This window comes from Sceloporus occidentalis, unplaced genomic scaffold (genome assembly GCF_023333645.1).
Source record: "Sceloporus occidentalis isolate IW3139 unplaced genomic scaffold, rSceOcc1.0.p SCAF_4, whole genome shotgun sequence".
Lineage (NCBI taxonomy): Eukaryota > Metazoa > Chordata > Lepidosauria > Squamata > Phrynosomatidae > Sceloporus > Sceloporus occidentalis.
In genome coordinates this window covers 28,842,907-28,903,854 of record NW_028316984.1, presented here as the reverse complement: position 1 = coordinate 28,903,854, position 60,948 = coordinate 28,842,907, and the positions used below count along the sequence as shown (strand labels likewise).

The 60,948-nt window shown below is 40.9% G+C and overlaps 1 protein-coding gene across 6 annotated transcripts; it reads left to right on the top strand.

Annotated features, from left to right (window-relative positions):
* The first annotated feature begins 1,878 nt into the window (after positions 1-1,878).
* MFSD6 (major facilitator superfamily domain containing 6) lies at positions 1,879-59,359 on the top strand. Of its 6 annotated transcripts, none has more exons than XR_016280846.1 (9): positions 1,879-2,121; positions 20,090-20,174; positions 25,409-27,023; positions 36,882-36,979; positions 48,334-48,495; positions 50,753-50,851; positions 54,680-54,960; positions 56,576-56,631; positions 56,861-56,889. XR_016280846.1 is itself a non-coding variant. In XM_089519588.1 (9 exons), exons 3-9 carry the CDS (start codon positions 25,465-25,467, stop codon positions 56,872-56,874), a joined length of 2,232 nt encoding a protein of 743 aa, XP_089375714.1. In that variant the 5' UTR covers positions 1,879-2,121; positions 20,090-20,174; positions 25,409-25,464; the 3' UTR covers positions 56,875-56,962. The 6 variants fall into 6 exon arrangements, 5 of the variants coding, with proteins under 5 accessions (XP_089375714.1, XP_089375713.1, XP_089375715.1 ...); XM_089519588.1 differs by having other exon boundaries at positions 56,613-56,631; positions 56,861-56,962; XM_089519587.1 differs by having other exon boundaries at positions 54,680-54,975; positions 56,613-56,631; positions 56,861-56,962.
* The last annotated feature ends 1,589 nt before the right edge of the window (positions 59,360-60,948 follow it).

The window sequence follows — 60,948 nt, the reverse complement described above, 5'->3', positions numbered from 1 at the left end:
GTTTGTAATAATGAGAAATTTGGTACTGGGGCAGGGACTGGAACCAACACATTGACTTTACTTATTCAAAGGCATAGTTGTGTTAGTCTATATCAGCATAAAAAGCTATAAAGAACCCTGTAGCACCTTTGAGACTGAGAGAAATAAATGTCTAGTTAGTATAAGCTTTCAGTCCACTTCAGCACAGTACTCCGTGAAGATGCAGATGCAGCTAATGGGGTGAACTGGAGCCCACAAAAGCTTATGCTAGACATTTATTTCTCTTATTTAATCTCAAAGATGCTATAGGACTCCTTCACATCTTTTTATGACTCTTAATTATGTTATTGTTAATATTGTTAAAAGAATGAGAACATAACATACTCCCCCCTCAATGACATTTAGTATACAGTAATTTTAGGGCACATGTAAAAAAAACCAAACCAATATGGGGATGGTGTTTTTGTTTGCTACATTGTCTCCCTTTCTCTTTGCCTTCTCTCCTGATGCCCTTACCAGTTTTTCACTCCCTGATCAGCAATGGTGAGCAGAGCAAAGCATGATAGACAACAAAGAGCAGGAAGGAAACAAGAGGGAGAAGCAGAAAGAGGAAGGAAGCCCATGGCACAGCCACATGTAGTGCAGAGGTGCACAAGAAAGGAAGGCCTTGTCAAAAAAGGAGAGTGGGAAACAGTGGGCATGTGAGGGATGAGAGGAGAGGAGTGGGAATGGAAATGGCGGGGGGGGGGCTGCACAGTGAAACAGAAGAGGAGAACTACAGAGGAGATGAGAGAGACTGAGAGACTGATATGCTTATCGCTTGGGCAAATAAGCCAGTTTACCTCTTCTGGCTTCAATTCTGGATCTGGGATGCCCCTGCATGTCATCATAACTAAATCACCACCTATCTAGCTTGGATGCCACCGCCTAGATGCATCTCGTCTTGAAGCCTCACTCCGCTGTCCAATTTTTGAAGTCAGAAACTCCCTGACTTTGAAAAAGTGGTGGCTGAGTGAGGCTTTGACCTGGGATGCATCTGGGCAGTGGCATCCCAGCTAGATTGGTGGAACCCCACTCCCACCTCTGGATTTTATATATATATATATATATATATGCGCAAGTGGGCTTCAGGAAAGGTAGTGTTTGTGTGTGTGTGTGTGTGTGTATATATATATATATATATAAATACACACACACACACACACACACACATATGTATATATTATTTTGGAATTCCTTGATGCACTCCATTAGCCTTCATATATTTGCTATGTGGTCCTAAGTGTCTCTGCCTTTCCTGAACTGCACCTCTGGGATATATATATACATATATATATATATATATATAGGTGCAGGTGGGCTTCAGGAAAGGCAGTGTTTGTGTGTGTGTATATATATATATATATATATATATATATATATATATACATACATTCTTTTGAAATTCCTTGGTGCACTCCATTACTCCATTAGCTTCCATATATTTGCTATGCGGTCCCCAGTGCATTCCTGAATCCTGCTTGCACCTCTGGGATGTGTGTGTGTGTGTGTGTGTGTGTGTGTGCAAAGTTACACATGCTCACATGAGGCCTTGCTTCCCTGCTGGCTCCCTCCTCTCCCCTTGAGCCCCTTCTCCCAGACCCACCAACCATGGTCCAGAAGGACAGCTCTGGGATATACATTTCTATAGTCCCTGTATCTGTCCCATAAACATAGACCCAGAGAAGGGGGAAGGCCTCCATCTGCCAGGAGGGCTGTCCTTCTTCCTGGCGGGAGGCGGTGGTGGGTGTGAGAGACAGCAGGCAGGAGAGGCGTGGAAGGGAGAGGCGGAGAGGGGCAGGGCTGCACCTGACAGCAGCAGACGCCGGCTGGGTCCTCCCTTCCCTTCCCTTCCCTTCCCTTCCTTTCCCTGCCTGGCCCGGAGGAGTCCCAGGGGGAAGCCAGGCCGGGAGCAGGAAGGAGACGAAGGAGAAGAGGAGGCAGGCGGCGGGAGATGCTGCAAGAAGACGGCCAGCAGCCTGGGCCGGAGGAACAGCAGCAGCAGCAGCAGCATCTGGGCCAAGAGCAGCCCCTGCAGCCCCAGGCGCCTCTCCGCCTTCTTCCTCCTTGGGCCCAGAGCCCCGCTTCCAGGCAGAGCTGAAGGTGAGTCCCCCTCTCAGACTCACAGGAAGGAGGAAGAGGAAGAGGGAGAGGGGGAGGGAGAGGAAGAAAAGGAGGAAGACAAGGAGAAAGAGGAGGAGGAGAGGGGCAGAGGGAAGAAGGGGAGGGAGAGGAGAAAGAGGAAGGAAAAGGGGGGAGGAGGAGGAGGGGGAGGAGAGGAAAGAAGGGAAAGAGGAGGAGGAGGAAGAAAAGAAGGAGAGATAAGAAGGTGAGGAAGAGGAAAGAAGAGAGGGAAAGGAGGAGAAAGAGGAAGAAAAGAGGGAGAGATAAGAAGGGGAGGAAGAGGAGAAGGAGGACGAAGAAGAGGAGGAGAGGGAAGAGGAGAAAGAAGAGGAGAGGAGGAGAAGGAGAAAGGGGAAGAAGAAGAGAAGGAGACAACCCGGCTCCTCCTCTTCTCCCACCCTGAGGACACCCAGAAGTGGCCCTCCTTTTCCCGGACCTGTCCTCCATCGCCCTCCTATCCAGGAGGAATCCCCAAAGGCCCTCCATTAGGAGCATGACCAAAAGGCAGGGGTTTAATATTTCTGTTAGGAACGTTTGGAGCTTGTCTGTGGCGATGTCCTCCGTGTTTCCTGGAGGTCCTCCATTTTGGGGTGCCTGGCCCTCCTTCTCCCTCAGGACAGGAGAACAAAAGGATCCAAAAGTCCAGGAGGGAGGCTGGCACCGGCTGCTAGAAGCACTACTTCTCCTCTTCCTCCTCCTCTTTTGTGCTTGGGGCCCTTCTTTCTTTCTTTTCCTTCCTTCCTTCCTTCCTTCCTCCTGCCCTCCTGGGTCCAAAGAGTCAAGCAAGAGCCAGGGGCCCCAAAGGAGAGGGCCTCACTGCTCAGTCCTAAATAACAGACCAATAAGGATTTGCAACAGCAGTTGCTTGTATTGTAACACTACTATATGATTCCAAAACAATTATTTAAATGTCTCAGTTTGTAATACAATTTTGTAAGTACATAGTTTTGTCAGTAATATCTTATTGCTCTTGCTGTTTGGGATGCTGCCATTGGGGTGGGTGCTGACTTTCTTCTGGTTGACCAGATGCCCCCTGAGTCCTGACCCCAAAGGAGAAGGAGAAATCACCTCAAAATGGAGGACCTTCCAGGAAAAGGAAGGCCTTGACCCAATAAAAGCTAACCACGCTTGACATATATGCAAACCCATGCTTCTGAGTCAGGCTCCAAGTGGAGGGTGTTTTGGAATCCCACCTGGACAGAAATTTGAAATGGAGGACAGGTCCTGAAAAAGGAGGACTACCTCTGGCCACTTTCTGGGTGGGTGGCAAGCAATTCTGTGGAAATAGCAGCAGATTTGCCCGGTCAGGTCTGAGGGGAATGTGGATGTCTGTTGTCAAGCTCTATACAGGAGGGAGAGGCCCAGGGTTGTGTAAGGTGACAAAAAGTTCCTCAAGAGTTCACCACACGAAGGAGATCGGGAGTTTATCCCATGAATATATCAAGAAAATTGTGTAATTACATGAAACAATTTCTCACAATGACGCACAAAACCCACCCTTAAAGTAGTCACACAGAAGCACTAACATGCGTCTTTTTCCTTTTGGGATTTTGGTGACAATGCATTTCTGATATCACTTTATTGGCCCAATTGCGTGTGATAATCATTCACACAGTTACTCGCCATTTTCGCTTTATTTGGGGGAGGCTTTAAATGCGGTTTAATCTCTCTAATACCGAAATTAGCCTTGGTGTGATAAACTCAAGTCACAACCATGGATGTGGGTTAGAGTGTGTTCAGTAGGTCTCCAGCGAGGAGGGAAAGCCACTGTTTTTAAACGCTTGTTGTTGTTGTGTGCTTCCAAGTCATTTTGACCCTATCATAGGGTTTTCTTGGCAAGTTTCTTCACCATTGCTGGCAGAAGTTGGACACATCACAAAAACACATAAGAAACAGGATTTATTAGCAACCCTGCTGTCCCCTTAGGCACCAACAGGAGAGAAACTAATGCTACTACCTAGCTAGTTTCATTGTTGTTGTTCATTGTTGTTGTATTCTTTCAGGTCATTCCCAATTTATGGTGACCCTAAGGCAAACCTATGGGGTTTTCTTGGCCAGATTTGTTTATATCAGGTTGCCATTGCCATCCTCTGAGGCTGAGAGAATAAGACTTGCCCAAGGTCACCCAGTGGGTTTTTATGCTCTAGCAGGGAATCGAACCTTGGTCGCCAGAGTCCTAGTCTATCATTCAACCACTGGCTCTCATATTTTTTTAAACACACACACACATTTTAAAGCTTTCTGGTTATGAGCAGAGCAGCCTGGCTTTTTTGAAAAACTTGGGGTAAATAAACTCCCCAGTTTTAGCCCTGCTTACTTGGAAGTAACCGTAATTGAGTTTAATGGTACTTACTCCTGGGTAAGTTGGGTAGGCAGCCCTTGAGTGTTGTTTTCTAGAAGCACGATGGTTGAGTTTCTAATAACGCAATTGTCTCCAAATTGGATACACACGCACATAGGTACACACTTTATTTATTTAATTCATTTATATCCTGCCTTTCTCCCCATAATGGGACTTAAAGTGACTAACAACATTTTAAAACAAGACAGATTAAAAACACTACAAAAGTTAAATGAAAGTGTAAAATATACAGTTAAACAATCATATATTTAAAAAATTAAAATATTAAAATGCATTACAGACAATTAAAATACAGTGGACCCTTGTTATATGCTGGGGTTTGATTCCAAGATCCCCCGTGGATAACAAAATCCATGTATGCTCAAGTCCCATTAAATATAATGACATAGCAATATGGTGTCCCTTATAAAAAATGGAAAATCAAGGTTTGATTTTTGAAATATGTACTTTTTTTGGAACATTTTCAAACTGTGGATGCTTGAATTCATGTATAAAAAACCAGTGTATAAGAAGGGCCAAGTAGTAAGTCCCCTACATTCAGTGGGATGCACTCCAATGCAGTTGGCTAATGGGTATCAAAACCTAGCTTTCATTCACTTTATAATTTCCCCCTTCAGTTTCAGCTTTGTTAAAAATGCTCTCTCTCTCTCTCTCTCTCTCTCTCTCTCTCTCTCTCTCTCTCTATATATATATATATATATATTCTCTTTAGAAAAGGAACATGTAATGAAGCTAGCTAGGAAGTATAGCGTGAGTTGGTGCCTAAGGGGACAGCATGGTTGCTGTTTCTTGTGTGTTTTTGTAAAGTGGCAAGCTGCTGCCGGCATCAGGCATCACCTGAGTGGTGACTTCCGCAAATGTCACTGTCAGTGGGAAAGAGAAGCATTGCATTGGCAGAGGCCACAGTTATTGGCACCACCGCAAGAGGCGATGCAGCCAATCACAGGCACGCTCACTCCTTTACATGCTCTCACCCTCAGTCAAAGGAAACACCGTTTCTTACTGTGGTCACTGCAAACACCACCACAATTTATTCCCAGGACAAGCAATTGAAATGGTCTTTAGGGAACATGAAAATGTACAGATCTCTGCCTCTGTGCTCATTCCCATGCATGTACACTTTAGTTTTATTGTAGTGTAATGATGAGCATAAAATTCAGGAGTACAGAGTCAGTGTGGTGTAATGGTTTGAGTGTCGGATTATGATTCTGGAGCTGTTGTTGCTGTTAACTGCTCTCGAGTTGATTTCAACCCATGGCGACCCTGTGGATGAGACATCTCAAAGATTCCCTGTCCTCCACTCTCTGCTTTGTTCCTGTAAATTCATACCCATGACTTCCCTGGTATCCATCCGTCTAGCACAGTGGTTTGCAACTTTTGGTCCTCCAGATGTTTTGGACTTCCTAGAAGCCTCAGCCAGCTCAGCCATCTGTCAGGAATTGTGGGAGCTGATGTCCAAAACATCTGGGTGACCAAAGTTTGGGAAGCACTGATATTCTATCATGTGGCCTTCCTCTCTTTCTGCTTCTCTCCACCTTTCCTAGCATTATTGTTTTTTTCCAGTGAGTCATGCCTTCTCATGATGTGGCCAAAGTACAACAGCCTCAGTTTTGTCATCTTGGCTTCCAGGGAGATGTGTGGTTTGATCTGTTCTAGGGCTCATTTGTTTGTCTTTTTGGCTATCCAAGGAATCCTCAACACTCTTCTTCATTACCACATCTTGAATGAATTGATTTTCCTCCTATCTATTTTCTTAACTATCCATCTCTCACATCCATACATGATAGAGAAAACAATGGCTTGTACGATTCTGACTTCTGTTTTTAGATGTCTATCTCCACATTTTAGAATCTTTTCTAGTTCTTTCAGACCAGGGGGTTATTCAGACAGTGAATATAATCCTGCTAGAATGTTGGTTGAATCTTTGTTGTTCATATGCATTTCGAATGCACCCAAGTAGGTTTTTTGGGAGGGCGCTGCAAAAAAGTCACTTAACCCAAGACACGGTAATCGATCTCAGGTTTTCTTTTGAGTTTTCCTAAATGTTTTGCATTGTCAGCTGTGTGACTAACCGATGCAAATAGACCTGGGATAAAACTCTTCATGCCTTGAACATGTTTCAAATACATCTGCATCATGGCCTCCATCTTTATTCGAGTGCTGACACCTGTGAGCAACAGAACACACAGAGATGTGCATAGATGTGGTTCTGGTAAAAAAAAATAACGTGAACAACAAAACTGGAGTGCGTGAGTGAGATCATTCGCATAGCTGTGCTTAAAAAAAGACTTCTGAATAATCCTTAGGATTCAAATCCCTGCTTGGCCATGGAAACTCACTGGGTGACATTGGGCAAGTCACACTCTCTCAGCCTCAGAAAGAGGGAAAGTCAGATTCCCTTTGAAAAAGTCTTGTCAAGAAAACCCCATGATAGGTTCACCTTAGGGTTGCCATAAGTAAAAATGACTTGAAGGCACACAACAACAACAAACTGTGGCAGGTAAGGCAGTGAGAATGAGGCTGCTGCTCCCCACAGAGAAGATTTCTGCCATCCAAAATGAAATTTTCCTTCTGTTCCCAATTTTCTAATATTGCAATAACTTAAAATGCCTGTTGGGCATTTAGAAATACAGTTTAGGCATCCAAAGAGATGGCAGGCAAAGTTATCAGCGGAATAGAAACACACCAAAAATAAGTTATAAGTATGAACAATTTTCTAGGAAACTTTCATGGAAGGCAGAATTCTTACTGGGAGGCAAGAGCCCTCACTTTGTTTGCCTTCTAGTGAGAACCCTGGTAGCACTTAATAGTCATAGCATTGAAATAGGTCAGCCCTATAATGAGTTTTTATTTTTAGCAGCCTAAATGGCTGTTCCTACGCACGCCCATCAGAAACCAATAAATTATCATCTGTGTTGGGGCTGTATTAGAAGCCAGGATATGAGGCTGAAATGATGGATCTATTATAATGACTAAAAAGCTTTCACAATCATTTTCAGTGTTAGTAGAGAAAAGCTCTTGCTGGAAAGAGTGACAGAGCTGACCATGTTAGTTCACATTATGTCATGCATTCTATTCATTGAATGAGTGCTACTGGATTAGCCCTTTTATGAGCAGAAAGAGAGGCCAATTCCTTTTGTGATATCTCTTCACATCACATATGTACACTTTATGGTGGGGTAGGGAGCAAGCACATCCAGATGATTAGCACTAGCCTTAAGACATTCATAGTCCTCCAGCCTGCTGCAAGCAACTGCAAATCCTTAGGAATCCAAGGCTGCATCTGCACTGCAGAAATAATCCAATTTGACACCATTTTAATTGCCTTGGCTCAGTGCTATGGAATTCTGGGACTTGTAGTTTTTTGAGGCATTTAGCCTTCTCTGTCAGAGAGCTCTGGTGCCACAACAAAATTCCCAGGATTCCACAGCATTGGGCCATGACAGTTAAAGTGGTGTCAAACTGGATTATTTCTACAGTGCAGATGCAGTTTTAGAAGCAGCTTTAAACCAAGGCAGTCCATGAGTCTACTTGGCTCATTACTTACTGAAGTGGTGGGGATTGTCCAGTCCTCCTGATGCTACTGGCAACCCTAGCCAGCATAGCCAATGGTGAGGAAAGCTGGGAGATGCAGTCCAACATCATCTGGAGGTCTTTGGACATGTTCTGAAATCACTTGTACCTAGACCCACTTTTAAACCAGAAGCCAATTTCTTTTTTAGAGGAAAGGTACTTTGGAGAGGTATTATTTATTTTGGTCATTGCTGTTATTATATAATATCAGTAATAATAACAACAGCATTTTAAAGGTGTTATTGAACATATGAAGCATTTTTCTTAAATTACTTCAGTTTTGTCGCTGACCAGCTATTAAGGGTATATTTGGATTCCTTTCTCTGTGTATATTTTTAAAAATTAGACCTTAGTGTGAATTATTAACGGATTGTTTAATCTTACTATGTGATTATTATTGTAAATTGTTCAAAGGCCACAGGAGCTCTGTGAGGAGAAAAGGCGGTAAAGAAAAGGGATCATGAGGCTGCACAAAATACTTTTGGCTGCAAATTGTGTCCCATGCTTGTGTTCTATGCAAAAGATCAAAGAAAACCAAACCATTCTATCCGTAAAGCAAACTTTGAAAGGAGTGCTTCTGAATGAGTAATCAGTGGTGCATCTATATGTGCCAGTCAACTCTTATATTTTGTATTATATGCAAATGTGGCTGGATGGATTTGGGGAAGTAGAATATGGCAATGTAGCAGGAGAGGGGAAGAGGGAAAATAAAAATGCTTGGTGAGGAAAGGAAGAGAGTTAAGAGACAGAAAGGCTGAATGATCATCAGGGTAGAGGGAAAGACCAGCAAGAAGGGGGGGGGGGAATAAACATAGGGAGAGAGCAGAGAAACAACAATGAGGTGAAGAGAACACAAATGCTGATAATGCTGGTAATGGTCAAATGATTACTAAGGTGGAAAAAGAGAAGGACCAGCATGGAAGGGCTGTAATGAGACAGGGAAGAGAACAAGCAAGCACTTGGGTGAGAAGGGAATAATGAGGTTTTCAACACAGATTAAGGTAGGTATTTTCACTAGTTAATCCAAATGCTTTCTAAAGGGATGGGTCGTCAAGACCACTTTGCTTCCACCCACAGTTATACCCAAGGTAGGGTGCAGAACCAGTGGTCTTCCAGGTTGCATGGGCTACATCTTCCATCGTCTGATTACTGACTGGTGCTGGTGGGAAATGGAGTCCACCAACATGGAGTCTCCTTCTTTGGAGATCTTTATACAGAGGCTGGCTGGCCACGTGTTGGGGGATGCTTTGATTGTGAGTTCCTGCATGGCAGGGGGTTGGACTGGATGGTCCTTGTGGTCTCTTCCAACTCTACGATTCTATGATCTGAAGGGCCAGACATTCTGTACCCTTACTCCATTTAACTCCAAGGCCAAGATGCTTTCTGTGCTTCTGTAGTCCATGTCTCCCCATAGTAATGTGGAGCTGCATTTTATTCTGGCTTGGCCAGACTTCTCATCTCCTTCTTTCTCCTCCAGTTCTTTGAGCTGAATGCTGTACTTTAGAAACTCACTTTGGAAAAATTAAATGGAGAATTCAATTTTGTAGTAGTGGCACCCTACATTTCAACAACAGATCTTTTCTTCCCAGATTCTCAACTTGCCTCAGAATATTTGGTTGCATTATCTTCCATCTACAGTGTTTTGAGAAGTTCTAGTGCCTGTTTACCAGGTTTTTCTTTTCCTGTTCTTTTTGTAACAGGATAGTTTTATGGGGAAAGGAACAAAAAAGAACAGCTAAAATAAGAATAAATATATTGTTTTTAAGTTAAGTAATTAATTTAAATAATTCATTGCCGCAAGGGGTGATGAAGGCTGCTAGGTTAAATGACAAGGATTAGATGATGATAATAATAATAATAATAATAATAATAATAATAATAATAATAACAACAACAACTTTATTACGGTCATTTGGCCAGCACAAGGATTAGATAAAAATATGGTGGTCCTTTCTTGAGGTGTATTAGTCATGGTTGCAAGGCTTGTGCTGAAGGAACGCGGATGTTGCAGATTCAGCAAATATGCTTCAGTCTAGGCAGTTTTCAGAAGAGGTGGGAAATGAGTCAGGAACCTTACTTAAATCACTATGAGTTCCATATTGGAAGAGAGGAAGGAAGTAAAAAGGGAGGGGAGCTCAATGGCAGCTAAATAGCACCTTCTAGTATACCTTTGACTACCAGAGGGCTGCTGGGCAACAACAGAGAAAAGCCAATAACTTCATCACATGTTTCTGAGCTGGCAGAGGCTGTTTAGCCAAGTTTGAACCAGAATGCTAATTCAATGGGGCCCATATAGCTATTATACTGTACCTGTGTACTTCTCCTACCTCTTAGAAGCTGTATATTTTCTTAATCTTATCTGCTCAGTGCCTGAGCTGTGCTCTTCAAATGTTTTTATTTTGCATTTATCTCTTTCACAGCCTCCTTATAACATGAGACTTTTTCAGTGGGATTTGAATCTTATGATATTGTTTGGGGACTGATAGCACATTTGTTTTTCTTCCCTCACAGCTGTTGTCCTTGACATTTTGGGCGTATCTAATCATTCAGACAATTCCTGCTAGAGGCAACATATGAGTTATAATGTCTAGATAGGTATGTTTTGGCTTTGAAGAGGGAGTTCTTCTTATCTTGATTTTGCTTAAGGCACTTCTTAAAATGAAAGTTGATAGTTAAGAAAATTGCCCAGTTCCACTCAAGAGTTGCCAGAAGCATCTCAGTTTAATTTCACACCAATGTGCAATACACAGCCTGTGATGAAAGTTGTTGCCATTTGCCATCCTAACCACCACCTTAGGCAAAGTAAGACATCTATGTAAATAAAATTATGTATTTGTAGGAGTATCATGTGAAAACGGCTAGGCAGATCGTCACCAAACTTGGAGGGCATGTTTGGGATGGCATAACATAAAATAAGGCTATGGCATACATGAAATTCACTTGGGTGTGGCCCAAGGGAGAGCCCTAGTGTCTTTCCCATGAATACAGAGCATTGTCAGATATTATTTGGAAGACTCTGGCAATCACAAAAGAAACCATCCTCACATGACATAAGACTTGAGGAGGTCTTGTGTAGACCTGCTTCACACACCTTGTTTTGCTGTGTGGAAAAGACTGGTATAAGCACATGGGCAGCTCTATGCTGTCTGCTGAAATTCCTTGCGGTACAGGCTGTAGCTCTGTGGTAGAGCACATGCTTAGCATGCAAATAGTCTTAATCCCTGGCATCCTCAGGTTAGAACTAGGAAAGAATAATCTTAAACCCAAATGCATTCCTTGGTGAACTAAAGGCAGCTCTCTTGTTTGTACAGTGGCTAAAGTGGTTGGCATCATAATGTCCCTTTATATTGGGGAGGCCTAACCCTCCCGTTTTCTGAAATTTGTACCAAAATTATTTATTTAATCAACTTCTTTTTCCTCCATTACAATATTCATTTATTAATTGCTGCCATTTACTTAATTCTACCTCTGATATTTTTAGTGGTATCATTCTGAATAAAAAAAATAATTTTGGTAAAATTTTCATTTTGACTAACACTATTCTTCCAAACCATGATAATTGAATTTTCTTATATACTACTATTTTTTTCAACTTCTTTTTGTAATACTATTAAATTTTTCCCTTCCGTTTCTTTTAAGTCTTTTGTTATATTAAATCCTAAATATTTTATATTACTTTTTATTCTTATCCCTAATTCTTTTTGTTTCATAAACTCCAATTCTTCTTTTTTTGTATAATTAAATAACATCATTTCTGTTTTATTCCAATTAATTTGAAGTCCTGTTATCTCTCCAATAGATTCAAATGTTCCTTAATTCTTCCTATTTTATCCTTTAAATCTTTAATAGTTAATAATGTGTCATCGGCAAATAAACTGATTTTATGGTTTTTCCCCAATCCTATTCCTTCCAAACAACTATCTTTCCTTATAACATTTGCTAACATTTCTATAACCATTGCAAATAATATTGCTGAAAGTGGGCATCCTTGTCTTGTACCTCTCGTTACTTTTATTTCCTTTGTAATTCCATCATTAACTATTACTTTTATTGAATTATTACAATGATCTTTTAATCCCCTTATTTTTTCTCCCATTCCAAACTTTTTCATAATTATTTTTAATGTTGGCCATTCCACACAGTCAAAAGCTTTAAATATATCTAATGCCAAAATTCCTGCTTTTAATCCCCCCCATTACATGTATTTTACTCAAAACTCTTCCTACTAAATTAGACATTTGTCTTCCTTTCACAAATCCACATTGATCTTTTCCTATATATTTGTAAATACATTTATTCATACTATTTGCTATTATTGCCATTAGTATCTTTGCATCCTGATTTATTAATGATATAGGTCTATATGACCCTGGATCAGTTAAATCTTTATCTGTTTTGGGTATTAATATTACTAATGATTGATACCATGATGCCAGAATTTTCTCTCCATTTATTATTCCATTATATAATTCTAACAAGTTTGGAATTAATATCTTTTCAAACACTTTATAATATTCAGGTCCCAAACCGTTCATTCCTGGAGTTTTCTCATTTTTTAATTTTCTAATTACCTCCATTAGCTCTGCCTTTTCAATGGGTTGTTCCAGTAGTTCTTTATCTTCCTCCTTTATTGTTTGTCCCCAATTTTCTTCTACCTAATTTTTTTCCCCATCAATCTACACATCATTCCAGATCTATCCTTCACTATGTTTATCATACTTCCCATTTTCTTTTTCTGTGTGGACCTTTACTAGGTCTTTCAAAAAGGAAAACAAGGAATAGTAGCACAGTGGTATGTATTAACCAGATTGGCTGTACTAAGAAACCTCAAGAGTATCTCCAGATGTAAAATTACTCTTGAGGTTTGCTGTCTATTTATTTATATGAAGTACCCTCCACTTTTCAGATGAGTGTTTCAAAGTGGTTTATATTAAAGAAGAAACAGAACAAGAAAGCAAGATTGAAACGTCTCATAATAAATTCAAAGTATATTTGTGTAAGTAGCCCCCACCCATCTAATCAAAACAGTAGCAAAAGGTGTCATAAAACATTATAGATGTCTACAGTAACTACTATATTCAGTACAAAATTAAAATCAAACATTGGTATCTTTTAGAAAAACAAACAGTTACAATCAGTTCAGAATTGAAAGATATAGCTGTGTTTGTCTGTAGAATCAGTACATAGAGAGATCTTGTAGCACCTTTGAGATTAACTGAAAGAAAGAAATTGGCAGCAGGAGCTTTTGTAGACATCAGTCTACTTCCTCAGATGCATTTGGTGGAGTAGAAGGTGCTACAAGAGCTCTCTACGTACTGAGTAAGTTCAGAAGTCAGCACAAGTCAGGCAGATTTAATAGCACAGGTAGAGAATTTAGTCTTCATTAGTCTATGAATGGCCATGAAGTAGGGAGTTCTTAGTGCTTTATAACATGTGGCTTTTAAATCACCATAAAAGTTTGATAATAGTGCCTTTGGTATTACCTGTTGCATGGCACTATCTCCTCTCATTGCTGCTTTGTCCTGGAAGTGTAGTTAGCCTGCACCTTCCCACTGATGGAGGAAAAAAACATTAATAAGCTCCCAATAGCACTGGTATAGCGCTAGTCCTTACCTGCAGTAAATTACTCTTGTGGCATTTCTGAGATTGTGGTATCAGTGTCTCCCCATCCCCTTTGCTATTCCAGAACAACCGTTCCCACTCCTACTTTATGTTGTTGTTGTTAAACCACATTTGCATAATTCTCAAATTGCACTTAAAACCCAAAACACACATACAAATGAAAGTCATGCTGGGTAGTGCATAGAGCAAGGAGATGGAGTTAAGGATAAGGGCAGAAGAGAGCACGAGGTGCCAACAACAGCGAGTAACGTAATGAAGGGATGTGTGCAATAGGGGGTGCTCCCAAAACAGTATGTATGCACTTTCGTTAACGTAATCGTGGAGAGAACGGAAGTCATGTGATAAACTCTGAAGTCATCTTTAGTGTGAAAACAGGTTGTTGCAATGAGCTACAAGTATGCATTTAGCCTTTTTAATGATCCTACACTTTGGACAGCAACAGATGAATGAGATTAGGCCATGAAAGGTATGCATGACTGCTTATAGAAGTGAGCAGCCATGGCCCTGCAGATGTGTTTGGCCCACAACTTCCATCAACCCTTGCCAGTGACTTTGATGTCTAAGGCTGATGGGGGTTGTAGCCCAATAACTTGGTGAGCAGAAGCACCATTGTCCAGTTGTGACTTATAGAATGATAGCTATATCCAGTTCAGATTATTGGTTTTTCCTTAGGCTCCAGATAGGGAGACAGGCACGACAGATTTTGGGGGAAGGGATGGGGGTGATGGGGATTGACATGCACACACTGGCTCTGATCAGAAATGGGGTTCAACCTGGTTCCTCACCGTAAAAAAGAGAGAGGCATGCTGCATATTTAATACAACATGTTGTTCCACTCTGAGGAATCAGCCTGCCTGATCCTTCTTGCACTTTCCAATGTCCATCCTCTTTCAGAATGGAAAACTCATATTATTTATCCTTGTTGGCATGCTCTTATGGGAAGCCTCCAATTGAACTGCTCACCTGTCATCAAAACTGGCAGCATAGAATCTTCTCTGCCTTGTGTAATTCAGTCCTTTTCCTTTCTTTTTATCTACTTCCCTATTTTAACACAATGAATTGGCCACATGACTGATTTCAAATATTTATATTGTACAAGCATGCCATGAATCCCCCTCATAGACATTGTGTTGCCTGAGGCACAACTAGAAATGGCATCCCCACCCACAAGTCATAGTACAGTGGACCCTTGTTATGATGCTCAAGTCCCATTAAATATAATGACATAGCAAAATGGTGTCCCTTATAAAAAATGGAAAAATCAAGATTTGATATTTGAAATTTATACTGTTTTGGAACATTTTCAAACCGTGGATGCTTGAATCTGTGTATAAAAAATCTGTGTATAAGGGTCGACTGTATGGTCTGTACCCAAGGCAAAGCAAGTTATTTTGGCACTAGAAGCATTGGAGGCAGGAAATTGCTCTCTGCTTTCCCTCTTAGAATATATATGTGTGAGATCTTAAATCTGAGGCAGGTGCTTCATTCAGCCCATCACTAGCATCATTCTTTGTAGCACTGTTGCAAAGTTTAAAAAAGGCCTTGTGCACCCATACTTTAGGCTGTCAGTTTTATACCCCTGTCAGCTTTCTGGCAGTCCACCCACAGGCCTACTTTCCCCCTGATCAGAGGCAGATGGGGTGAGATGGTGTCCAGTGAGGTAATAATAGAGGAAAAACTGCATAGATGTCACAGTAGTGGTTTGGCAAATCACTAATTTCAGACAGCATTGGCTTGAGGAAGTCAAAATTGAGGTAGGTTTTCATCAAACATTTAAAATGTGGATTAATGTATGCTGCAAGAGAGGTGTGCATTACTGTACTAATTAATAGTAGGGCTTTTATTGTGCAAGCCATTTGTATAGCATTTTAAAATAGAAACTTCATTTTTCTCACAACAAAGGCAAATGCAAAGGCCTATAAACCTGTCTTTTAGGCTATAATTCTATACTTCCTTAGCTGGTGAATAAGCCTAATTACACTTAGTGGTATTCGAGAAGACATGAATAGACATACATGTAGGATTGTGCTGTTATATGTGTAACACATCCAACCCTAAGAGAAGATAGGTGCAGATAATGAGTTTAAGAGAGATCATTTGCACAGATATAGCCTAACAGATTTCATTGTGGGGTTGCATGTTATATATACTGTACAGTGGGTCCTTGATATCCACTGGAGTTTGGTTCCAGGACCCTCCGTGGATTACAAAATCTGTGGATGATCAAGTCCCATTAAATACAGTGGCACAGTAAAATGCCCCCCCCCCCGCTATAAAATGGCAAAATCAAGGTTTATTTTTGGAATTTACATATTTTGTAATATTTTCAAACTGTGGATGGTTGAATCCATGGATAAAGAATCCATGGATATGGAGGGCTGACTGTCATTATTTCCACCAAGCAAAGCTGGACTCTGAAGCATGTGTCTTAAGAAATGAGCTCCATTTAACTCAGAGGGAGTTTCATCTGAGCAAACAAAGCCTAGGATTGTATTTCCAGTCCCTTGAGGCATCCGCTGAAATCACAGGCCTACTCATGTCAACAACAAGGCACAGTTCTGCTGCTTTTGAGCATCAGTAGTGCTAGGCCCATTTGCTCTCTTAGAAAGATATTTCCAGTTAGGGGCAGCTGCTCCTTTTATCAGTTGCATCTTGTTGAACACATAGCAGTGCTGAGTTGATAGTGGTTGTGCTTCCCAATTTCAGTTGCCAGGAGAGGAGGGTAATCCATGTTGATGTGTTCCAGTAGCCACAATGAAAGCACGGAAAGATTAGCAAATAGTATTTGACATACACTTTTGTGGACTACAGCAGTTGGCAGACTGCGTGGGTGTGAATATTAATCAGTAATATGCTAAGAGAGAAGTGAAATGCAAAAAGTACAAAGAGTAACCATTACCTTTACAGTGGCCATTAATAAACACTATTTGGGAATAACACAGAATTCTTGCGTTAATTCCCATTGGCTTACGTCAGTGGTGGGTGTCTGTGGTCTTCCCAATGTTTTTTGACCCTGTGCTTTGCTAACATCTACACTGGCTATGGCTGATGGGAACTGTAGGTCAGAAAAACCAGTAAGATTATAGTTATCTACCATCTGGTTTCTATAGTATATGCTTCATTGCTTCTCATAGTAGAAAGAAGCAGATGGTGGGTTTGGAACCAGGCATCTTGGCAATGGATGTCTTTGTATGGCTGTTGTGCATGGGTCTCCAGTTTCCATGATGGCCGCAGCTCCCTCCCTACAAAAATAAAAGCCCCACACAATGTAGAACAAAACAGCATGCCTATGGTTGATTTGCCATTGGACAAAAGTAGAAAGGAAACCCCTTTCAGCCTGAGGGCAAAATTCTAACATATTTTAGATTAAAGCTCATACGTTTAGTAACAAATGGTCCATCCAAAAGCTAGGAAACCCCTAAGAGTGTCATGGGAAAGAAGCCTTTCTGAGAAGCGTGGAGGACCAGATTGGCAGCCCTAGAATCTGAGAATATATCACCATGCCATAGCTTAATTGCTAAGAGGGTTGTGAAAAAAGATTCATGGGTGAACAAGAAATTAGAGTTAGAAAGGGACAGGAATGCTGTTAAACAGATTGAAATGAGTTCTTTTCCCCACCTTGTTGTTCAGTATGTTTATTATTATACAAGTATTTTAATTTTCTTTGGAGGTTTCAGCAAAGATGTGGCTGCTTGAATACCAGATTTCTCTACACACTTACGCACAAACACAGAGACCAGACTTCCTTAACAAAATATAAACCTAGCTTATTTAGTTTGTCAGGAAAAAATAGATGTGTGTTCTTTCCTGGGAGAAGTAAGGGGACTGATTCATGCAACCTCTAAGGGTTTTTAATTAACGCCTATAACTACTTGCAGTGATACACAATCATTATTTTTCACAGATCTTTCTTTAAGATCTCCTCAAGAGTGTTTACACAGTATACTAAACAACCACCCTTGCTGAACTTGATGGACATAACCTTCACTAATCCTCCTGCTTGGTTCTTACCAACTTCTCTCAGTGGCCCCTAAAAGACATTAGGTGGAATTCCTAAGGATGGTATCAACCTTTTAAGCCTTCCAGTTATTTTCAACCTGCTTATCTGAAAGATGTACTTTTTGTTTTTCAAGATGAACTTTTACCCTTGTGATCTGTGAAGTACTTTGCTCTGCTGATTATCTCCTGAAAGATGGGAGCCTTTATCATAGCACTTGCCTTCAGAAATCCTCTCTGCTGGAATACTTGTCTGCACACATTTTTTTTTTTTTGGGGGGGGGTCTGAATTACATCATACTTTTATTTAACATTTTGGGAGAGAGGGGTATAAAATGAAAATTAGATAATTCTGGAGACCACAGTTTTGACGTTGCTGACATTTCCATGACTTAGATTTCAGTGTGACTGGGATAGACAAAGAGGCAAGTGCTGCTTCTTTAGTATCGAAGGGCGAAGCACAGAAAAACAATGCCTGTGGTGAAGATGAATACAAGGCTTGGAGTTATCCTGAACATAAGGAAACGCTGCTTCTGATTAAAAATAAAATAAAATCAGTAATTGAAGTACCTCCCTATAGCTGTAGTTCATAAGATGAACCATGGTGTCTGATGCCATGGTTCTAGTAACTCATATGTCTCTACAGAATCTCAAGATTTCATTCCCACTACATAATAAACCAGTGTGCAAACTGGTTTGAAGTGGTTTAAATGGCTCTTGTTCACACTTGCACTGAATCCCTGGCACAGTTTATTGAGGGGGCCCTGGCAGTAGACCCATTAAAGCGCTTCTTCTGGATCAGCTAAATTCCCTGCATCTTTTGCAATACATTTATTCAGTGCTAGTGTGAACAGGTTGTGGATTAGAATCGGTTCCAGTGGCGTAGTCACCCCTATGAGGCAACTCCATGTTAAATTGATCCACCGCTGAATGTGAACACGAAGTGGATTAGACTGAAACAGGTAGGTAAATCTAAGTCTCGATTAGTGTGAATGTCTATTCAGCACTAAATCGTGTCATCGATTCAACTCCAAAAACAATTTATTTTGTAGTGGGAATGAGGCTTTTAACTCAATCTTCTCCCCAAAGGAGAACAGTGCTCTACCTAGGGAAAATGGAGCAGATAATGCAGTAGGGGAAATGCATCACAAAATAGGTAAAGAGGTAGTACAGGAATACCTGGCTACTCTAAATCAATTCAAGTATGCAGGGCCAGATGAACTTCTTCCAAGAGTATTAAAAGAACTGCAGAAGTAATCTCAGAACCACTAGCAATAATCTTTGAGAATTGCTGGAGAACAAGAGAGGTTTCAGCAGACTGGAGGAGTGCAATTGTTGTCCCCATCTTCAAAAAAAGGGGAGAGGGAAGATGACCAAAATAATTACCACCTAGTCAGCCTGACCCTGACATCAATATCAGATTCTAGAGCAGATCATAAAACAGATAGATGGTAAGTGCTTAGAAAGGAATGCTGTGATCACTAAAAGTTAACCTGGGTTTCTCAAAAACAGGTCATGCCAAACTAATCTTTGATGGAGTTTCAAGCATTGTAGAGGAAGGGAATGCTGTGGATGTAGCTTATTTTGATTTCAGTTAGGCCTTTGACAAAGTCCCCCGTGATATTCTTGCAAAGAAGCTAGTAAAACGTGGCTAGACAATGCAACTGTTAGGTGGATTTGTAATTGATTGCCTGGCTGAACCCAAAGGGTGCTCAACAATGGCTCCTTTTCATCCTGGAGAGAAGTGACCAATGGGGTGCCACAGGGTTCTTTCCTGGGCCCAGTGCTATTCAACATCTTTATCTATGATTTGGATGAAGGAATAGAGGGCATGCTTATCAAATTTGCAGATAACATCAAATTAGGAGGAATAGCTAATACCTCGGAGGACAGGAGCAAAATTCAAAAAGACCTGAATAGATTAGAAAGCTGGGCCAAAACTAACAAAATGAATTTCAACAGGGAGAAAAAAAGCAGAAAAAAGGAAATGCACAGATACAGGATGGGGGACGTGTGGCTCAACAAGAATCTATTGATTCATGTTCTACACACTTTGCTTTGGCCCAGCTATTTGATTGCATGGCACTACAAAGCAGTGATAAAGGACCCCTGCAAGGCCCTATGAAACCCTCCCCTCTTCCCATGCAGATAGCCTTCAGGGTAAACCAGTCCTTCAACATGAGGAGTTGGTAGTGGAGAGACCTTGGCCACATCACATGTTTGTTTATTTTGGATGAGGAATCATTAATTAGACTGTGTACCATCTTGCATGATAAACAAATGATAGAGAAATGTATAGCTTGCTCAGAGCTTGGGAAATTTACTTCTATAAATTAAAAAAACCTTCAACTCCCAACCAACAGGTTGGTGTAATTTTACCTTGCTCTTTTCCAGATGTTGATGAACTGCAACTCTCCTCATTCCTTGCACTTGGCTGCAGGACCTAGGATTGATCAGAACTGAAGTCCAAGAACATCTGGTGAACCAAATATCCCTTATTTCTGTTGCATGGAATTATGTAGCACCTACCATATATACTTATCTATAAGTCAAAAATTTTATGCCCAAAAATTGACCCCAAAATCCCAAGTCAACTTATTTATGGCCAGTATATGGTAATGTGATAGCAGCTCTTTCAGATTTCCCCATGTGGTTGGGAGAGCACTTTCGTTCTATCTTGAGCCAAGCAGAAAGCGTTCTGGGTGACTGATTGCTGTTTCTTTAAGAGTCCCTCTCCCGCCCACGCACCACCGCTGTCTCAGCAGTGAAGGCTGAAATGCTGATGCAGAAAGCTTCATGGGTAATTGATTGCTGCTTCTTTAAGAGTCCTCGTTTAAGAGCCTCCAAATTTTACCCTCAACAAATCCATAGGTCCTGGCAAAATCCATAATTTTGGCCCCAAAACCTGCCCTCAACTTATACATGTGGTTGACTTAATGGTCAAATATATATGGTATCTCTCCAGATACATACCTCAGATTTCTGGCAATGAATGTATTTTAGCTGACCTCACTTCTGGCTTCAGCTAAGTCTTGATTTGAAGTCCTCACCTCATGTAATAATTGTTGACATGGTTTAACAGCAATAGCTGCTTAAAAATTATATAATGGTTCTGAAGATAGCTGAGGGTTCCTAATCATTTTATTTAAATGATATTTATTTCTTTAACCACTAAACTGCATCAATCGTTATTTTGAATCAATTGTCTTGTGAAATTCTCATGCCCCTATCACCCCACGCATACTTGTGATGAGGTATTTTGATACAATCTCTGAGGATGTTTGATACAGTCTCTGTGGAGTTTAGATCCTGAGCTGAAAATTTCATTTAAAAATAGCTTTGGTGGGTTGATTATTATTATTATTATTATTATTATTATTATTATTATTACTTTTATCACTGTCTTCATTTATGTTGGCTTTTAAATCTGTACAACTCTATAGCTTGGGTGAAAACTCTGTGATTTTGCTTATCCAGATTTCACAGAAGGGAAGCTGAAGCTAAAGAAAGAGACTTTCCCAACATACAACAGTGGGGTGGGATTTGAATTTAAGTGTCCTTTTTCAGCTGTTGACTGAAGATGGTTCTTCCACTATTTGTATAGCCATGAAAGCATACAGATTGTCTGTCATTCTGCTATGGTAACTTTTTATATTGCCTGCCATGCTTGTTGTCAACTCTTAGCACAATCTTTATCCAGCTGAAGTACCCACAGGCATTGCTGAAGGGCAGCCATAACTAAGGGAGGACCGCATGCTTATTGTGTGTAGGTCCAGAGGAGTCTGTGTTTTGCATATATGCCCCAGTCTCAGTCCTTGACAATCTCACTTTAAAAGACTGAGGAGCACTCGGAGTCCATTCACACTACACAATTTTAGCACTATGATTCCCATTTACTGCCACGGCAGCATCCTGTGGAATCCTGGAACTGGCAATTTAAGGAAGGGGCTTTGCAATTCTCAGCTAGAGAATTCCTTTGGTGGCTCACCAAAGCCAAGGATTCCATAAGATGCAGCCATGACAGTTATATTAGAATCAGAATGTTCTCACTGTGCAATGTTAAAGGGCCCCTTGTCACTTTCACATGCTTTTATCCATTTTGTTTCCCCATTGTGGTTGTAAAAGGGGTAATTTTAAAATATCGATTTAAGTAGAATTTTAATATGCCTCCCCTTAGAATATGTATTTACATTGGTGTTTGATTAAATTTGTATTTGATCTGAGAACATTGAGAAAAATCAAAACTCTAATAGATAGATATGTTCCAATTTTCACAGTAGACCTTTGCTTTCAGTTTCTACTGGTCAGACTCTGGTTCACACCCTGGTTATCTCACCCCTTGACTACTGCAACCTTCTTTTGCCAGTGTTTTCTTTGTCCACCTTGGTCCTTTGCTTTCCACCCAACCCTCCATTGCTAGGATTATCTTTTTGGCCTGGCATTTTGACCATATCACCCCGCTCTTGACATCTCTCCACTGGCTCCCCATTCCTTTCAGGATTCAGTACAAGCTTCTTCCTTTAACCTTCAAAGCTCTGCACAGTTTGCCCTCCCCCCCTCACACACACACATTATTTGTCAGCTCTACCTATAATGAGTTCTGCAATCCATGGGCTCCTGACTTGGCCAAGTGTTTCTTCTTCCATGGACCGGATTTGCCCTTTCTCTTGATGTACCTTATTCCTGGAACCACCTCCCCCAAAACTTATGGACTATTCCTTCCCTAGCTAAGTTTAAATCCAAACTAAAGACCTTTCTGTTTATGGAACCATTTTGGACTGCAGTTTGATAATTCTGATAATCCATTCTGAAGGTATAATGCTAGTTTACAGTTTTATAGTTTATAACTATTTAATCTTAAAAATTATCTTGTGATTTTAGATTGTACTCCATTGCCAGGTTCTGTGTTGCTTTATGATTTTGTAAAGTGCCATGCACTATATAAATAATAATAATAATAATAATAATAGTGGATTACAAATAGTTTTTCTATTGTTGATGTTGCTGTGTATCCTCAAGTCATTTCCGACTTAGGACAACCCTAATCATAGGGTTTTCTTGGCAAGTTTTGTTTGGAGGGGGGTTTGCCATTTCTTTCTCCTGAGGTTAAGGGTCTTTCCCAGGGTCACCAGAGGGTTTCATGGGCAAGCTGGGAATTGAACACTGTTCTCCAGAATCGTAGTCCAGCACTCAAACCACTATACCACGCAAAGGCTGAATTCCTTAATCATCTTTTTTAATATAATGCTGAAATGGTTTGTGTAATGTGCACACCTTTCTCCCTTTCTTCACAGTCATCCTTCTGCTATAACATGTTACAGTTTCAAATTTCCCCCCTTGACATTATAAAGTTTGTGGACTCTGCATATTTGTTTCCAAGGTCTAAATATGTGCAGCTAATATAGAAGCAGAGCAATGTTAAACATTGCTTTAAAAATCAGCCCCTAACTTGAGACTCGTCAACATCCATATTACTTCCTCCAATTCATGTTTTTTTAGTATGAAATTCATTTGATTCCTTGGTGTTGTCTTATGATTTTGTAAAGTGTCATGAAAAACTAATAATAATAATAGTGGAGGACAAGTAATTTTTGTATTGTTGATGTTGTTTACAAAATCATAAAACAACTAGGACTCTTGGGAGAGGAGGTTCAAATACCATGTAACTTGATATTGGTCATGGAAACCCATGGGTGGTCTTGGACAAGTCACACTTATCCTCACAGAAAGGTCATAACAAGCCTCTCTCTGAACAACTTGGAGGCACACAACAAAGCCTTTGCACAGCAGAAAGCATCCCACTATAAATTGGTGGATCTTCCAGAATGATTGGGGGGGGGGGGGGGAGACAAGGGACAATAACCAAAAATGGATGTCTCCATGCACCCAAAAGAATAGAACACCTTTGTGTAGTTGTATCAGCTACATGGAGGTGGGACACAATGTTCTTCATAACTAATAAAGAGTTGTTGTTGTTCTTGTTACTGTGTGCCTTCAAGTCATTTCTGACCTATGGTGATCCTAAGGTGAAGCTATCACAGAGTTTTCTTGGCAAGATTAGTTCAGAAGAGGTTTGCCATTGCCTTCCCCTGAGGCTGAGCCAAGGTCAGTTAGTGGCTGAGCTGGAAACTGAACCCTGGTCTCCAAGGTGGCTGTCCAGCACTCAAACCTATTTTTGTATTGTTGTTGATACAATAGCAATAGCATTTACATTTCTATACCATTTCATACTAAACTAGGCAGTCTCTAAGCAGTTTACATCATTTAAGCCAATTGCCCCCAAAAATCTGGGTGTTCATTTTACAGACCTACAAAAGGATGGAAGACTGAGAGGCTCTGCATACAGTCCCGAAGGGGTGGCCTTTAGCCGATCCAGCCTTTCCAGGGTGCGAAAAAGAGGCATAAAAAGCAGCTCCTTTTTGTGCCCTGGAAAGGGCATAATAGCCGTGGCAGTGCAGCTATGCAGCGCTCTTTCAGCACTGCATCATATGGATGCAGCGCTGGAGGAGCACAGTGATGCCACACGCTGTGTGGAGCATCACACAGCGTCATGGGTCTCTGGGGGCAGAGTCGGGATGTGCGTCGTGAGGACACTACTCCCCAACTCTCCCTCCATGTCAGCCCAAAGTGCCAGTCTGTATAAGGCCTGAGTCGACTTTTCGAGCACCTCAGGATCAAACTCACAACCTTGTGGCTGCAGTACAGGCATTTAACCACTGTGCTACCAGAGCTTCCTGGCTCTTAAAATAAAGAATCCTCAATCATATAAGGATTTATAGGAAACAGAGGCGGGATACAAACCACCAAATAGTACGTCAGGTTAGGAAGGGGGGTACGTATTGAATACGTACAAGATGGCGGCGCCCTGTTCATACGGGCGCAGCCATCTTGACGTATCGGACGCTGAGCGTCCGTACGCGTCGCGCCCTTTGTGATGTAGCGAGTGCGCCCCTGGCGCCTCGCTATGTCGCAAACGCGACTCCAAAAGAAGCTCCATTTTGGAGCTTCTTTTTTGCTCCGCGTGGGAGCCGCGCGGTTTGGCTGCTGCAGCTCCCGCGCGGAGCAAACGGCGGCGGCGGGGGAGCGCCGCAAAGCGGCGGTTTGTATCCCTCCAGAAGCACTTCAGGTACCTGTAGTCATTATTAATCAGTTTTTTCCTCCCCGTAATGGATATTATAATATACATCCATTAGATGAGTGTTAGGCTGTTGTGGTAAAAACAAAAACAAAAAAATAATAATCATGTGGGAGTTTATAGCCCACCTTCCCTCACATTCTCCAGATGTTTTGGGTTACAATACCCCTCTTCCCTCACTGTTGACCATACTATGTAAGGCTGTGGAAGCTGTAGACCAACACATGGAGATCATAAGGTTGGGAAGAGCTATTGTTAAAGCGAATAAATATAATAAGGACTAGCCTTTTCATGGACACAGTCCACTTCATTAGATACAGATGATTATTATGGATGTAAAGTATCATGAAATACTGGGAACAACACTGGTAATAAATCTTAAGTTCTCTGTGATTTTCATAGCTTTTAAAGGAACCAGGTGGCTTCATAAATTTGGGTCCATGATAAAGTATCACTCAAGATCTGTTTATGATAAAAATATTTTTAAAAAGCTCTACAGTAGTCAAAATGTCTTCTCTTTCCCCTTGTCTGGTTCAACATGCCATATTAACTCTGATGGTGCTTTTACTTTTCCACAGGCTACTTGAATTAAAGTGCAGAGAGCCAGTTAAGTGCCTCATGCTTGCTGTAAGCCATGGCAACTGATGATAAAGTAGCCATTTTAACAGATGATGAAGAAGATCAGAAAAGGAAATATGTGCTTTCTGATCCCTTCAATGGGGTCTCCAAGGAGCAGGACCTACAAGCACAGAGTGATACACCTTCAACAGACACCACTACTACCATTCCAGACGAGGAGCTAGATTGGCTTGAAAGGCATTGTGTCAAAGTGAACAATGATCTCTTGGTCTCAAAGGTCTTTTATTTTTTCTTTTATGCTGCTTACGGTTCCCTCTATCCACTGCTGCCCGTCTATTACAAACAGCTGGGCATGACACCTAGCCAGAGCGGACTCCTGGTGGGAATTAGGTACTTCATTGAGTTCTGCAGTGCTCCTTTCTGGGGAGTGGTAGCAGATCGCTTTAAAAAGGGGAAAGTTGTCCTCCTCTTCTCGCTCTTGTGTTGGGTGTTGTTTAATTTGGGAATTGGATTTGTCAAACCAGCTACCTTAAGGTGTGTACCAAAGTTCCCAGTGCCAGTACATCCTACCAATGCCAGCCATTTTTCAACAACAACCCCACAAAATGTCTCCATCTCTCCTGCACTGCCTGCCGTGGGAGTTACATCAGCAAAGAGCCGAGGAAAAAGAGATCTACAGCCAGCCTACAGCTTTCCAACTCTGAGCTCAACTATGCCTGCGGATACTGAACCTGTCTCCCTTCCAATGGCTCATAGTGGAAATGGGGTTCCTCCTTTACAGGAAGATGAGGGTGTAGTCACTGAGAATGCTCCCAAAAATATTGTTACCATAAGCTCCTTGGGAAATGCAACCCATGCTACAGTGGTACCTGCCCTCACCACCAAGGCAGTATTTTCTGATCGGGTTACTCTTGTTTATGACCATCAGGAAGTAGAGGCTATCTTTCTGCTCATCCTTCTGGTTGTTATTATAGGAGAGTTTTTCAGTGCCTCATCAGTTACTATTGTAGACACTGTGACCTTGCAATATCTTGGCAAGCACCGAGACCGTTATGGGCTACAGCGGATGTGGGGCTCCCTAGGCTGGGGTCTAGCCATGTTGTCAGTGGGAATTGGCATTGACTCTACCCGTATCGATGTGTTTATGGAAGGTCAGGGCTGCAAAGCTCCAGAATACAAGAACTACCGGATTGTTTTCATTGTCTTTGGCGTGCTGATGACCCTTTCTTTGATTGTGGCAACTCAGTTCCGGTTCCATTACAACCACTACAAGCAAGAGGAAAATGAAAACAAAGAGGCAGAGGTCACCCAGGTGGATAGAAATTCTTCCACAGACTCTTCCAATGAGACACACAGCAACACCAGCCAACTGCAGTCTTTTCATTTCTGGGACTTGATAAAGTTACTTTGCAGCATCCAGTATGGCTCTGTACTATTTGTCGCTTGGTTTATGGGCTTTGGATATGGCTTTGTGTTCACTTTTCTCTACTGGCACCTGGAAGATCTGAATGGCACCACCACCCTTTTTGGAGTCTGTTCTGTCCTGAGTCATGTGTCTGAATTGACAGCCTATTTCTTCAGTCACAAGTTAATCGAGCTGATTGGCCATATCAGGTAAGCAAATGGTATAAAAACCCCATTGAATGTCTGTGTCAGTGCTATGCCAGTAATAGATATAATGATGTGTAAGAATAAAACAACATCCTGATGAGAGAAGTATTTTGAGTAAATACATTGCACAGAAGCAAAGATATGGAAAATTTTCTGATGATACATTTTTTCAGTGGAAAATTTTCCACACCATGTTTAATATAGCTATAAATCTACCTTTATCCATTGTTGCTTGGTTTGCCATATTACAATCAATCATGTTAGATTGGCTAAATATAGGATATGAGCATCTATTTATTCTAAAGAAAGAAGCATTGACAGACCCTACCTTGAGAGGAAAAGACATCTGAATGCTGATATAAAATTAGCCATGTTGGAAAAGTAGTTGTGGACAAGCAAGAATGAAACAAGTGAATGAGATTTACAAATTTGTTCACACAGATAATCCAACAACAGGATTTGTATATTATCCTTGAAAGCAAGGATCCGGCCATGATCTAGTTGGGTGCATTCACAAATGCTTTTAGTAGATCCAAATGGAAGTCATCACCTCCCATCTCCATCTCATCTCTGCTCCCTCAGTTTCAGCTTTGGAGAGCTGGGAGTTTTCCAGAGCAGAATTTTAGGAGGCCCAAAGGGCTGGAGAAGAAAAGAAAAGAAGGAAAATGCTTAGAGGTGTGTAGGTGCTGCCTGGTAAGGGAAATCACTTCCTGCTAGATTTTCTGATGCAACCTGTTCCGTCAGCAGATGTACCCATTTGGGTTCTGGCCTCTGTGACTAAAGTTCCACAACACGGTTATATCAGTTTGATACCACTTTAATTGCCATGGCTCCATACTAATGCAACCTGAGATTTGTAATCTGGTAAGATATATAGGGAGAACCAGTGTGGTACCATGGTTTGTGCTCGGGCTGACTCTGGATACCAGGATTTGGATCCCCACTCAGCCATGGAAACCCACTGGGGGACCTTGGACAAGTCACACTCAGCCTCAGAGGAAGGCAAAGGCAAGTCCTCCTCTGAATAAATCTTGCCAAGAAAACTCCATGATAGATTCACTTTAGGATTACCACAAGTCAGAAGTGACTTGAAGGCACACAAGAACAATAAAGAGATATAGGTTTGTCTGATACAGTTCTTGTGCACACTCCTCTAAGCTACAGCACAAGAGCTCTCTATTCTAGAATTCAAACAACCTCATCAAACTACAAATCTAAAGACTCCCTAATTTGGTGCCTTGGAAATTAAAGTATATAAAACTGATGCCATTTTGTAGTGTTGTACAGTACTTCCATAGCTACTTATCTGAAAGTAAGTCCTTTTAAAACTGAGTGGGATTAATCTCTGAGTAAGCAAGTGCAGAATTGTCCTATAAATCACACTTGAGTACTTGGATAATAACTACCACTCTGGTTGAAAAGGATTGCCAGTGACTGACCTTGCAAGACTATCTTTTAATAGCTCTCATGGGGAAAATATTTGGCAGCTGTGACTTTGCCTGGTGTAATATTATAACATTGGATGATGTCACATCTGCTCAATATCTCCCTGCTGTTCATCTCTATAAGAAACAGGAATACTTTTCAGTGGATAGTGCTGCCAATACTATGAGTTGAGGCACTCTTTTTCTCTTTCCTGGCTGAAGACTCTAAATAGCCTCTCTAAACTGCCAATCCTAAATGCTGTTAGGATAGAAAAGAGGAATAAGACCATGTATGCCACTTGAGTTCCTTGGGAGGGAAAATTCATATAACTGTAACAGATAATAAGTAACTAAATAAATAACTTACAAAAACTACCCTGTGCTTCCTTGTGCTAGAAGCACAGTCCTGCGATCGGAACTTGGGCTGCAGGAGTAAGTTCACTTGAACTCACTCATATTGAATGTTCAGTAGATACATGTAAAACCTGTGCTTCAGTATGTTTCATGGAACAGCTTTCCTTTTGACACTAACAGGACTTAAATTGGTAGTATAGTGAAAGCTCCCACCTGACATGTACAAAAGCAAGGATGGTATTTGTACAATTATCATGAAATCAGGTAATATTCACGGTTGGATAGCAGAAGGGTTCCTTTTAAAACTGATTGACTGCAGTAGGGTTCAGGGGAGCAGTTAGGCCAAATTATAGTTTGGGAAAAATGCTTTTAAGGGTCCCCTTAGAGGATAATTTTTCATTTGCTTCAAAATGTGGCCATGTAGCCTTTGTGACAATGCAGCAAAATGCAGTATGTCAGAGGGATGGAGGGACGGACGGACAGACACACACACACTGTCATTCTTTTGAATGCATCCGTGGGACTTCTGCCCCAAAGTCCTGCCCTGATGACACTACTGGGAGGGTGAAGGGATCCATGCCAGATGGAAGCAGGTCCAGAACCCTAGCTCTTTGGTACAGTTCAGTGTTCAGGAAGGCTGGGATATTTTGCTTTTTCCACTCCCACTAAATATTTCTGAACCTAGTCTACTGCTCATCCCTAGATCCCATGTAAGCCTTGGGAATAAGATCAACTGAGCATTGCACTCATTCCCTCTTTTTATGGATAATTTGCTTAGGGCTGGTCCAAATGTTAGGTGGGGGGGGGGGGGGGCTCGACTGCTTCAGATGGCAGAATTGTGGGTGCTATTAAAGTATAGCAATCTAAAAAGTTTTTAAACCATTGTTAAATCATTCTATAATTTAAATGCAATTTTGTGAAGATTATATCTTTAAGCAACACTGAACTAGTGACATAACACTTCAAGAAATATGATCAAAGCTTATTTCTTGATCTTCTTCAATTTTTTACATCCAATTCTAAAATGGATGATGCCATAAGTTCCTATTAAAGTGCTAAAAGTAAAAGGTGAACTGTGATCTTTTCCCACTTGAGCCAACACCAATACCCAAATTTGATCCTTTGTTTTCTAGTTTCCTGATCAAGAAAGGTAGTGAAGAAGTAGTCAGATGTTAAAATAATATGCATTATTCAAAAGCTTTACAATTCTAATGCAGTGTTGAAATAATTTTGAAAAAGTGACTCAACTCCAGGAGAACATCAGCATATCCTCCAACTGTCCTGATTTGGCAGAGACAGACCTGTTTAATCCTCTGCACCCTACTTTTTCATCTGCTTTTAAAATGCCCCAGTTTCTCTATCCTTCTCCCATCTTCACCCCATCATCTTCTTCTGAGTTCAAAGAGAGATTGCTCTCAATTAACTCAGCAAGTGGAAGAGGAAAGGGCAAAGGTGAACTGCTGCAGCCTCTCCTAGCTTATCTGTTCTTCTTCATTAGTAACTTTTGCCATCTTGCCCACACTTCACTGTTGCTCAGCCGTGTGTCCCTGTTTCCACCTGTGAAGTGTTGGAAGGTTTGCATCAATGAAAACATACAGTTAAACAGGGCAAAGTGATGCATATTTTGGTGATGGCAGTGGGAGTGGAGAACGGTGTTTTGGTGACTTAAATGTAAGAAACAGAATTATTGTTTTTGGAAGAAGAGAGATAGCAGTGTATTGCCAATGTCATAATAAACCTCATAAATTCTGTAGTGTTTCACACTGTCTTTCTCTGTGCGGTTGAGCTACCGTAACACAAAAGGAATGTTGCAGAACCAGAAAAGGGCGAAGAAAAGTCCTAGAAGTCATTCTAGTAAAAATGGTTGTATATAATGCCCTTTCAACAAAGATTTCTGAATAGCTTTGACCTGAAAACTGAAGGAAGCATTTAGAAATGTGTAAAACATGATTAGTGGCCATGTTGGTATGAGGTATAAACACACAATCTGCCTGCCTCGTGTTGCTTCCCATTGCTAGTGTAATGACACAGGGGTGGACCATATAGAAGGCAGCCATGTCATGGAGCCAATGAATTAAGTCCACAGGAACAGTGTGTTCACCTAGATATAGTCCTTTCAAGTCTTCTCTGCAGCTGCTCAGATTCCCAAAGAGACAAGGAGCTTGAAATTAAATACCCACATGTTTCTTTCAGAATGGGAGCTTGTTCAAAGAAAAGATTAAAGTAATGACAGTCTGGCCAGTTTTTTGTGGATTTTTTGGGCTATGTGGCCATGTTCTAGAAGAGTTTGTTCCTGATGTTTCACCAGCATTGGTGGCTGGCATCTTCAGAGAATGCTGGCATGGAAGTGACTGGGGTATATATTATATACTGTATGGCCCTGGGTTGGGAGGAGTGAGTTCCATGTTAATCTGTGTATTGTTCTGTTGTTGAATGGCAAGGCCTCAGGGTGGGAGGATCTCTAACTAAACAGACACAAATACTCTTTGCATGTCCTGGAATTGATGGGAAAGGATTAGAAAGGAGATTAGCAGATAGTGGTAGAGTGGTAACTGGAAGGGGAATAGGAAGGAAGAGGATGGATAGGAAAGGGGAGGGAAGGGAAAACCTCCTGGCCCAAGTGAGGAGATTCGATTTAGACAAATTGTAGTGAACATTGATTGAGTTTATTGTAGATGTATGAGATAAATAGTTTATATGATGAATGCTTATGATTGTAGATTGATGTGATCGATTTAATAAAGTAAAAAACAACAACCCTGAGTCCCAAAGGTGTATAGAAAATTAATGAAAAGTTAAAGATTTGTAATTCCTTTTTGACATTAATATAAACAATATATTTAGCATTTATCTGAGCATGGTTTATTTTTGGTGACTGCTTCTATAGTTTCAAAATAGGGTGTGTTGATAAAAATAATCAAGTTAATTTGTTAAGAAATTGCTTGTTTAATCAGAAATGTTGGAAGATACTGCTATAATCTCCTGCATTAAGTGCAAGCAAACTTGATATATATTTGCTAAATATTGTAGTCTAATAAACTTCCTCATACGTTTATACCAATAGGTCTAGATGCTATAAACATAGCATATCAGTTAGATCAAAGACTTTAAGAGAAAACTGTAAATAGCACATGAATACTATAAATACTGTATATACTCATGTATAGGTCTAGAACTTTTAGTAAAAAAATTGGCCCCAAAAACTTATGTCGACTTATCTACTGGTCAATGGAAGTACTGTGCTTTAACTCTTATTTTAAAAAGGAACCATCCCCTGGTGAAAGGTAAGAGCATAATCTGTCATGGAAGCACTGACCCCCCCCCCCCCCCCCAGCATCCATACAGCCTTTAGTGTAAGTACAAAACAGTTGTGTTTATTGGAATGTTGTAGGTTCTTTGCCATCATTTTCATTCCCTTAATCCTTTACATCCTTTGTTACATGGCCCTAAGTTTTACCTTTGACTTATCCACAGGTGATATAAAAATCCATAATTTTAGCCTCAAAGCCTTCCCTCAACTTATATATGAGGTCAACTTATAGCCAGGTATATACGGTAGTACCTCTAGAGGCAAGCAATAGACTACCGAATATATTCAATTAAAAATTGACCTCATGTATAAGTTGAGGCCAGTTCTGGTGGCCAAAGTTACGGATTTTGATCCAGCCAATGGAAAGTCAAGGATAAAACATAGGGGCATGTAACAAAGGATCTAGGCATAAATGTTTGTGCTCACCCTAAAGGCTGGATGGATGAGAAAGTGGGGCGGGCAGTGTTTCCAGGACAGATTGCACACTTGTCTTTCACCAGGGGGGTGGTTTCTTTTTAAATAAGGGTTAAAATACAGTATGTACATTGCCCCATGGATAAGTCAACTCAGGTTTTTGGGGTCAATTTTTTGTCTAAAATTTGTAGACTTATACACAAGTATATGCAGTAAGCAAAGCCCTGTAAGAAAATACTGAACTGTTGAAGATATTTTATTCCTGATCCCTCTGCTCAGTTTTCTACCTCATGAAGTCAACCTTCTACACCCACAAAATATGCTCATTTTTCAAGAAGAATTGTCTTTATGTTTCCCCTCTATTTTGAAGGGGTTATGGACATACCAATAACCAATGCCAGCTAATCTTAATTTATGTTTGTCTCAACGGGCAGCTCTCATTTCTATCCCTGAGGACATTTAAAAACAGCATGAACCAAGAAATAATATTTCCCAGTAATATCTGCAGTCAGTAAGATTGTTCCTTATACCCTTTATGTCCCTGTGAGATCTTTCCTCAGTCCTGCTTTCACAGCCACTCCATTCTGTTCTGCTTCCTACCCAATTTTTGAAGTCCCTGCTTCTTTGGACTCAGTCCTCATTGGGCTGTTTCTGGGAGTTCCTCCTCTTCTTCACTTCTCCCTTATAGCCCAAATGAATCTACTAAGGTTTCCTAGGGGTGGGGGTGGTGACACCATTTAGGCCGCTTAAGTGCACCTAGTTGGAGAATTAACTCAAAATAGAGGAAATTAATTTTTTTGACTGGCCTCCCAAACACATCGACCAAGATCCTGAATTGGGAGACAAATTGCATGTACACAACCATGATACAAATCCCAGTCCTCCTTTTCTCCGCTGTAGCCCTCCCACAACACAGCCATGGGATAGTGGCAGAGAAAAACCCAAATATTTATCTATAGTTTGACACATAGCGATTACATCATCCTCAGGGACCTCTGGAGAAATCGAGGGATGATGCCTGGTTTTTTTTTTGGGTGGTGGTGCTTGCAGGGTCAGTAGAGAATTTGCACCTCCTCCATGTCCAAAAAAGTGTGCTATCATGGCATGCATGGGACTTGCATGACTCCCTAACAGGATGCCAGCCATCATTTTATGAAATGATGAATATACAAATAATGTTACTGAAAACCCTGTTTCTCTAGTTCAGTTTAATAACATAATAACAGGTTTTCAAAAATTCCACTTAGGGCCAGATTTGTATAATCTTCATGTAATTTAATTACTTCCTGCCAGGCATTTCTTAGCACATGATGATTAAGATTTAATGCTGTGTAATAAATTTGCAGGTGCTCTGTCTCAAGGGATCCTTTCTCAAGGCAGTTTTTCTGCTGATGAGACAACAAATGATGGTACAACTCCCATTCCAATGCCTACATCACCTCCTAACTTTTACAAAGTTACCTTTTTGTTGTTGTTCTTTAAAAAGGGACAGTTCTACAGAGGGTTAACCTACCATCCTCACAGACACATCAGATGGGGCTATCGGGGGGGGGGGGGTCTTCACAGTGGCTGCTCTGGAACTCTTTTCTGCAGAGGCTAGACTGGCCCTTTCGTTGCTGTTGACAATTGTAGACTTTTTAAAAAGAACAACTACAGGCTTTCAGAAACTGGCTTATTTTTAACAAAAGTGCTTCCAACAGAGCTTTTCATTTTTTAAAAATGCATATTTGTAATGTTTAATTGTTGCTGGGAGAGTGACTTCCTTTAACCATGTGGAAATGTTGCAGAATAATGCAAATATTTGGAAGTCAGATTGATAGTGCAGAACTCCAGTGTTGCTCAGAATCAAGAGATTTGGAAAGCATTCTGGAAAAACTTGGAACACTTTCTTAATTGCATTCTCCAACCTTGGACATGCTATGGAAAAAATAGTAATAATAATAAAAAAATAGTTTCCTCCTAATAATCTTGACCAAAGGCATATCATATTTTTTCATGTTTGAGTTACATTCCCAATAAACCATATGACTGAACACTTTTTTGCCATTTTTAATGGATAGACAGCTGCATGGCTATCTGCTGAACACATAAGACTTCACTGAAGTCACACAAATCAGGCATTTTTCTGTTTTCCACTCTTCCTGGTCAGTTTGAAGTAGGGGGTTGAGGTTTGATTGCTCATGAAGTGCACAGGGACAGACACTAAACTTAAAGCTGAGCAACTTTATTTTCCTGTACATCAAACCAAAACAGTTCTTCACAGTTGCACATGCTGGTGGGACAAAGGCCTTTGTACCATATCACATCAGAAGCTGGGTAGAAGGTTATGTAAGTGCTGCTCAGTGCAATGCATATAAATATTATAGCATCATAATGTTTCCTGAAACACACATTTGAGTTGTCTTTTGGACATAGGGCTGAACATCACACATAGACCAGAGGATAGAAATGTCACTTTATTGGACCACATCCCCCCTCCCCCAGGTAGCATGGAGGATTGTGGGGCACTGTAATCCAAATGTAAATTTTCCAAGTTTTCCATCACAAATAATCCTGCCTCTGATATTATAAGTGCTTGTCTCAAGCTACTGTTGGCATCAGTTTAAAGCTGATACAGTACTCAACTATTAGTTGACAAGCAGAGTACCTTTTATGCTCATTTCTAAACTGCTTTCCAACCCTTTCTTCTGGCATGTTTCTGTTTAGTGCACAACAACTACCAAGCATTTTTGTGCTGGTGTTTTTACCCAAAATAAAGCATAACTGAAGAACAAAACTGCCTTGATCCAGAAATTTAAGCACTTCCACTCTATAGTTCTAGCCTTTGAACAGCAAGTGCTCCCATCTCATACTTTAAAACATAATTCCAGTTTCTAACTAACCATTCTTAACAACTGAAGTTTTCAGAGTACTGGAACATGGGACTTTTCTGTCTTAAAGGTTCAACCCCGTCTCCACCCCCAGTATGTCTTCCTTTACAGGTCACATTTTAAATGTTTAGTCATTGCCATGTAAAACAAGTACAGACACTGACCCAAAAGTAGAAAAACAGGATCTTTTCAGCAAAACACAAAACTCTGGTTGTTACTGGGCTACAAGAGACAGCGCTGTATGCATATATTTTTCTGCAGGCTGTAACCTTCAGGGAAAAGGAGAAGGCCAGGAATCAGTATGTGTTGTGGCATTTCATCATAATGAGCATCTTCTACATTTAAAATTGCAAGTCACAGAATTTAAAACACCAAAATGGAGCATTATTGCTCTGTAAGTCCATATTCCATTAACAAACTGGACATTAGCTGCATATTTTATTTTATGGATTAAACAAGGGGCATCTTTGAACTGAAGCTAATAATTATTGAGTTGGTGGATGTTAATTTCAAGCAGTCTCTCTATTAGAATAAATGAAATAGATGTGTGTATTGTAACACACTGGCTTAGGATTGAAAGTGAACTAATAATTTACCTTTGTATGAAGGTCTGAACTATTTCTCTTATGGGTTCAGAAGATAGCCCATGAAATTAAGTCTGTTTTATGAATCATTCCTTCATTCCTTTAGCAGAGACCCTCATGTCTTGTAAAAAGAAATGACTGAACTTCAGCTTTTTGCTGTCTTCACAAAAACACTTCTGGGTCCACAGTACAGTAATTGCTTTTTAAAAACCTGAATGCTACAAGCCACTGGCCTGTAATACAAAATACAAGCTGCTCCCTTCATTGTGCTGTTGCCTTAACACCCACAGCACCAGGCGTCAGCATGAACCAGCAATGAAAATGCCCCCCAACATTTCACAAATGAAAACTGGGGCACTTCTGGCTAGTTAACGTCAGTGTGTAATCAAAATGGCAAATGTTATTAATGGGGAGGAAGCGATACGCTAGGGATGCTGCTGAGGGCAGAATTAATGCAGTTTGACACTGCTTTAATTCACATGGCTCCATCCTATGGAATCCTGGGATTTGAAGTTTGTTGTGGCACCAAAGCTTTGACAGAGAAAGCTAAATATCTCTCAACTCATCTGAATTTATCATCACCCCCCCCCCCAAAAAAAAAAAAAAAACCCTCTCAGTTCTGGGGAAAAAATCTACCTAGGCTTGAGAAGAGGCCAGACCTGTATTTAGGACTGAAATACACAATTAAAAAAATATGTCACAAGGTTAATCAAGTGTGAGCTGTTCTTTCTTTCAGTTCCAAGGTTAGCTCGCAAGTTGATTCACTAGTATTTAGTATTCCACCCAAAATAAAACTGTGGACAGAACTGTTCTATGCTAATAAGGATTTCAGTTCAATTATGTTACTGCTTGTAAATGTAAATGAGAAAATTGCCAAAGTCTTTTGTTCTTCCCTGCCTTTCTAGAGTCCTGTATATCGGCCTTGCCTGCAACACAGCTCGTTATATTTACATTTCTTATTTGGAGAACGCTTGGACTGTTCTGCCAATGGAAGTACTTCAAGGTAAGAAGGCACTGTACTTCAGATCTTGTAGCGTAATAACCAGGTACTTAAATTATTCATATTGCTTGCTGAGCCATAAATTAAAATCCAAACCACATTTTTGCACCCATCCCATGGGAAATAACCCATGGAATCATTTCCTTTCCATTTCATTGTGACCTCGGAGGAAATTTTATTCTGCTTGCCGAAGGAAAATAAGAATGAAAACAAGGCCTGTTTCTTCAGCTGACCTAAGATTTTGTCTGGGACTTGAACTAAGCAAACAATCAGATGGCAGCACACACCTCGTAACTAAACAAAGAGAAGAGAGGTTTGTGCCTGCTGCACATAAAGCTTAGTTGTTTCTCTCTATAAGGGATTAATCTTTTAAATTCTGTTGCTTTCTTTTGGTTACACAACTGAAAGGAGACCATTGCTTTGTAACCCTGGACTCAACAAAATAAGCTGCTCACTTAATAGTCAGGAATAACCAGTTCATTTAATTACCAGTCACATTCTCTGATCTAGAGTGAAGGTCAAGGACCAAACAGCTGGTCTGGGGATGGGGGAAGGCGCAGAAGCATGACATCTCAGGCATTCCTTATTTGTGAGACTTGTTGGGGTGCAATGTGATTAATTAAAGGAGTAGAAAGTGAAAATAGGAATTTGCAGCATGTCAGTGGGGATTACTGCAACAAAACAATTTAAGTCTTGTAAAGGAAACGAGGAGTAGTACATGGGGCTGAACGGGAAAGTAATCAGGTAGGAGAGGCAGAATGAGGACATTTTCCCCTCAAATAAAAGATCTATAAAATAGAAGAAATTTTCCTTCAGTCCCCAAATTTCTAGCATTATAGAGAATGAGACTCTGAAAATCATACATGCCTTGAACTCTTAGATCTAGCACGTGTGCATTCCCTTGGTAACTTTGCCTGCACCTTTTCTTTGGATACCTAAACTGCATTTCTAAATGTTCTCAGCTGATTTTTTTACTGCAATGGTAGAAATTTGGGGACTGAAGCAAAATGTTATTGGGGGCCCAAAATTCTTATTTGGGGGATGTTCTCCTTGTTTTGATTCCATTGTAGTGTCCTGGCCCCAAGTAGTTTAGGGCTTAGGGTAGGATATCTACTTTGGTGACTTTGGATGCCTTAACCTCCCTCATGCCTCTCCCAAGCTACAAGCTGTCTTTGGGCATTTCATACAGCATTGGAACATTCTCTTGCACAGTTAAGACAAGACATGTAATGCCAAGGAGCAGACTAGCTAATTAGAGATTTCTGCATTTGGATTACAAATCTCATTGAAGTAATATACATTGCTTTAGTTTGCTAGAGAATGGTGAATCAGAGGCATCATTGGGGTGTGCAGGGCGTGCAGTCTGCACCAGGTGTCACCCCAGATGGAGGTGTCCACCCAGTGGGGCAATTCACCCAGACGAACTGGCATGACTACTGGGCGAGCGAGAAAGGGCATCACCTCCCTTTCCTGCTCACCCAGCAGCTGCATCAGACCCCACATGGGCCCTCTGGTGGCTGCAGCACCACCACCCTCAACAACGGCTGCTGCTGTGGGGCCAGTACCTTCAGAGTCTCTCTCTCTCCCCCCCCCCCCCCAATACTGGGTGACACCAACTGCAGCAGAACCACTGCATTGATTTTTTTAAAGACTTACGTTTTAACACCCTGCCCCCTTCACTGAGAAGGAATGGGGTGGCATAGTACAGCAACAGATCTTGCATTTTTTTTTAAATGGAGGAGGGGATGATTCTTTATGAGCTATAGTTATCAGACCTGGGGAGGGATAAAATGGAAGATATTGCGAGTGCATTGCAGGGGCTCGGGAAAGTAAAGATTAATTGGTTTCCCCCCACTTACACAACTATGTGTTGTTTCACTGACATGACATGAACATGGAAGGATGCATACCAAAACAACATGTGTGTAGACAGTCCACCACAGTTCCAACTGCAGCATCTGTTGGAAAAGCAATGATCTAATGATGTTAGGAGCTGGTGATCTAAAAGATTCCTTTGTCTTTAAGGTGCTTCTGGGCTCTTTGTTGGTTTTGCCAGCAGAGAAATAACAGGGCTTATCACTCATGTATCTCTCCTTGAGGCGCTTCCTTTTGTTTGGCATTCTTGTGTTTCTTGTTCCTCCTGTGCCCTGCCTTGAGTGAAATCCAGAACCAAAGCTGTGAATATCAAAGGAGGTTTCAAGAATAGAATAGAAAAGAAAAAGTTTGTCTGTTGCAACAAAAATGGCAAAGTTTTTTGTCACCATAAATGGTAGAAGATTTATTGTAGTGATACTGTACACTTTCATATTGGATTCTAGCTCATGAGTGGTTTTGTCCTTGGCTTCAAGTATGAACATTCTATAGCAGTGGTTAAAAGGTATAAACTAAGCCTAGGAGGCCTGGGTTCAAATGCCTTATATAACATTGCCTCCTTGGATCCCATGCTGGAATAAATGAGGGATATAAAATCAAGTAATCAATCAGTTGCCACTGTCCATGACATGTGAGACACACCGGTCTGAATGTCACAGGTGGCTCTGTGGGTGGATATTAAGTTGAAACTGATGGTATTCTCATTTCATCCAGACTTGCGTTTAGCCTACAGATTTATGGTTGCTACAAGCAATTTACTTCCTACAGCTTAGGGATGGGAACTGTATAGCCTTCCAGATATTGTTAGAGTACAACTCCCATTATCCCTTAACAGTGGTGTCACCGGGGCCTGGGGTGCACCCCCTGGAGTCACACTGGTTTGAGGTTCTATAACAGCACACGGATGCGGGAGGATGCTGAGTGTACGGCAGCAGGTGACAAACACAACTTAGAGAATAATGGGACTTGAGTATCTAAGAAATGAAACTGAAAATGGTTACGGCACCACAAACGTAGTCCTGAAAGTCCTCGTGGCTCTCGGGCCCCTCTTTTCCAGGGTCTTCTTCCTTGAAGGCTGGGCCTTTAGACCCTCGACTCGCAAGCCAACAACGCCCTCGAATATCCCACAACAGCTGGGACCACAGGTTGATGACAGCCCGAGTTTGGAAAGGCTGAGTGATGCTGTCTCCGGCCAATGGGTGCACTAACCGGGCAAAGAACCCTTCCTCTGGGGCTTCCCGACTCTCCCCTCTCAGGTGTCTCTCCCCGCGGCCTCCTAGGTGTCGTCTGGAGACCTCAGCGACCCACGTGTCCTGGCCTCGGGCCACCACTTCCTCCTCGTAGCCAGTCCCCTCGTGTGTGCCAGTTCCTCCCCTTCGCTCCTCCCCCTGGGTTGGCCCTTCTGGCCCTTTTCTACTCTCCGCCCCGCCTAAGCCTCGCCTATCCACAGCTGTTCCTCCTTGCGCTTGCTCCACCTCCGCTTCCCGGGTGTCTTCCTGGTCCCGCAGCCCGTCGTCTCCAACAGCAGGACACCAACCCGACTCCTCCCCTCCTTCCGCCCTCTGACAAATGGCTACAGAGGTTGATGAAAGTATGATTCCAGCAATGTTTGGGTTTTCTCATCCTGGCATGGTTAAATGAAATGGCAGGAGATCAAGTGTATTGCAGGTACTATCTTCATTGCCATATAATTAATAAAAGAAAGCCAGTGGGGTATTGTAGTTTTAATGTTGGACTAGGAATCTAGAAGACTAGAGTTTGAATCTCTGCTCAGCCATTAAACCCATGGGTGACCCTGGGCAAGACACATGTTCTCAGCCTCAGTGGAAGACAATGGCAAACCTCTGAACAAATCTTACTAAGAAAACTCTGTGATAACAACACACAGCATAATAACAAATGTAGGGGGTGTACAGACCAGCCATTAAGGCTGACCTGGGGGCAGAGTCTGGGCGGGGTGTCTGCATGATGCATGCCCTGACTCAGCCCCCAGGCCAATGTGACACCACATGCCGCACCACACGACACTCCTCTGGCACTGCGTCTACATGATGCACTGCCAAAGGAGCACTGAAAAGCCATGGCACCAGCCGATATGGTTCCCTTTACTGTGGCGCAGAAAGGAGTAGCTTTTTGCGGCTCCTTTTTTTGCCACGGAAAGACAACATCAGGGCTGCAACATGTAGGTGCCGCAGCCCCAATCCAGCGCTAAAAGGGGTGGCCTGTACAGCCCCTTAGACTTCAGTAAGATGGGAAGTAAGAGGAAGGAGAGGAAAAATCTAACCATTTAAAGATAAGAAAGGAGAGGGACTGGGATGATGCTAGGATAAACCAAACCTCAAATCAATGAGATGGCTGGATCGTGTACACATTCTAAAATTCTGGAGCAGTTAGCATGTCTAGGAGCAAACAATCACTTGTTAGGATGGTGCTTTCTGTAACTGACAATGGCATCATATAAGAGTCTACTCAGATCTTTTGAATTCAGTGGGTCTTAGTAAAGTAAATGTGTTTCACAGGGGTGGGAATTGTGTAGCTCTCCAAATGTTGTTGCATTGCAGCTTCCATTGGCTCCAGCCAGCATAGCCAATGATGCGGAATGCTGGGAGTTACAATCCAATGTCATCTCAAGGGTGACGCAGTTTACACTCCTAGTGTATAGAATTGCAAACTAAAGGTAGCTTCAGTGGGTGAATTGAAAAGCTGCACAGGTGCACAATACATTTTTGTATAATATTGTATTTAATTTCAGCAGATATGAAAGAAGGAGGTCAAACCAAAAATGAGAATATGGAGCTAGAACTGTGTCAATAAGGGTTTGTTCATTGGTTTGTTTTGCAAAGTCGTGCTGGAGATTGGACAAACCTATCTGGTAGACCAGGTGTCTGAAGCAAGATGCAATTTGCTATTTATGTATTAATTTTGCAAGCCTACGCAGGAAAATGCTGACGAGTAGCAGTCGTACATTGTAAAATCAATGCCTCAAGGGTCTTTTGATGCTAAAGTCAGAAGACTTTCAGCTGATACTACTTATTTAGCTGATTAAATACTCTGTGAATGGATGAGAGAATTGGAGAGGAGGATGGGTGGGGCTTGGTATTTTGGATTTTTTTTTTCAGGGTGGCTGAGAATCAGTTGCTTCAGAATAAAACATTATAGGGCTTTTTGTTAAAGCATCTCAGTAACATTTCAGAACAACTAGTGAAGAATGTCATGAACAGTTTAGTGAAAATCAGAAGAAAAGCTCAGCTTTACTATAAACTCACCATTGCTTTTTTTGGAGGGCAGCATAATACGGCCATTGGAGAAGTAGTAGTGAATGCCTTTTATTCACGCTATAGGGCAGCAGTGGGATTTGCCTGATCATCTAGATTTTGTTATATTGCAGCTCCCAGCATTCCTATCCTTGGCAAGGACTGCTGGGATTTGCAGTCTGATGTCATATGGAGGATCACATGATTTCCAATCCTGATTTAGGAGGTGGTTATGACTGTTGTGCACAGACTCTCCCTTCCACGGTGCAATTATCAGTATTTCTCTCCACCATCCTTAACAATGATGCTCTAAGTCTTTATGTCAGCACCAAAATTTACCAGCTTTTGCTCTTAGCAGGAATTTAATTTTTAGTCCAGTTAGAAGCAAACTATGATAAGCATTAACTATTATTAGTCATGCAGGTATAATAACTAATGACAGTTAAGACCAGCAAACTAAGAGCTTCTTGTGCATAAGAGAGGAAGAGATCAATGAAGGAGGACATTGGATGCCTTCTTTAATCATAGTGAAGGGCTGCAGGTACTCATAAACCTGCAAAAGGCCTATGCATGAATTAATTGTCTAAATCAAGAAGTAGAGAATCTTATTTGGCTCTGGCCTAAATTCTAATTTGGGAAGGTCTTTTAAGCTACATTCCAGTAGTGGATGAGGCTAAGAGCATACATGGGACTGCACACTGTTGCCACTGGTTAGGAATGCTGGAGGTTGCAGTCTAGCAACATCTGGAGTGCTCCATCATGCAGTCACATTACTGAGGTTGGTGTCACCTGGTGTGAGAAATAATGGTGTCACTCCCACCCCCATTGACATCCTCCCATTTCACACCATACAGAATCCTTAGTAATGCTTTTTTGCATTGCATTAATGTTACTAGTAAATTATAATTCCCATATGCCACTGAATGTAATGCTAATAGTTGTGATATAAACAACTAGCAAGATTAAAATTGTACCTTCATATTATAGTATCATATGCACAACCTAAATGTATTTACACTTACATAGTGAAAAACAATGTGATGTTTTAAAAGAAAAATTTAAAATAATTTTTAAAAATTAAACATTTAAAAATAATTTTTGAATTAAATTTTTAATTTTAAAATTTTAATTTTAAAAAATTCTGGGCCTCTCCTCACTGAGCTTCACTCCATTCCCACCATCTCTTAAAACATTTTAAAAGGAAGCAGGTGAATACCACAGCTCATTTCTGCCCAAAAGTAGGTGTTTGAGGAGCAGTGGTGTCACCCCCCCTTTAGGGTGTCACCTGGTGCAGGCCGCACCCCCCAAGTGATGCCACTGCCATCATCCTCATTCCTGCATTAGATGTTGCAAAGGGAACTTGACATAGGAGTGCCATTTTCTGTAGTAGCCCTCAGCTCCTAGGAATCTGTCCTCCCTCTTTAAATTTCCTGTGACACAGGTTGCCTCTGTGTTTCATGGGCATATCCACCAGTTAGAATTTTAAGCAGCTCGCCAGACAACAAATTGCTCAATTCCATAAGGATGAGCTATGACAGTTTAAGAGGTATCTGCCTAGATATGATATGGAACAGTTTTTAAAAAGGAAACTATAAAGGTATCAGGCATAAGCATATGGCTCCAACTTTGCCAAATAATTCCTACATAGAATTAGTTTGGGTTGTTGCTGCGTATTTGTGTGTCCATGTAGTAGCAATGTAGCTCATCTCCTTTTAAAACCAGTGGGAGTCTTTTGTATTTATACCCACCAACTGTCCCAATTTGGCAGGGACAAGCCCTCTGTTCTGCTTTTTCAGCCATTTAAGAACGTTCCAGTTTCTTTTTCCTCCTCTTGTTTTCCCCCTTGTTCTCTGCTTACTTTAGTTGCTCCAAAAGCACAAAAGTACTTTGCATTCAACTCAGAAGATGGGAGAGGAGAGTAAAAGGCAGGATCATGCCATGTCCAATAGGCTCAGACAAAAACAAGCTGTTACAGCCTCTCCGGTTCTTCCCCATTTAATAACTTTTGCCATGTTGATTGCACACTGATGTTGCTTGGCCCCACATATGTCCAGGTTTTCATCAGTGAAATGCTGGAAGGAATGCTTTATTTGTGATCCTGGAATGAGATTAGTTGTTCTCTAAGAGCCATCAGCTTCCTTTCATCATTTCCTCCCTTTATTTCTTGGTACATTCTGTTCAGGCAGACAGAATCAGTAATTAAACATAATTTAATACACACCAAATCCAGATGATGCCACCTATAGAACTTGCAGGTGCCCTTGAGAAGGAGTTATTCAGAGTATGTTACTTAGGGACTTTGCTGAATGGGGCCATAGATCATATTCTTTGCATACAGAAGGTCCTCTGTTTCATTCCTCTTTTCCCCACTTCCACCAGTAAGGAATCTTTGGAGTGACACTGCAGTATTGCCTAAACTCAGCTGATGACCAATAGAGCTAACACTGCATCTAGGTCCATATCTAGGCAGTGCAGCACATTTGCCTCTAAGGTTTGTGTCAGTCTCAGCCAGAGCTTGGAAGTAACATGGTATAAGAAACAGCTTGGATCTTGAACCTTGCGATCACCAGAGTCAGCATCTTCTGAGCCACCATGTCTCCTATTATGCATTTACTTGTTACTTTTGGAATATTTGGCAGGGATCATTTTGTAGGGTTTGGGTCTGTATTTTTAATATTCAAGTATATTTTTGTAAACAACAACAAAAAAGGCAAACATTTTCCTAAGACCTGACTAATCTATTATTACCACATTACATCCAGCATCCTGGTAGTGACATGTGTGTGTAAGCATAGCTTGGGTATCCCTTTTTGGATGGAGTGGAGAAGCCTATTTTCTTGCCCTTGTGTTCCCTCCAAAAACCTCCCATCACCTGGTAACTGTCAAGTTCTGGGGTGGGCCCCTGGTGCTATCACTTACCAGTGGGGAAGGCAGGGTATTTCATTTCTACTCCAGCCAATCAAGCTGAAACCAGTGGTCCTCATGGTCTGAATCACTTCCATCTTCCCATGGATAAGTGGCAGCAACTGGAGCCCATTCCTGGGCATCACCTGTCAGGTGGTGGTAGGACATAGAACTACATCTGCAGAGCTATGCACAGATGTAGGATCTCAGACTATTTGTAAAATAAGCACACAACTTCCCTTTTTTAAAGAGATGCCTAACAAAGTACTTGGAGGGGGGGGGGGGGAAATCTCTAACTCAGGTTTTACCAGTAAAGGTTGGGCTCATAGCAGTAGTGTTTGGATGATGGGCTCACTGCAACTACATGCCCATTCACTGCACTAGTTCTCACTTTCATTTTTCTCTTTGCAAAATCTATTCCTTGCTGTCCACTTTGGGAAAAACGAATGTGATACTTCTGATTCATGTTAGAAATAGTGGTAGACCGCATCCAATTCTTGCCTGACTAACCTGGGTCATTTGAGAGACACATTGACAATTTATCTTGAACCTTTGCCAGCAACTGAGGGTGGAGAAGCTAGTGCCACCTGGCAGGTGAGTAAATCCAGCATGTAAAGACATGATGATTCAGAAGAGGTTTCACTCATAGGACAAAGTTCCTTCTATATCTTTTTCAAAGCAGCAGCAGCAACAAAACATTTCCATGCCTGGCTTGTTTATGTTAAGGCAAAGGTCTCCAGTGAGGTCTGAGCCTCAGGAGGATTCAAATCTGTTCCTTGGAATCCAGGTTTTCACTCCAACAAACCACCCATTTCACAGACAGGCAAACCAATCATTCCTCCAAAACTACAGTCACTGTACCATTAATGTTAATTCATTCTGCCAAATTTCCCCAAACAGAGAGATCACCCCAGTCACACGCAGGAACAACGTAATAATCCTATACTCTGCACACCCAAGAACCACACTGTGTATCAGGATCATCTACCATCCACCTCTACATATTCTCCTTCTGGATGACTTGTTAGAATAATGGATTTGAAAAGATAAAAAATGAGACGGGGGTACTATAAAAAAGGCTCTGTCTATAAATGTCTAAAAGGGTAACAAACAGAATCATACAAAACCCATATATACAAAGGATACAGAATAAAGCATATTAATAATGGCAAACATAATAACAAATATGCACCAGAAAAGAAGGCTGAGAATAGAGTGAGCAAAAGAGGGAGAGAGAGAGCTCACTACAAAGCTAGCCTACTTAAGACTGTAAAGTTGATTAGAGCTATGCATATACAGCTGGAGGTCATCTGTGTTCTCAGTAGCTCTCCATTAACCCTGTAATGGTCAGTAACCTTATAATGGCTCAAGTGTAGAGCTTGTTACTATTCCAACATGACTTACACGTAAACTCATTCTCTCTGCTTCTGTTACACGTGTGTGTCCAGAGACAAACAGATTTTTGCCCTATTCACCCACCATACAAATACACGCAGATACACACCATCCCTCCCATTCCTCCAACCTTCCCTACTAGCCCTCAGGCACCCTGTTGCTTCTCCAGCCCATGCTGGGTTACTCTGTGGCCTTCCACAGTAGCCTCTGGAGTACCTGAGAGCTCCTCTTCCCCAGATTTCTAGGCAGACAGTGGGAGACAGGGAGGTTTCCTTTCTTCTTATTTGGTCTGTATGTACTTAGATGAGAGGGAAGTGGGGGGGGGGGGGGCATGCAGAGGCTGGTGAACTGTAAAGCAAATCCCTTGCGACTGTTTACAATCTTCACTGTGTAAAAATACTTCTCGCCTCGCATGAGTCCTAAACAGAACTTGGACAGTTACTTTTAAGAAGCAATTCATTATTACTCCAACCCTGACATGGGATTGTTAATTGCTGTTACAATTATGATTGTTTTAAAAGCTTTTCACTTATTAATTTCTCAAAAGAAATTACTTTTTAGTTACTTTTTAAAACAAGTAGAATGATACAAATTGCGGTATGAAACACATTATTGTAAAGTCCATCTTTTTTGTTTTCTTGAGAAATGAAGGTTTTCAGTATAACTTTTAGGAGGGCGCTGTACTGTTTTTATTGTTTTAATGGTGGTTTTTGAAATGTTATATAATTTTTAACTGGATGACTAAAATTGTTTCCATTTCAATGTTGTTTATGTTTTGTATGTTGTGATTCTGTTCTATTTTAATTTGTAAGTTGTTTTGAATCCTAATTTGGGAGAAAGGTGTATAGAAAGACGGTGACGGTGATGATAATAGTCATAATATCTGTAACCTCTTTCAGGCCTCTTTGTTCAATTTGAGTTTAGCTGCAGTCCTCACAATCCCCACAAAGTACTTTCTGTTGGCTTGATCTCTGTCCATTAAACAACGTGGCTCTGCCTGTACTGGATGGGGTTACACTACACCTGAAATCTCAACTCGCTGTTTGGGTGTTTTGGACTCTAAGCCTGGATGTCTAGGTTTAGTAGTGGCCAAGAGTGCATTTGCACAACTAAAACCTCTCTGCCAGCTTTGCCTATTCTTTCTGAGTTGTCAGCTTTGGCTACAGTGACACATGTCTTGATTACATTCCATTTGGACTACTGTAACACACTCTACATGGGGTTGTTCTTGGAAACTGGAAACTTCAGCACTTCCAAAATGCAGTCCAGACTATCTGATATAGCCTATCTCCCCATAAAAACCTGCTGGAGTTTTAGGATTTGCCGAGGAAGGCTTTCTTCCACCATCACAATAGACTTGGTGAAAACATGAGAGAGAACCTTCTTGGTAGCTACTCCCACCCTCTGCAACTCCCATCCTCAGGAGGCTAGGCTGGCCCCCTCCCAGCTTTCCTTTTGCCAGCAGGCAAAGGCCTTTTTGTTTAAGAAGGCTTTTAATGTGTAAAAGCTGCAAATGCATGGGAACTTCTTATTGGGATGTGTGTTTTGTTTATTTTTAAAACTTTTGTATGGCCTTTAAATGATATTATACTATTAAGTGTGGAGATTTTTAATTGTTTTTGAGATTTTACTGAAAAGGTTTTTAAACTGACTCTCTTTTGGGAGTCATCTTGGGTCCCACACTAGGAGAAAGGCGGCATACAAATGAAATAAATAAATAATGTCAATATGAATTGCTGCTTGTCTTCTGCATATGTGGCCATGGCGGCTGTCATCTTGAGTACCATGCCCCCGTTCCCCATTTGGTCATCTCAATGTTGCCGTCACTCTTCGGATCTTTTTCCTGTTCTGTGTTATCTTAGCAGCTGCAACATGCATGAAGAATAGTAATCTAGAGGGTGCTGTGTCTCATAACGTCTTCCTTTCCTGTAGGTGTGACCCATGCTGCCATCTGGGCAGCTTGCATTTCTTATCTAAGTGCTGCAGTGCCTCCAGAATTGAGAACCTCGGCTCAAGGTATCCTGCAGGGTCTTCACCTTGGCCTAGGCAGAGGATGTGGAGCAATGATTGGAGGAGTGCTGGTCAATTATTTTGGTAAGAGAACCTTAGCTCTTTGTACACCTTTCTTCCATTTTGGATATTGGTTTCATGCCCCCTTTCCCCATTTGGTCATCTCAATGTTGCCGTCACTCTTTGGTTCTTTTTCCTGTTCTGTGTACAAGTTTTGATAGCCAGTGTGGTATAGTGATTTGAGCAGAGGACTACAACTCTGGAGATCCGAGTTCAAATCCCTGTTCAACCATGAAAATCCACTGGAGGGCCTTGAATGAGTCACATTCTCTCAGCCTCAGACCTTGAGCAAGTCACATTCTATCAACGCCCTCTGAACAAGTCTTGCAAAGAAAACCCTAACCCCAACAGAGGCCAGCAGGGCTGCATTTGGCCTGGTTGGTCACAGGTTTTTATGGCTTGCCATAATACAAAGAAGAGAAGACCATTGCAGGAGCAGAATAAGATCTAACAGCCCTTTCACACTGCACAATTTTACTACTATGATTCCACTTTAATTGACATGGCAATATCCTATGAAACCCTGGGATTGACAATTAGGGAGTGACCTTTAGAGATTTTAGCCAGTAAGATCCTCTGGTGCCTCATAAAATGACACTAAATATAAAACAAAATACTAAAGATAAAGCAAGAACAACTTGTGAACTTTACCCCAGTGGTTTGCATTGCAAATCTTCCCTCTCCTCACTTCTTTGTTTGTTCTCTTGTCTGCTATTGTCAGGCCTCAGCTAAGTAAAACACTACACAACAAAAATAAATAAACAAATATTTATTGTTTATTTATTTTTGTTGTGTAAAACGGCGAATGGTCAGGCCCCACTTGGAATATTGTGTCCAGTTCTGGGCGCCACAATTCAAAAAGGACATTGAGAAACTGGAGCATGTCCAAAGGAGGGCAACTAAAATGGTGAAGGGTCTGGAAACCATGTCCTATGAGGAACAATTGAGGGAGCTGGGGATGTTTAGCCTGGAGAAAAGAAGGTTAAGAGGTGATATGATAGCCCTGTTTAAATATTTGAAGGGATGTCATATTGAGGAGGGAGCAAGCTTGTTTTCTGCTGCTCCAGAGACTAGGACCAGGAACAATGGATCCAAGCTGCAGGAAAAGAGACTCTATTATTCCATGATTCTATGAATCTTAAACTTCTTTTAATCCTTAGCAATCCAAATGAGAGGCAAGCTTTTTTCAAATCTCTGTAACCTAAGACGGTCTTAATAATACTGGCTAGAACTGCATACTTATGAATAAAACTCACATTTCTGCAGTGTCCATAGTGGCTTGAGTTTTGGACTCGGCTGTGGTAAACTAGAGTTTGAATCTGCACTCAGCCATGGAAACCCACTGGGTGACCATGGGCAAGTTACAGTCTCTGAACAAATTTTATTAAGAAAACTCTAACAAAGGATCAGGTTAAGTAGGAGTTGACTTGAAGGAGTTGGCATAGTAATAATAGAGGATTTAAAACCAGGTTTCATTCCAACACGCTCTGCGGCTGTCTGAATTATGAACGAGATAACAGTCTACTGTAGGAATAGGCAGACTTTAGGGCTGGTGGGATTTACTTTGATTTTTTTCTAGAATTACAAGAACTATAAACAAAAACTAATAAAATCCTACAATGTCTTATAACTGAATTCAGTGGACCTTATTACACATGGGGTTTAAACTGCAATTTTAGCAAGATATTAGTACCTTTGGCAGTACCTATAACACAATGTGTTATATAAATGCCCTCCAATAAGCTGAGTACTCATTTTAGTAACCTACAGAAGGATGCTGAGTGGACCTTGGAGGCCATGGGATCAAACTCACAACCTTGTGGCTGCAATACCAGCATTTAACCACCGTGCCAACAGGGCACCCTGTTTTCCTCCTTTCCCACCCTCTCCCCTGCTATTCACAGGCAAATTGTTGTCTTACTACTACTACTACTACTGTTACTATTACTTTTTCTTTACTTAATTGCATTCCTATAACTCTAGAATTGTGTGACAAATACAAACAAAAATAAAAAAGGTGTGTTTGATAGGGCATAGAGCAGAAAGACGAGATTAAGGGCTAAGATGGAGCCCTCTGTTTTTGACTAACATGAACTGGCGGGGAACTATTTCTTGTAAAAACCTCACCAGACTGTGTCTCACGTGGCCCCTGAGGCTGTGTGCATTGCTTCAGCTGTAAGTCCCAATGGAGACAATGGGACATTCTTTTGAGCAGACCTGCTTGGGATTGTGCTGTAATGTGGTCACTGCAATTGACCAGAATGGTTTTTTTTCTTTACAGGGGCTGCATCAACATTCAGAGGGATAGGAATGGCCTGTCTTGTGATCCTCTTGCTTTTTGCTTTGATCCAGTGGATGGCAGTTCCTGATGAGAAGGAAGGTAAATAGACAGCTGCTTCTTTGTGGTTTTTGTGCATTGTGAATACCATAGGCTGTAGGCTATATTTCAGAAGAACAAACTGACAAAACCACCTCTGAATATTCCTTGCCTAAGAAAACCTTATGAGGTCGTCATAAGTCAACAAGCAACTTCAAGGCATATATGTATACATGCATAGGCAGTGGCTATTGCATCATCTGTGGATGCCGTAGTGGGTGATCACTGTTATCACATAATGACAGTAGTTTCATTTATTCAGAGAGCTGGTAATCCTCATGGCTAAATCGTTAAAACATAGTCAATCAGAGTACATGGAATGACTCCTAATGAGTACTAGAATCAGCTGCCTGGAAAACTGAATCACCACAAAAAAAGAGAACAAAGAGAACAACTGCAAATGGATTAACTGTGCACATAAAATACAAAAATAGGCAAGGATATTAACATACACAGTTCTGGATAGCTAAATAGCAATATTTCCTCATGAGGAGTTACACATTGATTGAGCTACATAATCCTTGTGCTAAATACACAACTCTGTGCCCAAACTAGGATGCATTTGCATGAGCAATGGAATCAGATGGATAAACTGAATAAAGACATAAAAGGCATTTTACATCAAGGAAAAATGTCCAGCCACTACTGTAGACAATTTTACACATGTGTAAAACACCAGCATCATTCCAGCTATTATCTGATGTCTGTGATATAGACCTAGCTATTAGGCATCAAATAGGTTCTTCGTTTGGACAAACTTAACAATGTTTGGAGAAACATAATATTGCAAGAATGCCTTCAGTTTGTGATTATTATATTCAGGATTTGTGAGTTATAAAAGGCACTTATGGGATTCAGTTAAGAAGAGGTATTAATTCTATTTAGGAAACAATTTAGTAATTATAACCTCTTTTTTGAATTAGCAACACAGAAAATTATCACACAGAAATAATAATAACAGTAGCAATAGCCATGAGCTGTTATACTAAACATATATTTATAAGCTACTTGTAATTTTAATTATAGCTTCTTGTATTTAGGCACTTGTAATTTACCATTTCTGTATCCAGTAAATGGAAGCTTTTTGTGTAATATACTTCACTTGTAACTATTAGCATATTGCTATATAGCTATCCAGAATTCTGTACTGCTAATTTTCTTGCCTATTTCTGCATTTTACGTGCAAAGTTAATCAGTTTGCAGTTGTGTGTTTTGTAGAGGTTTTTGTGGTGGTTTAGTTTTTCAGGCAGCTCATTCTAGTCCTGATATCCTTGTTAGGAGCCATCACATGTTGCTGGTGTTACCTTGTTCACTTGGTTCAATTGATAACTTCAGTATTTTAGGACTCAACTTGGTTTTTTATGTTGCTTTATTCTTTACAACAGAACTTTGCATGTTGAGCAACCAGAGAGTTTGTCAATATAGTATGACATTTTAATAGCAATTATAATTTCAGGGTAGGCTGGTTTAAACCATGTTCATGTAACCAAATAACTTTAAAAAAACAGCCCTGCTTTTTAAATTGATTATTGATATTTTAATAATTATTATTTTTAATGATTGATATTTAATAATATTTAAAATATTATTACTATAGCCCAGCCCACTTAGTGGGACAATCATAGTTTGAAATTTAACATTTTAACTTGAATGGTTTATTGGCAGTTGCTCATTGTTAGACCAGTATCCAATGTCAGTTGTTTCTTGTTAATCACTTTATTTTTATACTTTAAAAACTGCCATTCAAAAACAGATCTTTCAATTAACATAAGTTCAGCCAAAACAACTTGGATTGTTAAAAGAGCACTTTTTAAAAGAACAATTATTTAAGCTAGTGACCATAACTTCACATTGTATTTGGCTAATTAATTTCCTGATTTAGTCCTATATTGGTGTAGTCCGATACTCCTATATATAGACTACCAATTTATCAATATAATTCCCAAAGTTTTGTTGAAAGCTTGATAACGTTGGATCGTTAATGTTAGAAAGCATTAAAACATGCTTGATCACACTTTCTAATACATGAAATAGTATTTCACGGTATTAATAAGCAGGGTTCACATTTTTCATTAAGACATCAGTGCAGAAAACTGGTTTAAACAACAACAAAAACCATTTAAATAACAAAAAAACAACAGCCCCTGGGATTTGGGTGGATTCTGTTCTTTTAAAAAAATTATCATAATTTATTCCCTGCCTGTAAAATAATCTGATTCAAGGGTAAGGGAAGGGCATTGGCCTCTTGGCTCTGCAGCATCCTTTGATGTTTTGATGTGAAAGGGTCCCAGGAATCAAACAGCTAGTTAAAAATAAGTGTTGCCCCATAATTGAATTTGTCTAATGTATAATTCAAAGATCTTTTAAAATATAAATAGATTCCTGACAAAGTGAGCTGTAGAAAGAAAAGAGCTCTTGATCTCTCTCACACACGCATCTGAAGCATATGAGTGCTGAACCATTGGACTTTTGAACAAAACTTCTGCCATGCCTTTAGTGTACTGTTTAGTTTTGTTTTTCTGTCCATTGATACTCTTCAATGTTTGTTTGTGAAGAGATCTTACTTTTGGAAAGAAAAATGGCATGCAGAACTGGAAGTGAGATGAAATAGACTGGTGAAAGAAAGCTCGAATAGTGTGCTCTCTACCTCCTTCCCATCTTTCTTTCCTTCCTTGAAATTGCTCTTTGTTACACCTGGCTGCTTAAACTGCAGAAATGAGGTTATCCTTATTTTCTTTTAGGTCACGTGCAATGCACTACTGGCATTTTCAACCAGAAAAGAGTGAGAAGCCTTTGGCCCTCCAGTTTTTGGATTGCATTTCCCACCATTTCTTATTATTGTCATTGCTAAATAGAGCTGGTGGGAGTTGTGGTCTAAACAGCACTACTCAAAGTTGTGGTCTGTGGACTGATTCCAGTCCGTGACCCATCAGGCACTGGCACAGAACATGTTTTTAGGAAAGATAGAAATTGCCAGCCCTGTGCCTTAGGAAGCCTGGAAAGCACAAGTCTAAAATACCTAGTGTATGGAGGCTTTCCCTCAACACCACCACAGCAGCAGTGGCAAGTGCCCTGAACCCCTAGCACTGCTGATAGTGCTTTCTCATGGCAATGGTGATGGTGATGATTAGTCCACCTGTCTTCTGGTGAGCACAAGGTGGCTCTCCTCCTCCCCATTTTATCCTCACAACAACCTTGTGAGGTGGATCAGGTTGGGATAGAGTGTCCATATGAGGGGCCAGAGTCATCCAGTAACTTTGATGGGTTATTGGCAACTTGAGCCTGGGTCTTAAAAATCCTAGCACAGCTGTCGCTACACCTTCTCCTGCCATTCATATAGGGCTCAAGATGGGGGTGTGAGTTTGAGTATGAAAAGAATGTGTACAAAAGTTCTTGGGCACTAGGAGTTGTTGGTATGAACGCGGATAATTCTTACTGTACTGTGATCTAGTGAGGCTTGTGGGCCATCGGCAATCTTCTCTGTTGTGACTCCCACCATGTGGAATGGTCTCCCTAGTGACATTATTCAGGCTTTCAATTTTGTGCGTTTCTGATACTAGCTGAAAACACATCTGTCTGTTCAGGTACTTTTCCAATAGCTTTCCTACTTGTCCAGGCTATCAGTTGTATCTTGCTTTTGGTTTTTAAGTGGATTTTATTAGTTGTTACTTTTAACTGCTGGTTCCATTCATGAGATGCATTAGGGTTTTTAGAAACAAGAGTCAGCATGGAAATATTTTTTTAATAAACAAAAACAGGAAATGTTGCCACACACACACAAATCATTCTGTTTTGTTTCATTTGCTTTGGTGGACTTTTCTGAAACTTCAGAAAAGACTATGCTGGCAGAAAGGATCCCTGTGCCTTCAAGCCCTGTGCCCATTGCCACGATTGACCTTGTGCAGCAACAGACAGAAGACATCATGCCTCGCCCCGAACCCAGGCTGCCTCCCAAGAAAACAAAGCACCAAGAGGAGCAAGAGGACACGAACAAGCCCGCCTGGGGAATCAGCTCTTCTCCCTGGGTTACTCTTGCCTATGCTCTCTATCAGATAAAGGAGATGGTTCAGCTCTCCAAAAGCAACCAGGCCCTTGAGAACCAGCCTTTGCAGGTAACCCAGCCACTGGTGCGTAACAGGTATTTCTAGGAGGGAAATGGGTGCACACTTGCCCTCTAAAAATTTAGCATTGAAAAACCTAAGAGCTATTCTTAAATTGGGGTAGGCAAAGCATAGCCCTCTAAGAATTGTTGGGACTGCAGCTCCAAGCAGCCCTGGGCAGCCTAGCCGATGGCAAGGAATAATGTGTCTCCTCATAAAGCTTCTGAAAATCTGTTTCCAAAGTGTAGGGGACAACTTCACAAAGAGTATTCTTTATGGACAGTTTTAAACAAAACACACACACATTACCACATGAAGAATATTGCTTCCTTAAACATATGTTCAAGATTGTCTGTGGCTCCCACCACATAAAGATAGCAGCAAACATATGTTCAAAACAGCTCCATTACCTGAATGGAAGACTTTTCAATTCAACAAGCTCTTGTTAAGAGTTTATGCCCCATTACATTTCCCATTTCCTAAACTTCATGCTACAGTGCCAGAAGGGAATTTAAGTCTCATGGAAAGTCAAGAGAACTCTGCTTTTGGTAAAGACCATAAAAACCAAGCATTCCCATATAATCTGGCTCAGTGCACATAACTAGAGTAGATAGGGCTCCAGCCCTGCTTTGGACAGACACAAAGCCAGGCTCCTTTGTGAGTGGTTAGTAGAATATCGAAAACAAAAGGGATGATTATGTTTTGAGAAGGCAATGGGAGTCTGTTAACACTGCAGCTCCCTGGAAATGTCTGTAATAAAGGTTTTGAAAAACCTGGTTGGCATATATCTGGAAGTGTCTATTCTAATAGTTGTAATTCTTCAGTGTAATGGTTTTTAACGCGGTAGTAATTTAGCACTTGCTTAGCCAGATACCTTCTAATCCTCCACTTTGTTTGTTTTGTTCTAGTGACGGCTGCTTTGTTTTTAAGTCACATTAGTACATACAAAGAATAAGGCACTGCCCAGTGAAACTTAGTAATTCAAACCACTTGGCAGATTTGTTAAAGATAATTAAATGTGGCCCATCTAGGGTGACAGAAATAACAGTGCATTAATCCTCAAGGAATCAACATCTCATTCATTGTTTTATCCTAAAATAGGCATCCAGGTTTATCAAAGTTCTGGAGGAAACTGTTGCAGCCATGAGATGCAATGTAATAAAATCTGCATTGACAAGCTAATGTCCTTATACTGTACATACTGCCCTACCGATAGCCTCTGTTCAAATTAGAATGAACCTGCTATGATGTGTAAGGTTTGTTTGATGTTTGGATTTGTGGAAGTAATTTTAATCTTGATCCCTGAACCAGTATATATACATATTCTGGAGGAGAAATTAATTTTAGAGAAAACCATCCCCTTGGCTGTTGTAACAGACAGGCACACACATACATTAAGAAAGGCTGACTGCTTAGTCAGCCTGCTGAAATATTCATAGTTCTGCTCTAGAAATAGCAAACTGCTGACACTCTGTGGGTCTACTGCAAAGCAGGTGGGAAATATGACAATGAAAAATAGGCGCACCTCCATTAAACAGGAGTGTGAAATGTGTTAACAAGCCACTGGAATATTGGGTTTTCTTGCACACGTAGATTTCAATACTTTTTTTTTTGTCTTAAAATACAGTAAGTTTTTTCCCTCCATGCTTCTTGGGGAAGATCAGTTAGGAAAAGATAAAAAAGGTAAGTTGTGGTTGTTATTGCTGTCATCTTGCTGTCTGACATGTTACCTGGATATGACAGCTTTCTGTATTGCTTTTATGCTTGTGCGCTGTGTCATGTACATACGACTTCTTTTGGTTGATGAAGCTGCCTGGCTTACCTGGAATGGCAGAGTACATGTTTTTATTGGGCATTAAATGTAAAAAAACCAAACATCTTTACCTGTGATTTTCCCCCTTCTCTGTCCTAGGCAGCCAACAATAGTCATGGCTCTGCACCAGGCAGCCCTCTGGATCAAAGGGATAGTGACGTATCCAGAGAACCTCCCGTACCTACAGCAACTCTCGAAGACCACCCCAACCCAGATTGCCCAGTTCCTTCGGAGAATACTGCTCAGCCTCAAAAGGAAGGGTGCGAATAAGACTTGGTTTTGCATTTACCACTGCATTGAATCTTGCCCTTGTGTTCCGAGAAATGCCGAAACGGGAGCTTGAAATTGCCGCTCCCTTTACCTCGGTGATGGTAACCTGATGCAGCACATGCTTTTGAAATATTTAAGGCCTTTTCTGTGGCAAAACCTGACAGGCCTGTTTTCAGGAAGGACTATAATGCCTAGAAAGGGTAGCCAGGAAAAGAGACTGAGTTAATAATAGCTAGCAAAGGAGCTCAGAAATCTATTTGAACACTCCCCCTCCTGCAATCTATATGGAGAGGTGATCTGAAGTCCATTTTTGTAAAAACAAACAACCTTCACTTAGTGATATTTGATATATTTTGGGGAAAATATGTTTTCACTAAAAGAAAATGCTTGCTTCAATTTCTGAGGAATGGAAAGCTGCATTCCATTTCCTCTTGCTTGAGGCAAATAATATTTTTAATTTAACTGTTGAGGGAAGGGAAGAAGAAGAAAAGCTCTTAGCTGGTTTTCTTCATCTAGTTTAATTTATTAGGAAGCAAGGTGGCTTCCTACAAGAAAAGGTGCACAAACTACTGAAGCACCTGAGGAAAATACAATAGTTACATGTCTAAATGAAGGAGCAGCATAGAATTCTGTCTTTTGTAAAGACTTCTCTGAAATGTTGAATAGCTTTTGGCTGTTGAAAGTCCCTAGTTAAATGGTTGTTTAGAATCTCAATCAAAACCAATATATTTTATTTCACAGTGGTCTAAAGCTCTTTACTTAATTGAGGAAGTTATAATCTTTATTTACAGAGTGTATTTAAAGTGCCTGGGGGCTGGGGAAGTGAGGGATATAATTCTTGAGAGTCTAGGTTAAGGAAAGAGAATATTGGTAATATAAACATAGTGGGAAGGAGAGACTGTCATCATAGGCTATGAAAAATTTATCTGCTGTTTTGGGTGTTTTACACCAATGCTGTTAGTCAAAACACTGACATTTTCACATCTTCTGTTTAATGCTGCCCTGCCCTTTTCGGTGTTAGTTGAACCAAGTTCTCTTACATGCATGTTAAGTCTGGCTGGGAAAAGAAATGTTAGCCCTTTGGATCAGAGGGTATCTGTTAAAAGCTTTCTATTTCATTAGGCACCTCTCATTGAAGAATAGACATTCACATGCCTTCTCTGAGACAATATGGCACCAAGCCAGGGCCTTTTCACATTCGAGTATAGTGCAATGATTCCACTTTAACTCTCATACCTGTATCCTGTGGAATCCTGGACCTGGTTGTTTAGCAATAGCAAGTAGATTTCTTGTTGCATATTGTTTGGTAAGAGGCACCAGAGGAACTTCCCGGGTGATAACTTCAAATACTCTCCCCCCTAAGCTGCCAATCCCAGGGTTCCATGGGAGGTTACTGTAGAGTAAAAGGATCCCAGGTGACAATAGTTGATTCTAACCCCAACGTACCACAGGCAAGCTAATAAATGTCCTGGCACTCATCTTTGTTCATTGCCCCATAGTGGTTACTGGGAAAAGGCAACCAAGTATCATTCCTTGTAATCAAAATCAAATTGTAGCTACAGGAGACTAGTCCTTTGGAAAGACTAACAGAAATAAACAAACTGCACTTCTTAGAATAAGATGTCAGATACACAGATCAGGGTCTTGTTTTTGTTTATAAGCAAAACTGCATGTCGCCTTATTTGGTCTTGAAAGCAGAGCATGTGAACAGGCATGTGAGGAAGAAAAAGGCATGGGTGGCAGAAGTCCATATCCCTCAACCAGCCACACCGAGTATTGAAAAATGTTCTCATTGCATAAGCCTTAAGAGACTGTAGCAGGCTTTATCCATGGATACTTGGGACCAAACACCAGAGAATAGTCACTAGCTATTTTTTGCACTTCAACTTAAATGTACTGTACTGTAAATTTCTCATGACTTGTTTAAGTGTCCTTTCAAAAACAAAATCAGAAATGTATTTATTATATGTTCATATATCTATGAGGGAGGATAGAATATAAAGTACCAAGAAGAGGTAGCAAACAAAAATGGTTATTCATAAACAGAACGAAATATTAAAAACCCTCTTTCGGCTAATGTGTAGAGAATTCACCTGGTAAAAGCTGTAGTGATAATCTTTAATGTTCAGCACCAGAATTGTGAAGCATTGAACTTTTGCATTATGTTTACACTCCAGAAATTGTCTATTAAACCTTTTCCTTCATTATATGTGTGCAACGAATGGGTCTGTATTCACACACTCACACACACAGATGTTTATGGGCTTTCATGTTTGTGAAATTTTGAAGATGTAGTGAAAGAAATAAAATTCCATTGTATATGTAAAAACATCTAGTGCTGACTTGTATAAGTTCAGGCTTATGTAATGGTACTGCTAAATGGAACAAACATGGGGAACAGGAAAATGTACAACAGGGGCAGGAATCTTTGTCCCTCAGATGGACTCCAGTTCCCACACTCCTTCATCAGTGGGTTATCCACAGAAAGGCCAAAGATTATGTGCTCACTGTTTTGTTCTTTGTCCTGTCACTGCAGTTGTTGTTTTTTTAAACTGCCTTTCTGCATCCTCCAGCTCAGAACTCTGCTTCTTCTCTGGCCTGTGAGTTAGCCCAGGGCTAACAGTCTCTGCTGAGGAAGCAGAATGATCAACAGCAGCAGCTTTTAGTCTAGTGAGGAAATGAGTGACTGAGCAAATACAAAGATAGGATGAACACATGGCAGCCATGGTGGGGGCAGGAGAACTGCTCAATGGGAATGCTGCAGGAAAAACACGCCATTTCCCTGACTATCTGTTTTGTAATAATAATAATTTGGCACTGCAACATATTACAGGCCTTTACGGACTTACCAACAACAAATTGGTAAGACTTTTCTATGTGCCCAGCTAGTTGGAGACATTGGAAGTTGTTGTCCAGTATAATCAGAGGGTACCAGCTTTGGGGAACACTGGCCTTGGGTAACCAGACTTAATGTACATCTTTTTTGTCAGGAAGCATTTTCCTTTTCAACCTGTCCTTGTGAAGCAAAAGGGTACAGAAGAAGGTGTAGAACTTGGGTGTCCTGCTCAGGACAGAAATAAAAGCACAACACAATTTGCCACATTGTCAAAGGCTCTCCCTGTCAACCACCCATTCCCCCCCCCCCCCACTGTACTCTATTGCTCATTGGGGAAGAGACCACACTTTTTAAAATGTAAAGAAGATACTGTACTAAGAATAAACATGTTATTTTAAAAGAATTTAATGCTATATACATTGGCTCACTTTAGCTTGTATAAAACATTGAAACCTCGGATAAAGTAGAGCTGTTCATATGTTACCCAAGGAGAGGGGGCAAGTATGCCCCAAACAAATGCCCCCTCCCCATCCCTGAGCCATATGTAGACAACAAAACTTTCAACAGACCACTAGGAAGGAGAACATACAGACATATAACAGTACAGACATAGTTTGCATCCAAGATTAGACTCACTAAAGTTAAAGGGACTTGCTGAATTACAACTAATGTAAGTCCCATAAACCTATCTGGGTTTATCCCATTAGCTCTCCAACTGATTAGGCACCTTGTACTTTCCACTCAGGTAGTGATGGTTTGTGCATAGGCTTTTGTTCAGGTCAACAGATTGAATGCAAAGACTTTAATAGGGCTGAGGCCAGATGGCCATGTATGCACATTGAGGTGGGGCTAGCAGCTGCCCTCAGCACATGTGCTGTATAATAAATGGAAGTGCATGTAGCTTGAGGTTTAGTTGCATTGTTGCATGTTAAGAGCATTAACTAGTAAAATGTATCCCTAAAAATGTCTTAAGAGATTTTTCTGTAACATATTTTTGATTTCCTGAGCACAATTCTCAGGCCAGCTTTGCAATCCTTCATATTTAATAGGGCAATATTCACCCTGCTCTATTTTTCGACCC

What these genes read in the sequence shown, in the direction of transcription:
- MFSD6 (XM_089519586.1), top strand. Translation starts at nt 25,465, where the DNA reads ATGGCAACTGATGATAAAGTAGCCATTTTAACAGATGATGAAGAAGAT. An exon ending in AGTGCTGGTCAATTATTTTG is followed by an intron (nt 48,496 to 50,752) that starts GTAAGAGAACCT and finishes TTTTCTTTACAG; the next exon opens with GGGCTGCATCAACATTCAGA. An exon ending in AGTTCCTGATGAGAAGGAAG is followed by an intron (nt 50,852 to 54,679) that starts GTAAATAGACAG and finishes CTGAAACTTCAG; the next exon opens with AAAAGACTATGCTGGCAGAA.